Below are 66,026 nucleotides of genomic sequence, written 5' to 3' on the forward strand. Positions count from 1 at the left end.
TACAACTTGATTATGGAAATAAATAATTTACGACCAGAAAATGACAAAAGAGTGTGTAATGACCAATATATCAAAATTCAATTTGTTATGATTTGAATCATAGATTTCAAGTGAACAAACCTTAACGACAATATAATTTGTTTCTTCAGGTGTTGCTGTGGGTAATAGTTGATATGATCGAGCGGGTGATATTGGAAGCTAAACTAAGATTTTTTTTAAATTTTTTTTTGAGGACTTAAATCTGTTAGTATTTTGTATAAATACTCTTAAATGATGGTTGATGGATATTTGTTTTGCTGTATGGAAGTTCATATTTTGTATGCACACTTCCTTTTTTCCTTGAAGAAAGAATTTTGTAAGGAATTATCATTCACCAAATGAGGTTGTAAGAAATCCTACACTGCCTTGCAATAGTAACTTGCTTTTCAATATTGTTGATCTTCCGTCCAGGTTCATCAAAAGACACTTCAAGATGTATATATGTGTGTGGTTTTAATATCGTTGATGGATGAATTCTTTAAGATGTATATATGTGTAAGGTTTTAATATAAATTTTAGACCACAGTTGCACTAGCAAAGGCTATAAAGCCATTTTGTTTAGTGTTTTTGCTCATTTTCGAAGCAAATGCACAACAGCAAGTGCATATAGAAAATTGAAGGTCATTATTCGATCGTTTTTTCCCATAAAATATTGTCTTGAAAATGACCAAATTGTCATTTGGTATCACACACTGTATTGTTCTAATTTATAGAAGTAGCTGCCTCTGCCATTCTTGACAGCAGATTTTGCGAAGTATCTGAATTTACTCTTGACTGGGAATTTTTTAAATGTGTTTTTGTTATCCATATTTTATCTCTTTTACGTTTATTTTAGGTATGGGACACATATAATTATTTTGTGAAGTGATTGAGATAATATAGCCACGGAAAATTAGAGAAGCCTGAATTGTGATATCTTTTTTGGTTCTTGAATTTGTTAAGGAAAGGAAAAAGTTAATTTTAAAAAAAATAAATGAGAAGCAAAAATTTCTTACTGGGGTTTGATTGGGCTGGGTTTAGGGTTGCTAACGAATTGAAATTTATTATTAATATAAGTATTATTATATATTTTAATAATAATTTTGTATTTTTTTAATTTTAATAAGTAAATTAATTTAAATTTAATTCATTTTTAAGTTCGAGTTTGAACTTGGCTCGTTTATGTAATTGAGCGAGCTCGAGTTCAACAAATATTTGACGAGCTGAGCTTGAGTTCGATTTTTGAAGCTCGACTAAAACTTGCTCAAGCTCGAGTTCGACTAATTCTTAATAAACGAGCTTAAACATTGAAAATTTTGATTCGGTTCGTTTGCAACCTAGTTGGGTTTCAAGGAAGAATGCATAGGAATTTTTCAAAACATTATTTTTCTTGCATGGTTCCTAGAGAAAAATGAATAGACACAAGCTAAAACACTTTGGTATTGTTTTATTTTAATGTTTTGTATTCTTGAAAATAGAAAAAACGAAAACGAACAACATTTTTTTTTTTTTTGAAGTATACTTTTTATAAGAAACTTTAATGTTGTTATTTGAAATTTTGAAAACTGTTTTTGCATAATAGTAAAAATGATTAGTTTTATTTTTGAAATCATGAAAAATAAACGCCGCCCAATGTCTTACCCTAACGGTACTATGACGTCACTATGATATTTAGCGACGCTTTTGAAACGCCGTCATAGATATTTATACATTTTAAAAATCCAACCGTTGGGGCTGGGATATAGGGACGTTTAAAAAACGCTGCCATAGCCTTTTCTTTTCTTTTTAATTGTGCTAAGCTTGACATTTAAATATAGCGATAGATATTTATACCTGTCATAAACGATTATTAAGAACTAATAATTGATGTATATTAAATTAATAAATAAACTAAAGCTTGAAAAATTCATGTTCAAATTAAAAATTAAAAAAAAAATGCATTGCATACCCAAGAATAGAAACAATTCATGTTCAAATTTTAAATACATCAATTAAAATCAAAGTCGTCTTTGTTCGCTCCCACAACCTTATCCACTATCTTTCCTTCTTTCAGGATCACAAAAGTCGTATAGCCTCTACTTCCATTTCAATTCACCCCTAGCTCTGAGTTCTGCACAAGGTAGCACACTTGAGAATATAATTTTATAACAAAGGTTGAGTTATAAACTCAAAGTTCACGAGTTTAAGAAATGCGATAACGTCATTGATTGTACGAACTTATGAAAAATAAAAAAGAATAGAGCATCACCAGCTTTATATTGTGCGATATCACCAACAATAGGAGCTGAATTATGCTTGTATATCACAAGATCAAGTAACAAGCGAGCCCTATGCAAATAGTCAAACTACATGCCAAAAGTAGTGAGTACGTAAAAACATCACACATTATAAAATTAGTCTTCATAAAACATAAGATACTGATAAGTGGACAGTTGGGTATAAATGTAAGTACCTTGATTACACCTGAAGGCAAAGGTTTCCCTTGCATATATTTGATGACGAAAAGACCACAATCATAGCTATAGGAATGAGTGTAGTTGTAACAATAGAGTCAACGAACTTAGAGATTATAACATTAATGCTTATTTAAAAATCAAGAACGATAATGTAGTGTATTACTTGTTGTCTTGGCGTGGCATGTCTTCCAACCATTGAAATGCAAACGAACTAACATCTTGAACGTAATCTTCTCCATGCGCATATTGAAGCAGCTTATGCAATGATTGTACCTGTTGGTGGTAGGTAGTAAGGTACATGATCAAGAAACAAAAAAGTGGATACAAGTGGGGTATCATAATGGTTATTCTATTACCAATAATGTAGCTTGATTTTTTCGATCCTCATCGGTGCCAATACATCTGCTGGAGTCGAATAGATAGGCAACCCGTTTTTCCATGTTTACATTCAAGCACAACCAGTGGTTTTCTCTATGGTTGAAGGGCATGTAAATCTAAAAATATAACGTCGAATGTACATGCAAAAAATAAATAAATACATAACATGGATCAAATGTTATTGTGCATGGTAAATTTGGAAATTGGGTAATAGTAGTATTTTATCATGTTACCTCCTCACAAGCATGAAGGGGGCCAGTATATCTGTAAATTCCAAAATAATCTTCTACTATATCTTTCATTGTGTCATCAGAAGGTTGACACAAAATCTTTTGCTGCATATTCAATTTTAACATATAAATAACTTGTGCCTAAATAAAAAAAGTCTTTAGGTATGGCTAATACTTACCGATACATGGGTCGGAAAGTACCAAACCTTGTGATCCTTATTTGGAAACTTTTTCCTTTGTTTATTTGTCAATTTCACAACAATGAGATTTATAATCTGCAGTGCAAAATATATGAAATTTATGAATAGGCAAAGTAAAGTGACTTGGATGATGGAATGGTAGCAAATAAAATAGGAGAAGGAGAAAAGTCTTACACACGAGGATATCCACTGATATGGTTTCAAGGACCACAATTCCTTCCGTGTGGCAGATTGTACTTCCACGTAGTGCAGTTTCATTCGTACAAGATATTCCCTAGCACATGGATAACTATGTGAGTTAAAAGGTATAGTACTTCATACATAACAAGTTAAAGGTAGTCAAATTGTACCCTTCTGAAAGAGATTCATCAAATGCATATCGTAGAACGAGACTGTCATAGTCATTTAATGGGTCTGGCAAAGGCACGGATGACTTGTAAAGGTATTGAGAAGAATAGTGCATAAAACAAATCAAGCTTGGTTAGTGTATGTTAGCGCAAAATAACCACATATACAAAAAATACTATAATAGTTAGTTCCAAACCTTTGGGATTTCAGGAACAACATTACCCCCAAGTTGATCAAGTAAATTATCAAATAGCTGATACAAGTAAAAGAAAAGTAAGAAACAAGCACTATTTGTTACACATATATCAAATATGTTTTGAGACACAATCATTTAGTTTACTTCATCGAGATTGTCATGAATATTATTGTCAATGTTGTTGTCAGTTGACGATGGCTTCAACTGTGGTCTTTTCTTCTTTACATCAAATTTCACAAAAGGTGTACGCAACCACTGACTGGCTTTGCAATTCTGGGTCCCTCGAGTCTGAGGACCACGAACAACACTACATGATGATGACATTGTTACAGCATTCATTTCGACTGCCTTTGTATCGCTCTTTTTTGCGCGCAATCTCCCCTTTTGTGGAATAGAAAGTTGTTCATTATTTAATGCTTTCCCACCAACTAATTTGGCTCGTTTCTTTGCAACTGCCTTTGCATTTGGTGGTGTGAGGATTGGTTTTGTTTTTCTCAAATGCAAAGTTTCCATTGGTTTTTTGTCATTCATATTCCTTATCTCATCCTCATCTACAAACTTCGGGGAATTGGCTGCAACCTTTTCGATACCACTATCATCGAGACCAACCATTTCAATGTCAATTCGATGCTCCTCATGTAGTTTGCTTGGTGGTGTTTTAACATTTCCACCATCAACTGGAATGCATCGTTCTAACAACTCAAGAATTTGACCAACTTGGTTCTCCATTTTGACCAGTCGCTGCTCCGCAAGTAGTTTGGTTGGTGGTGTTTTAACTTGTTCTCCATCAACTGGCATGTGTTTTTCTAACAACTCAAGAATTTTTTCAACTTGATTCTCCACTTTGGTTAGACATTTGTCATCCTCATCTTGCCTTGTGTCCTTGTGGCCTTGGACCAAAAGGGCATGAATTTCAATGACTTGTTTCTCAACTTTAGCCAATCGGGAGTCATCATTCTTGTCAATTCTTCCCTGGCTAAGAGTTACTGCATTCGACTTTTCACCAATGTTAGGCAAAGCCACCTATTCACAGATATACAATAACTTGTTAATGTCACAGGTGTAATGTAAATTGAGCTATAATTATAAAAAGTCATGTGTTGTAAATATTTACCTCAACATTTAAATATCCTCCCAAAGCTTTAATTTGATTCAAACCCTGCTTAATTTCTGAATTGCCCCAATAGGATAAGCGAGGAATGGAGTTGGAAGTAGCCACCAACTCCCTTTTGCGAGCAAATTGTTCCAAGTAAAATAACTACATGGGAAAAAAAATCAAAAAAAGAAGTCATTTTAATGTGTGTTAGACAATATACAATAAAAAATAATAGATGAAATAATTACACATCAAGGGGAAGTACCATTAGAAGAAGCAAACAGCCGCACATAGCAGACCGCTCTTTGACCTTGGCAATGGCAATGCGGTCGACAAGAAAATCAAGGGTGTGCTTTGCCCAATTGAATTGACTGATGGACTCAACATTTTTAACCATTTTAATGAATGATTGGTGTACGCCTGCCTTTGTGGTGGGGCACAAGAGGGCTCCAATGATGTATAAGACAAATTTCCTTTTAAATTCAGTTCCAGCATCTTTTGTTTCAAGCAGATAAGATTTCAAAGATGTGAGCGGAACAAATTTATTCTTCATCGCAATTTCATCACATAGGTTTGTAATTTCATCTACGGACTCTGTTAACTTCACAGGTAGACCATTGGAAGGTAATCCCATCAACTCATGAACATCTTCTACGGTGAGAAGCATTCGAAGACCGTGGACATTCAATGAATGAGTTGAAGGATCAAAGTTCTGAACTAACCAATGACACAAGTCATGATCTATGTGCGTGCACCTAAGGCTTAGGATGCCATGAAACCCCATATCACTCACTGCTTGTTGTTGTGCTTTGTCCAACCTTCTAATAATCTTACAAATTGATGTAAGCTCAATTCGGGTTTGAATTTTTACTTTTGGAGGCTTTTGTTGGACCACAGTTTTTAATTGGGCATATTGTTCAGATTGCAGCTTTCCCATTTGTATATACTTATTTTTTTCTTCTTCAGGAAGTTGATTCCATTTGTCCCCAATATCCTACATTACATGCATAAAATCATATGAACAATTACATACAAGCTTACAAGTACAAAAGGAATACTACAAACAACAAGAATACGTTGCACTTACCTTCACGTCTACTTTCATTTGGGTTTTTTTTAACTCCATTGATTGTTCTTGGCTATAAACATATGAAAATGAATATAAGAATTCGTATAATGGAAAATATATAACTACATACAAATAGATATTAACGAAATACCAAAAGAAAATGAATGGAGTGATCGGGCGCTTTGGAGGATCAGTCGGCTTATCCATTAGGCTTCAATCAGAATTCCTTGTAAAGAAAGACAAGAAAAATAAACTCATAATATCTTTGATTAGGAAAAAAAACAAACAAACAAAAATCTTAAAGGTTATAGTACATTCATCAAATGCACGACATGCACACATGAATGGATTTGTTTTATAATAATGTAGTTAACAAAGACTATGTTTCCAATGTAAAAAGGAAAGACACTAAAAAAAATTCTAATCATAAACAAAAAATGATACCCCAGTAGCTTAGGTCACATTAGCATAAAAAATAGATTAAAGAAGTTAATTTTTTTGGACAAAATTTGTAATTTGGTAAGGAAATTTTTTTGTCGCAAAAAGGAGCCAAATATTTTGGCACCATACGAATTGATAATAAAAACGACATTGTTTTTTATTTTATTTTTGGGACTATTGTAGAAAAAAAATAAAAAACGATGTCATGGTTATGTATAGCTCCTTTGCTCCTTCAAGTCTCACTTTAGGTATACAGTCAGAAGGTTGAATATCTTTATTAACTGGTTTTACTTGCTTTGGTTTTAGCTATGTTGTGGTTCACTTTCCCATATTTTATCTTGCTAATTTTTTTTTTTATTCTCTGCATGGGTTTGGGGATGGCTTGAACCACATAAAGCACTTGAAAATTATAAATGTTTAGGAAAGCAATTTGTTGGGATTCTGATATTGTGCAGTTTGTTTGGATGGGTCTCCCCCGGCTTACCATCTTGATAAGGGGTTTGGAGCAGGAATTAACAATTGGTTGGTTCATTTTGAGGTTGGTCCTTCATTTACCATTTTGTTTTACAATACAAAAAATGATTTGTTTGTTGTTAAGAAGATGATTGAAAAGAAAAATAAGAATTGTGAAATCATATAAGATACCCAATTTTCTGCAGTTTTATTGGAAATTGAATTGAGAACTGATTTTGATTTTTTTGAAATGCCAATTTCCTAGTGTATTTAGGACATGAAAATGTAGTCTGATAAGGGGAGGGGAAAATGTAATCTCTATTACACCCTTTGTTACTTGTCACTAAGTAGATTGATGGTGGAAGGAAATGAAGTTTGTACAAAGTGCTTACAATCCCTCCAGATATACATCTTTTATCTATCTATTTGGGATGATACAGTAGGAGCTTGAAATGTAGATTTAATGAATTTGGATCCATACCTGTTATATTAGCAACCTATATATATGTTTGCATATAAAATTTACTAAAATTAAAAACCGAAGAAAAAAATGGGAGCCAAACAGGGGTAGTTAATATCAATATGCTTCAAGAATTATATAGAAGCTTAGCTTCAAGGATTATATACTGTCTTATACCAGTATAGAGAACTAATTATAGAAGTATAGTAGTGTGTTGAATATTTTCTAAACTAACCGAGCAGGATGTCGAGCAGTCGAAGTGATGTCGCAGCCGGAGTGAACAACGGTAAGAGTGGTCAGAGTGATCCACGGGAGCTCTGATGAAGGCAAAAGCTGAGAGAGGAAAAAAAAAATTCAAGAAGAAGTTAATAATACTTTTCCATATATCTATAGATTGGTCTGTGCAGAAGTTAAAAAATTCAAGAAGAAGTTTAGCTTATTTTATGTTTGAATTCAAGTAAAAGAAAAGAAAAGAAAAGAAACAAAGTGCATGTACTTAGAAGCTCAGCCTCAGTTTCTGCATTGAAACATAGGTGATTTTCCTATCTCAGAAATTGTGGTAAGAGAGTTGCTCGGATTATAAAGGAAGGGTTGAGATTGAATTGCCGTATTGTGAGTCCTTGCATAGAATGAATATAGACAACATTTTGATATTTATAAATATAATAAACATGTAGTATTACTAAATAATAAAAGGCTTATCTTAGGACGAACTGGAAAATTGAAACATTTAAAGTTTGACTTCTTTTGGCGTTCTATCCGTCTTAATTGATACGTGTAATTTGTAGGTAATTACCGGTATATAAGATTTACTACTTGGTAAGGTTCCAAAAAATAAAAAAATAAAAATCCCATTTCCTCTATCTCTTGACACCTTGCTTAAATCCAAAGACTATCACATTCATTACACACAAATCTCAAAAAATGAGATGAAGCAATCACAATCTCTCTCTCTCTCTCTCTCTCTCTCTCTCTCTCTCTCTCTCTCATATTCTTGAAATGTCAATTGGCATGGGAGTTGTGTATCTAATTATACTATCTCTGTTTCTTGGATCAACCAATATTGTGAAAGCTGCTGCTGCTCTACCGTGTGATGACGACAGATGCAAAACTGGATCATGCAACAGCACTGGCTACTGTATTTGCAATCTTCCAGACCCTTCCACCATTTTAGATGGTGATCGACCTTTCCAAGGGTAAATCTAACTTGCCTGATTCATTCAAACTCATATATATATATATATATATATATGGTTTTCAATGGAAGTTTTCATACAACACTTAAATCATTCTTGTGCTAGACACCATTATAAGAAAATATTGAAATTCTTTAGCAAGATTTAAAAAAAAAAATAAATAAATGGAAGAAGAAGAAAAAGAAACAAGTAATGCTACGAACACAATTTTTTCATAGAAAAATGTACAACATGTAGTATTGCCAACATTACGTTTATTCTAGTATAATTTCATCTAGAATGAATGCAGTGCTGCCAACACTATATTTTGTGCAATTTTTGAAACTATTTCTCAATTTATAACCATATGATTTTCAATGGAAGTTTTCATACCAACTTGAATCATTAATGTACCAAACACCAATATAAGAAAATCTTGAAATTCTTCAACAAGCACTTTTTTGGTATGATATATAATTAATAATGTTATAAACATAAATTTGTCATACAAAAGTATATTGAAAAAATGCGGCCTATATCACATTCATTCTAATAGAGTGTGACTCCTTTCAAAATAAATGTCATACTATCAGTATTAATATTGCATTTATTTTGATAGAATGTGACTCTATCCAAAATAAATGTAGTGTTGTCAGTACTGTATTTTATTAGTTTTTTTTTTAAAGAAAGAATTTTGTCTCTATACTTGATGCTCATTGTTTTTTAGTTGATTAGATTCATGGAATTTAAACATCATGGAACTTCTTGTGTTCTATTGTTTTGATTAACAGGGGGAGGTTTTGTGATGAGGAAATGACAATGTGTGATGGGACTAACTCATTTTGGTGTGGAAATGGAGGGACTTGTGAGGAGATAGTTCAGGGTGAGAGTTATAAATGCCAGTGCCAAACAGGGCATAGTGGAGAGCACTGTGAGCTTGCAGGGGCACCATGTGGTGACATTTTCTGTTTCCATGGAGGTGCATGTTTGGTTGAGAATGATGTCTATGACTGTCCCACTGATTAGAAAGGAAGCATTAATTGCTCTCTCCCAACCACAACCCAAATAGGTCCTTGTTTCTCTGCCTTCTCTATCATTTGTTGCGAATTTAATTTTTTTTAAGTTGTGTTTGAATTTTAAATTTTGAAAAGATTTGAGAAGAGAATAGAAAAGAGAAAAGAAATTTAAAACTTATATTTAATTGGCATTTCACTTTTTTATTTTTTCACTACACAACAATTTTCAAGATTCTTGTGTTTTGAGATTTTTACGAAATTATTCAAAAGATTAAGGACTAAAAAATACTACTGATATAAAATAAATCACATAATGATATACAAATACTCACATGTTTATGGATCTCACACAAAATGGGAGCCACAAACATGCGAGTGTCTATCCATCATGCATTAGTAACGTTTTTAAAATTAGAACGAAAATGTATGTTATTATTATATATTAAAATGTTATGATTTGTTTTTCATGGACATTAATTACAAACCATTGCAGATTCTACAACAAATTCAATTGGGTTGCACCAACAAGAAAGCAACAGTGATGTAAATGTAAGTATATATGAGGCATACATAAACATACCATGAATTTGCAAGAAATAAAAGGATTTGTGCAAAGATTTGTAAATGAAAAGAAAAAAAAAATCTTCACAAAAAAAAAAAAGAAAAAAAAAGGGATTTGTGAATGAAATAGAGAATGAATTTTTTCACAAAAATCTCTTCCTTATTATTTTCTCTCAACAAATTGCTTCACAAATTCAAAATCCAAAAATAGTCCAAAATGCACAAAGACCCCAAAGAGATAACTAAAGCATGCACAAAAGATTTGCCATGACTGCCAAAAAAACTTCAATATTGTCGAAATTTTAAAATTGACAATAATATTTTTTAATTAATTAATTTATTTATTGTCAGACTCTTCCATCATACCTTTGATTTCAACACACTCACGCACATCTTCTGTGTGTGTGTGTGGCTAAGGAGAAAGCAGAGGAAAATACAAAAGAAAGGAAAATTGAAAACCCCAACCCATAAAACACCATAAAATTTGCAAACCGTATAACTCAATAAGCATTCAAGATCCAATAAAATCTGCACAAACCATCATAACTCAAATCTGCACACACCATAATAACTCAAAAATAAAATCTGCACACACTAAAATCTGCACACCATAATAAAATCTGCATAACTCAAACCATATAACTCAAAAACACAAAAACAGAGCAAGGAAGACAGATGTTACACTGAGAGAGTGGTGGTCCCGACGCCAACGTGTGTAGTGATTACTTTCATTTTAAGACTCAAACATGGTTAATTATTTGCAGCGAACTATTTGTGAAACATAATCGTTGGTGATTTTTGATTGTTTAGAGATAACTACTTTTACCTAGATTTCTATACTCTTCACAATTTCTGTCAAACATAGAGACAAGTCACAATTCGAATTAGAGTGTAACCAGATGGGTACATTTTGAAACAGTACATTGCTGAACTGTGATAATGATGCATCATTTTTAGTGTTACTTTAATGGCTATTGTGTGGATATTGTGAGAGAGAGGAAACATATTCAATGCAACGGTGATAAACACTTAGTATCACCATCCGATGACATGTTACCGTCTAGAGCACCGTGTATATGTTGCGGTTACTAAATTAGTATGAAAGATGTAATATCTTAAAAGTGGGGTTTACTATCCATATGTAATTGTATCATTAGTTGGTGATGGCACGTGCCAATAGAGCAAAATGGAAATCTAACCACATATGCATGCCCACATACTGCCACTAATCACTATGTGCATGTACTTTTAGCCTTTGGGAGTCCTCACCAAAACCAATATAATAGATCACATTGTTAGATTCTCATTTTATTTTCAATTTCTTCTCCATCCTCACATCAATCCAATCACACAATTGGTTTTGGTTCGATTTTCGCTAGAACCTGTCAAATTACTGAAAAGATTTTCTCTTTGCATTAAAACATGTTATGAAAAAGTTAGTGCAATAGCATAATCTTTCTGTACCTTTGAAGATCTTTACTAGACAAACTATGATGGGCAGTTTAAGGTCATTACCAGGACCATAGGGGTATGAGGGTTGTAAATTTAATTCAATCAAACTAAGTAGCATGGACATGGAGGGAAGCCATGTTCATATCAGACATGTAATGGGGACTAACACTTCTTAAACACTTCTAAAAATGTATCCATCATAACTCAAATCTGCACACACCATAATAACTCAAAAATAAAATCTGCACACCATAATAAAATCTGCATAACTCAAACCATATAACTCAATAACACAAAAACAGAGCAAGGAAGACAGATGTTACACTGAGAGAGTGGTGGTCCCGACGCCAACGGGGCTGGTGGTCTTCGGCAATGGCTGAAGCTCCAGCTATGGTGGAAGAGAGGAGGGAGGAGAAGAGAAGAGCAAGAGCAAGAGCACGACCCAGAGAGGGAGGCCAACTGGCTTCGGGACTGTTGGACTTCTGACTTTGCTCTGTTGGGTTTGGTAACCTGGTACACGACTGAGAGAGTGGTGGTCCCGACGCCAACGGGGCTGGTGGTCTTCGGCAATGGCTGAAGCTCCAGCTATGGTGGAAGAGAGGAGGGAGGAGAAGAGAAGAGCAAGAGCAAGAGCACGACCCAGAGAGGGAGGCCAACTGGCTTCGGGACTGTTGGACTTCTGACTTTGCTCTGTTGGGTTTGGTAACCTGGTACACGACTGAGAGAGTGGTGGTCCCGACGCCAACGGGGCTGGTGGTCTTCAGCAATGGCTGAAGCTCCAGCTATGGTGGAAGAGAGGAGGGAGGAGAAGAGAAGAGCAAGAGCAAGAGCCAGAGAACTGGCTTCGGGACTGTTGGGCTTCTGACTTTGATCTGTTGGGTTTGGTAACCTGTTACACCGGTTGCCTAACTTAAGAGAAAAATTATTTAATAACTTAGTTATGACCTGGTTATGAAGTAATATGGTACAAATAAATAATTAAATATAACTAAGTTATGAGTTAATATGGTGATAGTTATGACTAATATGGTATAGGTTATGATATAAAATCATATAAGTTCATAACTAAATGTATGGTACACCAAAATGTACCATAGCATCACCCGTAAACAAATAGCTACCCATCTTCCAGTTTTTGTCAAATATGAAAAATTCAGAATTATGGAGAGATCAAACCCGCCAAATAATCAAATAGATAACACTAGTCATACACACAGAGATGTATGTCTCTATGTGCATATATATTGAGAGTGAGAGAGAGAGAGATGTAATGAGGGGTTGAGGAGGAAAGTTTGGAGAAGATGGGAAGAAGAAAGGAAGAAAGGGGATAGTCAAAAGATACTATTATTAAAGAAGAAGAAGAAGATCATGATGAAGAAGATGAAAGAGAGAGAAAGAGGAGAGAGAGAGAGACAGAGGAACCACAATCGGTGGTGTTGTTAGCAGTCATGAAGTGGATATGCCTTGGGTGAAAGGGGTTGTGTGGAGAAGATGGTGCCTCATAGTGGCTGTGTAGATGTAATGGCATTAGGAGAGGTTAGGTAGCCCAATTTAAGAGAGAAAAAAGTTATGATAGTAAAATGTCGTCATAAGAAAACTGAAGAAAGAAAATAAGGATATTTCAGTCTTTTCATGAACTCTATCACATTCCGTCACTTTTACGCATTATTTCAAATCACAAAAAGTTCATAAATATATTTATAAAAATCAAAAAGATAATGTTTAAACACGTGAAACCATTTTAAAAGAGCTGAACAAAATTGTAATTACACCCATTGTTTCTGAGCTCGCCCTATGAAATGCTTGGTGACAACTTGGGAGGGTTGTGTTCAAAAAAAAAAAAAAAAACTTGAGAGGGTTTTTAAGGGTCATCAAAGAAGTGGGTTTTAGGGGAAAAAGTTCCAACACTCTGGAGAAATTCTCTGCGGAACAGGTAATTCCCTCATCATTTGGCTAAAAAATTTCATCAATGTCAATGTCAATGTCTAGTTTAATCTGCAAGTCTTTACACCATTTGAGGTCTGCTACTAGAGCTTCTTCACCAACCCACAACCACAATCTCTATTTCCTTCAAAACCACCCCTATTCATCATCATCATCATCATCATCACTCGAAACCACTCCAAATCAACACTCATTCGCAATGAATTACTTCATAAACTTGTATGGGTTTCCTCTAGAAAAGGCTATCTCAGCATCGAACTATGTCAAATTTAAAACTCCAAACAAACCTGACTTTGTCCTTGCATTTTTGGAGAACCATGGCTTCACTAAAACCCAGATCTCAAATCTCGTCAAGAAGCATCCTCCAGTAATCTTATGTAAACCGGAGAAAACCTTTTTGCCTAAATTCCAGTTTTTCAAATCTAGAGGTGTTTCAAGCACTGATGTTGTCAAAATACTATATTCAGAGCCAAGTATTCTCAAAAAAAGCTTGGAAAACAAAATCATCCCATCTTTCAATCTTTTAAAAAAATTGACGAGTTCCCTAGTGGAAATTATTAAATGCTGTGCCAGGGTTCTCTTCTTTGATCTTCAAGTTTCTGTAGTACCCAATATTGAAATTCTGAGAGAAATAGGTGTGCCAAATGCGAAGATTGTGTCCTTTTTTAAGTATGAACCTAGAAGATTCATGACGGCTAGTGATAGGTTTAGAAAGATTGTGTAGACACCCCATTTTTGACCGACCTTAAGACTCAGACGTCATCGTCTGTGCACTCGGTGATTATGCATGTTTGTGCTCATTTCGAGTTTTCGGAGCCTTTGGCTGAGTGCTTTGTCTCGAGATCTTTTAACTTTCTTATTTTGGCCTGGTTTTTTTACCATGCCTTGCTGCCTTTGCCTAGAGAGAGACAGAGGCCTGTAGGCCACTTTTTGTAGTCGTAGGCTACCTTTCCCTCTTGTAGGCCACTTGTAGTGGCCTGTAGACTAGTTTTCGGGGCTTCCGGCTGAGTGTCTTGCCTTGCGGACTCTTGTTTTTCTTCGTTTTGGTTTGTTTTTGAACCAAACCTTGTTACCCTTAGTCTGGAGGGTGGAACAGGGGTGTAGACCAGTTTTCCCCCCTGTAGACCACTTTTCTTCCCTGCTAGCCACTTTTGGTCGGCCAGCTATGGTGGGTGGTATGTGGACCACCCAAGGTGGTCGGCAGCCTGCCACCACCTTCTATATCACGCCCCACTTTTTATTACTCGAAATCATTACCAAATTCATTAGTTTAATTCAATTTTAGAGATAACATGCAGAAAAAACTCTTTAGTTCAACGAGTAGAAATAAATAACAATTCTCTCATCCGAATGCAAATTAAATACAATATGAGCATACTAAATAAACTGCCTGTGGGCTTACATCATTTTAAAAAAATCAAGAAGAATGGTGTAACCCTTTTACATCAATGGCATTCCGTCAACACAAAAGAGGCCCCGTGGCCAACAAATAAGAAGATCCAAAATCTTGTAGCATATCCTGATTAACACCTAAAAAAGATTCAACAACATAGGATGAACATATAGTCCAATAGGGATCTCAACATGATCCTCAACAATAACAACTTACAGATAGCTATGATCATGAATGCTCAATCTCATACTAGGATAGTAATGTGGCAGTTTATACAAAATATACATATGTATGAACTTTTCTCAAAATCAGCCATTTCCTTCAACACTGTAAGCAATTCACCTTTCTATTCTTTTCATTACCCCTTTTTCCCACACCTTCATAACAATAACAATTCTAGAAAACCATTTTCACCAAGCCTATTACTTTTCTCCCATTTCCTGTACTTAAAACAGATTTTCCTTTTTCAAAATGAATTCACAAATACCCAATTTCCTTCACACTTTCCAAAATCTCAAAACAGGACTTATGTCTATTCCCAACACATTCATATCTATCCATGCATACCTTTTGTAAAAGGGGAAACAACAAATCATCAACAAGTATGTAATCAACAAATGAGGCAGCTCGGCCTTTCAAAACTGTGACCATCGTAACCCATAACATACTCAGATACACCGAGACAATGATGATAATAAGCCCTGCTCTACTTGCCATAAGCATGGTACGTTAAGGATACACCTTTCGACAAATGACATGCCAAGTTCTTCAGACACAAGCTGAAAGGTACTGGTACCTCTACCAAGTTCTCCAGACACAAGCTGGAAGGTGCTGGTACCTCTGCCAAGTTCTCCAGGCGCTAGCTGGAAGGTACTGGTACCCCTTATTCTAAGCGCGGTATATAACACTAATCATTTCAACGCGACAAAGCACAACCAACAAGTGTAATACATACACATAAACTATTCAATAATGTTCAACTAACACGAGTGTAATGCATACACAACTATTTAACACAATAATGTCATCCTCCACGGATGACCAAGGACAAAACCTCTAGATGCATATATTCAACACACTTATTAAAAGACTCAACTCTTATGTTATCTTAAACCCAACAACGACACTAGTACAACAGTTAAAGGTAAAACCCCCAAATGTGTGTATTCAACACTCATGATATAATAGTTCAACTCTCATATTTATTTTCCATTTTCAAGATCAACTTTCATAATTTTCCAGGTCAACATATTCCACCACTTATTCCAACCCACTTTTCCCATTTCACAAAATCGATCCCACGGATAATAAAGCCATAACCCATCTCAGTTCAATATATTCATTTCAAAATAATCCCAATGCCATAGTTAATCCCTTAGCCATTAACACTTTTACACAACCCATATTAACAACAGTAATTTACAAACATTGTTCAACCAACCCCCCTTTTTTTTTACCAAATCAAAATATAATTTAGGGCTTTCTCTTCTTTCAACTATATCTTGCTAGATTCCCCCCCCCCCAATTAACCCAAACAACAATCAATGATAACAAACTCATTCTCAAACAACCAACCCTAGGTTCCCTTTCATGATTTTCAAAGAAATCCAACATGGATATTATTTTCATGCAATATAAATTTACCACATGTCTATCTATGAACGAGGCATTGAAAAAGAGCAAGGAAATCCCTACCTCAAATGGAGAAACCCAAAGGAGAAGAAGAGAAGAACATGAAAGTGCTCCAAACCCAAACTTTTTCTGATCAAAACATAGCCCCCGCGATGCTCAACCTTTCTTACAAAGAGACGAGGGTAGAAGGTCTCTAGAACAAGATGTATTTGTAGAGAGAGAAAGAGAGAATGTAGAGAGAGAAGCAGCCACGGCTAGGGTTTGAGTAAAGAAGATGATGAAAAAGTGAGTAAAAACCCGCTGCTGCAAACTGATATAATCGACCCTCGCTCGAGCGAAGGAGTGGTCGCTCGAGCTACCAGACACAAAGAAACCTCACTCGAGTGCACAAAGCCTCACTCGAGCGAACAACACGAAGCTTCAGGTCTGTAACCCAGAAGCACGCTTGAGCGAAGAAAAGCTGCTTCGAGCGAAGAAACCCAAAACATACAGCTCACTCGCTCGAGCCAAGAAACACAACCTTCAGGTCAAAAGAGATGCAGACGCACGCTCGAGCGCAAGAGTGCTCGCTCGAGCCAAGAGACACAAACTCAAAGCTCGCTCGAGCGACAAAAGCCTCACTCGAGCGAAGACACCAAAAACTGGACAGCAACACTATGTTTCTAATCACAACCAACCTATTACAAACCTGCCCAATACATTCCAAAACTCAAATATAAGAAATTAAAGGATGGAAACAAGATACAGATATCAGCACACAACTCGGAACTCGAGTCCGGAATACCACAAAGGACTGGGAAAAACCCAGATCGCTATATTCCACTCTCTCTATAGACCCTCTTCCTCCCTTGTCGACCAATTTTATTCCCTGTAGACCACTTTTTGTGGTCAATCGACTAGTGGGAGTGGTCGGTCGACCACTTTAACTGGTCGGCGGCCTTTCTGCACTTTCTGCAAATATTTTTCTTGCCAGCTGTGCCAACTTTTGGGCACAGAAGGCATCCTCCATACACGTGTATGGAGGGATTGCACCAAGCCTCTAGCTTGTCTAACAAGCTTGAAGTATGAATTCTATATAAGGGAGCTTCCTCCCTCTTGTTCAAGGTTCAGAAATTTTGGATTAGGGCTAAACATATATCTCTCTCTCTTGATTTCTCTCTCTCTTTCTCTATATTTGTGCTATTTTGTGCCTTAAAGTGAGTTTTGTTCACACTTTTACACTAAACACCTAGCGAAGCACCTTCACTCTTGGGATGAGGTCCTTGGAGGTTGCATTTGAGTGATCTTGGCATGGTTTTGCCTCAGAAGTGGCTGTTCTTGTTGTTCTTGAAGGGTGAGTCTTATTCCCCCTTTTAAAGCTTTGTTTTGATTGCATACTTAGCCACCTTTGCATACTTCTTTTGGCTTAAATTTCAACTGAAAAAACCTTTGTTTTAAAGTGTTTTAAAAGGTTGTTTGAGGCCTTGTTTGAGTTAGGGGTGTCTCTCACTCTCTTGTGCTTTATTTGCTTAATTTCTTGCTATCTTTTAAAGCTATTGGGAGCACCTCTTTTTGGCCTTCTTATCACTGAAACTCAGAGGAATTTCAGTGGTAGAAAGGTGGTTTTGAGGCCCCAAATAGGAGGGGGTGGTCCCCTTTCCTCTTGTCTTATTAGCATGTGTTGTTGGCCGATCAAATGAGCATGTATTTCTCCCTTCTTGAGGCATAGTTTGAGCATGTTTTTGTGACTTTTTTAACATGTTCTAACTCTATTTTTAGTTGGTTTGATCACTTGTTGCATGCTCCTTGTACTTGTAGTGCAATCCTCTTAGTTAGCTTAACATGCTCTATGCTTTGGACCACCATTTTAGCATGTTTTTGGCTCCACTCTAGCAAGCTTTTACTCATATTTTGGCATGCCTTAGCTCTGATTTTGGTCAACAAAGTCACCTCTTGCATGGTTTATGCACTTGTAGTGCAAACTTGTTCACTAGCCTAGCTTGTTTGGTGTTTTGACCTGTCATTCTAGCATGTGTTAGCTTTGCTCCAACACATTTTTGCCACTGATTTAACATGCTTGAGGTCTGTTTTAAGTGGTCTTGGTCATATATGGCTTTCTTTGTATAGCTATGGCATAGTTGACTTCACTAGCTTTGTGCTTGAGGTCCCTAGCATGCTTGGAATGTGATGTTTGCATGGTATAGCTTCATTTCTCACATGATTTCAGAGCATATTTCATTACCACACTCACACATTTTCCACTCCTTCAATGTGTTTGAGAGTTGTGTCTTTATGCCTTGTTGTGAACCAATGTGTATGCATGCTTGTATAAGCTTTTGGGCTCCCTTTTCAGCACGTTTTGGCGTTTGTTTTGGCATGGTTGAGTTCTGTCCAGAGCTGGTTTAGTTGTTTAAGCTTAGTATTGCATGCTCCTTGTGTATTGCTCTTTACTAGCCTTGTGCTTTAGGGCCTCTTGCATGCTATATTTGTATTGTTTGAGTGATATGGCATCATTTAACACATAATTTCAGAGCATATAGCCTTGTTATACTCTCATGTTTATCACTCTTTCAATACGTTTGAGGGTTGAGATTTGTGCCTTGCTTGCGAGCCATGAGTTAAGCATGCTTCTTGTGTTTAAGTTTCAGCACATTTTGGCCATTGTATGGGCATGCATGAGGTTTGTTTGGGGTTGGTTTAAGTCCATTGAGCATTGTATTGCATGCCTCTTGTATGATGCTCTTTACTTGCTTTGATGCTTTAGCTTCCAAACATGCCATGCATGCATTGCTTATATGATGGAACCTTATGAGTGCCACTCTAGCATTGATAGATAGCATGTTATTTGCATGTGTGATGCATTGCATGTGTTTGGATCGGACGTTAATCTAAACATGAGAAACGAGGGACGTTTCATACTTGAAGTGATGAAATGTGCCTCATTTCTTAGTCGCCGACCCCCTTGACTAAGCATGATAGAGGTGGAGGCCCTTATGTGCTATTTGTGTGCATTCATTGATATTGACTAGTGCAAACTTGGTTTCTCGGCCATCGTGCATTGTAATGCTCGGTTGGTGGCCCGAGAGTCGAGTACCGCACTCCCTTGAGCTTGAGAAATGATAAGGAGGGTGGTTGTGCACACATATCTTGCAAATACACTACTATGCCCCTTGTTGTTCTCTGTTGTAGCAAAATTGGAGCTTGGCAAATTTTTTGGTCGACCGACCAGTAGGGGTGGTCGACCGACCACTTTTTCTGGTCTACAACCAGTTTTTCTGGTCTACAACCCCCTTTTCTGGTCGACAGCCCACCAAGAGGTCCCCATGTTGGCAGCAGAAGCAATTTGGAAGTTAGTGCACTTTTCAGAGATCAACTCAAATGCAAACAGAGGCAATTTTGGGCATAGCGATGGATTTCCGAGCGAGGCGATCGAGCATGCATGCACCCCTCGTCCCGAGGACCACTTTTAACAGCTTTAGCTACTTTACTTAGTTAGCTAATTTGTCGGTTTTGTACTTAATTAGTTAATGTGCTTAATTAATCGATTTATTTTGTAATAATTAGTTAACTAAGAATAGTTAATTAGTTTGGTTTGTAATAATTAGTTTAATTAGCGTAGCTAGTTAGCTTTTTATTCGGACCCTCTTGCGAGAGGGCGCAATGTTGTAATAAGGGTGCGTGCGTGTGTGCATGTCTTCCAACCCCATTTTTTTCTCCTTTTTACTTATCAGCTTTTAATGGTTAGTTTAGGGCATATCTCGATTAGCATACGTTATGCTTGCATGCGTGCATCATTCATTTGTATTGCATGCACCGGGCTCAGCCCATCATTCAAACTGCATTGTATTTCAATACACTTACTTGAATACGTGTCTCAAAGCATGTTATCAAATGTTGCATTTCATATGCCATCTTAGATAGCCGAGCCTATTTAGTTGCATTTTGAATGTGTTGCATTAGGCATCTGGTATAGTTAGGATCATGCATGATTTCTAACTAGTTTTCTGTTTTGGCTCGGAGTACACTGTGAGTGTTTATGTTTTAGCATCCTTGCATGTGTGTAAGTGATTGCCATGATAAATGCTTTCCATGAGGCTAACTGCTTAAGTGTTTAACTGCATGAATGCTTGTGAATGAAGGCTTTATTACTTGAATTGGAACAATTCATCAAATGTGAGTTTTAAGCCCACTTGTGGTGGCAAAATCATGTTGTTTTAAGCCCACTTGAGGGTGACAAATCCGCGCTTTAGCCTACTTGCGAGTAGCACTTCCAAACCATTTTCGAAAACAAACATGAGATGTTTTGTTCCAAATCGAGCGATTTAGTCTATACTTGTGTGTTGTGCGCATCACATAGTAAGTTAGATTAATAATCGGAATAAGGACACATGTGTTTTCAAAACAACATATCATGATTAGTAGAGGTCGATCCTTTGATCAGGCGAGCAGGGGTGCTCATTTCATGACTTTTCCCCCTCGTACCCAAGTTCCCGAGCCGAGGCAACTTTGGTGATGACGGACACGTGGCCTTAGGCACGAGTCAGGGTTTCCTAAATTTCCCAAAATAAAATATTTAGGTGGCGACTCTAAAATCTGACAAAGCAATCTATGTTTGGCGCTTTTTGATTAAAATCGATTTTTCAAAATGATTTGTCGGATTTGGACTCTTTGGTGATTTATCAGTCTTACATTGCACTTTGTGAGATTAGATTCAGAGCCGTGACAGGAGTCCGAATTGTAGTAGCTAGAACACAATTCGCGCCCTCTCCAAAAGGGGGGCGCACGGAGCGAGTTCGAGCGGTCTACAGATTGTGAATGAGGTAAAGAAGATGGGTTTCAACCCTATGAGCTTGAAGTTTATTATTGCATTTCAAGCGCTTAGCTTAATGAGTAAATCGACGTGGGAGAAGAAGGTTGAAGTTTATAAGAAGTGGGATTGGTCTGAGGATGAGATTCTTGTGGCTTTTGAGAAATATCCGTGGTGTATGACGGCGTCCGAGCATAAGATCATGAAAGTGATGGAATTTTATGTCAATAAAATGGGTTGGGATTCTACATTTCTTGCAAGAAGTTCGATACTTGTTGGTTATAGCTTAGAAAAGAGGATTGTGCCAAGGTGTGCAGTGTATCAAGTATTGTTGTCAAAAGGTTTGATTAAGAACAACAATTTTAACTTGACATATATGTTGAAGAAACCTGAACAGTGGTTCCTAAAGAAGGTTGTCAACTGTCATGAGGAAGAAGCTCCTGAGCTATTGAAATTGTATAAGGAAAAGTTGGCTCTTGCAAAGCAAACAGCATATGGGCATGTAGATGAGAGTGGATGAGGGTGTTTCTTTTGATACCAACTCAACAAACAATTGCCCTGTTGTTTCGCTTCTCGTGGTTTAATTCTTGTTATTGAATTATCTCATTTTGTCATCTATAAGTAAGTGTGAGTTCAATGTTTTCACTCTAACAAATGCAATTTGAAGGCTCTCATTGCTGCATTGAGTCTTTGTCATTCTGTAATGGCTGAAGCTTGAAGCAGTGTACCTATATCTGAAGATTAGCCAACTCCTTAATGCTGCATTCATCGTTTGAGTAACCGTTGCACATTAGCACAGATAATGTAGATTGTTGTGTCCAGTAAATTGTTAATGTTATGCTTATGAGATGTTAACACAGTGTTGGTAAGATAAGCCGTTGTCTAACTTTTTTGGTAGGGCTAATTGTGTAAGCCTCATTTGAAGGTAAGTAATCTTTCAAATTTTAAATGCCATGATTTCAAGTGGCGATCGACAAAGATTGTCAAATTTTCTTCAAAGATGCATCTTACATTTTCTTATGTTCACCCTTCTAGTGCAAGGTTCCCGAATTTTGTATACATTCACTGCATACAGTAAGTGTAGAGGCTAGACAGGAACTAATATTTAGCTTCAATTTGAAATAACAATGATAGTTGAAATGGTTCCCAACCTATGGAAGTGCAGAGAAACCTCTGGAATTTGTTAAAGGCTTATGGATTATATGAGTGATCAGTATTAGAACCTTATAACAGCATCAATAAAGGAAAGCAAGACAAATGCAGGAATCGTGCTCTAAGCATCAAAGCAATGCATATAATTCTAACTAGGTTTGCACCAAAAGCAAAGCCCTATCATTTATAGCACTATTCAAAAGGATGGCCAAAGAGAATTCAACCATAACGAAGCATACAAAGGCTGATGCAGAAAACAGAACGAGGCTGCTGCTAATTATCCGTCCACCTAATAGAGCTAAGATTGTATACCATATCAGTGGTAGAGTAATCCAAATTTAAGATCTTGAGTCAGTCTTACTTTGATCAGGTCAAACAACTCTTCTGTAGTGACAGTAGAATCCTGAAACTTAAGCCCATTTCCACACTGACCACATCACTGTACATGGAATAGCTTTCCATAGCTTCCCAAATGGTTTTTTGAATCTTAAACCTTCCCACCACTGCAACAGAACTTCAATAGAGCCTGAAAGAACCCACTGCAAACCCCACCATGATAAGAAATCTGACCAAATTCTCCAAACAAAGGGGCAATGGAGCAATAAGTGAAGCACTGTTCCATCATGAGTCACAAAACACACAGGCTGTGTTTGGTTTGAGTTTCAAATCAATTTTCCACCCTTCTATTTTAATGCTATGTTTGATTTAAGTTTTCAAAAATTTATGTTTGATTTAAGTTTTCAAAAATTGATTCTAGGCCACATTTGAATACATGCATGTCTGGCAAAGTAGAGTTTTTGAATTTTGAATTTGCATATTGGGTTTACCGAATCGTCCGCCTTGACATCCCCTGGTTATCTGGCCAGTTGACCGGAATAGTTTTTTTTTTTTTTTTTGCAACTTGTTATTTGAAAGCACAAAAATTTATATTTGTTTTTTATATTTTTTAAATATAGAAATTATTATTTTTTAAATTGTTTTTAAACAAAACAATTTTAAAAAAAATTCTAACCAAATATACAATTAAAAGTAATTTTAAAACACTAGCTGAATTTTTTTTTTAACAAAAAATATTTTCAGAATTTTTTAATTTTTTAAATAAAAAAATTATTTTTTTAATTAAATTTTAAAAAGAGTTTGGTTATGAGCTTTGAATTGAATTTTCAATAGAGTTTTGAATTATGTGTTTGGTTATGAGTTATAAATTTTTGAATTAAATTTTAAAAAACCAAACAACTTTTTTCATTTCAAAATTCAATTCAAAACTTTTAACCAAACAAATTTTCTCTTTGCAAATTATAATTAAAAAATTCACAAATTCAAAATACAATTGCACACTTAAATTATAATTTTAAAACTAAACCAAACGCAACCTAAGGTTTTCAACCTACCTTTCCAAGCCAACCAACCTAAAAATTGGACCTTACGAGGAACAATCACTTTGTTTGGTTTCAATTTTCAGAAAACACTTCTAAAAAAATTTTACTTTTTAATTTTTAATTTTTTTGTTTTTACTGAATTTTTTTAATATTTTAAGCATTTTTTAAAATTCTTAGACAGACCTAAGATAAATACGCTTAAAAAGTATAATATTTGTGAAAAAGATTTTAAAAAAATTCACTAAATACCAAAAATATAAAAATAAATAAATAAAAAGTTAGTACATTTTTCATATTTTTGTGTATTTATTAATTTTTTAAAATATTTTTCACAAATTTTTACTATTTAGATACATCTAAGTAAGGTGCATCTAAAAAGTTAAAAAATTGTTTAAAATTTTAAAAATATTTACTAAAAACAAAAAAAAAATACGAAAAATAAAAAATTCAATTTTCAAAAAACTGAAATCCACCACATTGAATAGTTTTTCCAAATAATTGGAAAAACATTGTTGACAAAACCATCTTTGAAATCATTCTACTTAAATACTGAGTTCAAGGTTGGTTTCAAAAAGCAATGTTACGTAATGGTTGCGGCAATAGGTACTATCCGTTACACCGGCTTTTGTGGTTTGACGAAAATTTACATATATAACGACTGTTTTAGTGTTACACAACGATCGTAACGGCCCGTTACACACATTTACAATATTCTGAACAGCTTCCTTTCTAAAAAATAAATAACTTACAAAATATACATTATATACATTCTGCAATATGCAGTAGCTCAAAAATAATTTTTATTTATGTCTTGATTTTTATTTTTATAATCATTTTATTTAATAATTGTAAACATTTTTATTTAGTTAGTTTAGGTATTAGATAAAAATAATTTTGTAGGCATTTATAATCAATTATTCTTAAAAAATAAATAAAAATAAGATGTACAATATGAATTAATGACATATAAAGTCATTAACTATTAAAATAAAATATATAAAAATTTTTTTTACAATGATTTAAAAATATAAAATATATTAAATCGTACTTAAAAGCTACTTAATCTTCATGTCATCTAGGGGTGAGCATGGTCCAGATTGGATCGGATTGGGATAAAATCAAGACCAATTCGTTATCTACGGTTTCTGAAAAATTGGAACCAATCCAATCCGTTTAAATCATGGAACCAATCTGAACCAATCCATTTAAATGCAGATTGGATCGGTTTAGAACCACGGATTCACATAATTAAATAACATATATATATATATATATATATAACACTTTAATTTCATAAAAATATAAACACAACGCTATATTAGTTCCACAATAGCAACATATTTTTCTACAATAGTGACATACTGTTCTAGAATTTAAACAACCATAAGAAAACTGGTTTCACTATAAGTATTTAGACCATTACAAATTAAAATTAAAAACTAACAAACAAAAGTAATAAAAGAAGATATTATACGGTTTTAAATTTGAGTTTAGATTTTATATAGAATAAAGAGAAGATACTATGAGGGAGGATGTATAATAAAAATATAGACTATTTGTATACGGTCCGGATTGGTTCTAATCCAAAACCGTGAGGTTCAATCCGGAACCAATTCATAGACTACGAATTTTTAATTCTTCAATTTAAAACTGAACCATAAATTCAAAAAACTAACCCAAACTTATTAAATTAGATTAAATTAGATCGAATTACAAATTTCACGAATTCCTTGTAAAACCATTGTCATCCACAGCCATTCGTCCACCTCCGACGAGATGACATATAAAAAGATATAATATTATTTATGTCAGCCCAAATTCATTATGGATCCCTTTTTGGATAATATAAATAATTTATTTATAAGACCTTCATATGTATATTATAATTTTTAAAAAATCAATATGTTAAAATAAAATAATTTTATTGAATAAATCTAATTTCTTCTCATCAACAATATGCACGAGTGCCTTAAACGGTCTCTCGCGCTGAATATCTACAATTCTTATAGAGATAATCACAATTCTATGATTTTTTCACAAAATAATTAAAGATTCATGAAAAATTTATAATTTTAATTAGGATAAATTACAAATACACCTTTTAAAATTTACTCAAAACACAAATTACTTCATGTTGTCCTGGAAATTGCAAATACCCCCTTATAAAAAAATTGTTTAACATAATTAATGAAAAAAATAAAATTTCTAACTATTCTCATAAACAATAATAAAATTATATGAATTGTTAATTAAAATATATTTCTGACATCATTAAAAAATAGTTAATTGATTTAATAATTTATTAATAAAAATAGTCATTTGTTATACAATTAAGGGACATGGTATGATTTTCATAACAATATAGGACAATTCATATTTTAAGTAATTCTTAAAAAATATATTTATGATTTATTTTTTAATTATTAATATTTATAAAATTTACTAACACTTGTCTAAAATTATTTTAAATGGATAATTACATTTTATCGCCTCCGGTTTCGCGCATTAACACATTATCTCTTTAACTTTTATAAATGTACTTCAGTAATGCACAAAAGTGACGAGATTTGGTAGACTTAATAGTGCGTGGAAAGAAGCTTGTCTACACTGAAATTAAGGATTTTGGCGCCAAATTTAGAATTTTGAGTGATCAATTTATCCTTCCACTTTCTTATATAACCATCAAGCCACCAAACCCAATTTCTAACCAAAAAATTTTGAGATCACTTCTATCTGTGAAGATGTTATCCTCCCAAAGCTCCCACTATCGTATGGAACAGAAAATTAAATAATGTGGTTAAATATAAACAGAATAAAAAATTAATGGGAACCAAAATAAAAAATTTCAAAATAAAATTTTGATCTCTCACTTTTTTTTTTTTACTGTGCAATTCCAAACCCATGTGCACAACCAAGATTTTAATCCCAAAATTTTCCAAGAAAATCATTACATATATACAATACAAACATATATATATATATATATATATGAAGAGAGAGAGAGAGAGAGAGAGAGAGAGAGAGAGAGAAACAGAGGATGAAGATGATGAGGGGACCGTCACTTGCTTATCTCCGCCTCTGACATTGCCTCCTCCGTCACCGCCATCACTGCCACACCTTCGTCCTATACGGCGACATCCTCTGTCTCCCTCTTCCTCTTTGAACCTTCCATTGGTCTTCAATGGCGTTTTCTGTTGATTCGAATTTGCCGTTGTTGTCATCGTTGACAACGGTTTGGTGCTCTCTTTGCGGTTTCTGTTGACTGTCACGATGGTGGTTACGTCGACGGCAATGGTGTTGCTGTTTGATCCACTCACCTTGGTGGTAGACAAATAGCTACCCGTCTTCTAGTTTTTGTCAAATATGAAAAATTCAGAACTATGGAGAGATCAAACCCACCCAATAATCAAATAGATAACACTAATCATATGGACAGAGAGGTATGTCTCTGTGTGTATATATATTAAGAGAGAGAGATGTAATGGGTGGCTAAGGAGGAAAGTTTAGAGCAGATGGGATCAAAAGAGACTACTATTAAAGAAGAAGAAGATCACGATGAAGAAGATGAAGAGAGAGAGAAAGAGGAGAGAGAGAGAGAGACAGAGGAACCACAATCAGTGGTGTCGTTAGTAGGGGTGGGCAACGGTTTATCCGAACCGCTCAAACCGCCCAATCCGCCCAACCCGCATATAAGTGGGCGGTTTCGCAAACATAATGCGGGCGGATGCGGTTTGAAATATGACAAATTTGCGGGTTGCGGGCGGGTCGCAGTTTAAACCCGCAAACCGCAAAAACCGCCCGCACTTTAATTATTATTATTATTTTTTTTTATATACCAACTTTGTAACTTTTACAGGAGCACCATTATATTCTCTATGACACTAGGATCCTTATTTTTAAGTATTTTTCAACTTTCTTAATGCCGTAGAATTATCAAGTCTTAAACTTGGTTTCTTATATGATTTTCATTGGTGATTCATCAACTTTTTCCTAATAAAATTTTTCTTCTAATGGTCGATAGAACTTATAGTTTGATTATTGATTACTGAACTGGCAATTCTAATTGAGTACAACCTTTAATGCATTGATATACATTTTTTTCATAACAAAAATGCTAGTGTAGGGTCTCTTTGTTTTGGGTACTTTCATTTAATGCATTGATATTCAATTTTTATTTGTAAACTCATCAAAAAATTGTTATCACATATATATAAAAAGAATCTGATGCCTAAATTCGCTGGAAAAAAAAAACTCGAAAATTAATTTTTAAAGAAAAAAGTGTAAACCGCAAACCGCCCGCAACCGCCCGCACATTTGCAAACCCTATCCGCACAAACCGCAAACCGCACTGCGGGCGGTTGCGGGTTGACTTTTTCCCAAACCGCATAGATGCGGGCGGGTCAAAACCGAACCGCAAACCGCACAAAACCGATCCGCGAACACCCCTAGTCGTTAGCATTAATAGAGTGGATATGCCTTGGGTGGAACGAGCTGTGTGAAGAAGATGGTGCCTCATAGTAGCTGCGTGAATGTAATGCCATTGGGGATAGTTGGGTAGCCCAATTTAAAAGAGAGAAAGTTAGGATAGTAAAATGACATTCATAAAAAAAATAAAAAAAAGAGAGAGAATATTTTGGTCTTTTCATCAATTCCGTCGCATTCTGTCATTTTTGCACCTTACTTCAAATCACATGAAATTTATAAAAACACTTGATTTTAAATCACGTAAAATTAAAATTTTTAAGTACATTTATAAAAAATCAAACATGGGAACGCGCGAACAGATGGGTAAAATGCAATCATCCGTATTTTAAAAGAACTACACAAAATTGTAATATTTTGAGCTCGCCCTGTGAAATGCCTGGTGAAAACTTGAGAGGGTTTTTAAGGGTCAGCAAAGAGCGTCCGGATCCTCTAGAGTAACTCTCTAGAGTGATCCTCTAGAGTGGATGATCTGACGGTTCAGAATCGTCCTCACCAAAACGACGTCGTTTTGGTGAGGATTTTCCAAAAAAAAAAAAAAAAAAAAAAAAACCATTTTTGCGATTTCAAAATTCCCCCCAGGCTGAAGAATATCATTCCAGCGGGAAGAAGCAGACCTACGAAAGGAGAGAGGGAAGAAAAGTTACAGACCAGGTCGCCCCCGCTGTGCATCCCGTCGGAATATCATTCCAGTGGGAAGAAGCAAACCTCCTTTTATCTCTCTGTTTTTCTCTCTCAATTTTCTTTCCAGTTTCTCGGAAAATTACAGAAAACAGAGAGATTTTCATGGAAATTCGATGAGATTTAGTAACTAAAATGTTGAACTCGCTCTTCTGTTAGAAGATCTGGAGCTCGCGATTGAGGTTTGTAAATTGTTGTCTAACTTCGATTGTATTTAGAATAAATTTTATAAAACTATACTTATTCATGAGATTGAGTCACGATTCTTTTGTTATCAAATCTATTTATTCATTTGTCTCAATACACTTCAACAGTATAGTTTTATATCTCGAGAATTTTGTTTCTGAAAATGTCCAAGAAATGATGCAGTTGAGAGTATATTGGGACAAAAAAATACTGAGACTTGGGAACATGGGATTTGAAGTGGATTTGGCATTGATTTCTCTACTTCTTCGTGAAGATTTGTTTGTTTCATTTCCATATTACAGAGAAAAGGCTTGTTCAGAGCTCTGTAATCGGGACAAATTCCTATTTTTTTACCATCTTTTGATTATCAATCCTCGTAATTAACTCAATTTTTGTTGGACAGGTACATTTCCAGGAGATGTTGAAGCAGTTTTTAGATGACATCTGAACTAGGAGATCAGTTTCTGGGTTTGCGAGATCGGAATCGGATATGAATCCCGACGATTCAAGCTTTGAAATGTTCTCGATTTCTTAGAAATCAACTTATCAATTTCAATATTCATAATCTCAAGACCCAAAAAATCGAAGCTTCCTCTGAATTCACTTTTTAAATCTGCTATCAATTTCACAATATTCCTTTAATTCATTCACGCTGTTGTGAAGACAAACCCAAGTATAAAAAGGTATTTGAAAAAATCAGAATAAAATCAAGTTCGATTTTGCAATTTAGCTGATGATTTGATGTTCTCTGCTATTGCAGTTTCAGAGAATTTGGAATCAGTTTCAGAGAATTTGGAATCAGTTATTTTTCTTCAGGCAAGTTGCATCTTGTTTTTCTGTTTCAGGTATAGCTGTTTCAAAATTTGATTTTCATTTTGTAATGTTTTTGGGTTCGTTGTTGGTTTAATTTTTTTGGATTCCTATCTATGTTGTTGGGAATAGTAAATTTCTCACTTTCCTCCCCTCACCCAGAATCTGAGATTTTCCCCAATCTTCTCCTCCTCCTCCTTTGTTTGGCAGCCGATAAAATAATGCTTACTGAAGATAAGAGATTAAGAGTTGAATTTATTTCAAAAATGGAATTTCTGTTTCTTTCCCATTTTTGTCACTCATCAGTTCCTCAATCTCAACGCTGAAGAATAAACTAAAATTAAAGCTATTGTGCTTGCTTTTCCTTTTGTCAATTATTAATTTAGGAAGTGTCTATTGTGCTTGTTTTTCCTTTTGTCAATTTGGTTTCTAATTAAATGTGAGGAAGAAGAAGAAACTTAAAATGTTTATTATTATAGTATTTTCTATTTAAGGCCCAAGGAAATACAAATTAAAGTAAACATATGATCAGTTTTTTTAGTTTTGTTGCACTAATTTTCCTTTGAACTCTTAGTTAGCAAACATGGGATTTCAATTTATAGAAAATGACTAGTTAGAAATATGGAAAGGTAGTTGATGCTTTACTAGTGAATTTTCCTGATATGGTCTAGTAATTATTGATCATAAGAGTGTAAAAATTATTAATTAGTAGAATTTTCCTTGTTTGTTTATATATATTCAGGTGGTACGTTTGTTATTCGTTAATTATCTTATTCGGTTTGTATACAGTTTTTATGCTAATATTGAGCACTTTTTTATTTTTAAGTGACTTGGCACATTGATATGGAACCTAACAATCATGAGAATGACGGGGGTGAGTGTGATTGGAAGCCTAGAGTTCGCATGACATTTGATACAGAACAAGAAGCATATGATTTCTATAATACTTATGGAGGAAGGTTGGGCTTTAGTATTAGAAGGGGTTATGTAAACAAGAGCAAAGAGGGGCAAATCACTTCAAGGAAATTTGTTTGTAATAAGGAAGGATTTCGGGTTGTCGACAAGCGAGATTCATTAACAAAAAATCCTAGGCAGGAAGTGAGGACTGGTTGTCAAGCCCGAGTTGTCATTAAGTGGGATAGGAATATTCAGAAATTTTTTGTTAGTGATTTTGTTGAACAACATAATCATATCTTCGTACCAGCAGAATGTACGCATATGTTACCATCCCAAAGGAAGATATCTGCATCACAGGCAACCGAAATAGATTTAGCCGAAAGATCTGGAATCCGTCTTAATGCTGCATTTGAGCTCATGGGTAATGAAGTTGGTGGAAGGGAGTCGCTTGGGTTTACAAAACTTGACCAAAAAAATTATTTGAGAACGAAGAGGCAAAACAGTTTAGCATATGGGGAGGCAGGTAGCATTTTGCAATATTTTCGTGACAAATCATTGGAGAATCCATCTTTTTTTTACTCGGTCCAATTAGATAACGAGGAGCAGATTACGAACATATTTTGGGCCGATGCTCAGATGATCATGGATTATGGGCAATTTGGTGATGTTGTCACTTTTGACACTACTTACAAGTTAAATAGTGCCCATAGACCATTTGCGTCTTTTGTTGGATTAAACCATCATAGGGAAACTGTGGTATTTGGTGCAGCTTTGATGTATGATGAGACCGCCGATTCTTTCGTATGGCTTTTTAGAAGATTCTTGGAGGCAATGTCAAGTAAGGCTCCAAAAACAATTTTTACGGATCAGGATGCTGCAATAGCTAAGGCCATACCTATTGTCATGCCTAACACAACCCACCGCCTTTGCACTTGGCATTTGATGCAAAATGCATTAAGGCATGCAAATTCTATCTTCAAGGATAAGGCGATGAAGGATAAGGGGATGAAGAGTGTTTTATACACGTTTATGTACGATATTGAGGATGAGGAAGAGTTTATGTTAAAATGGGAGGAAATGCTTGACAAGTATGAAGTAACAGATAATCATTGGTTGAAGTTAACATTTGGGGTCAAGGAAAAATGGGGTTGGCCATATGTTAGAAATGCATGGGGTGCGGGCATGAGTAGCACCCAACTTAGTGAATCCTTTAATGCTTTCTTGAAGGATTTCATTCGGTCTGATCATAACTTAATGCAATTTTTCATGCATTTTGATCGAGTGCTGTCTGAGAAAAGGTACAAAGAGTTACAAGCTGAATATGCTCTATGCCAAAAGTTGTCCAGGGTGAATATTAAAGTGAAGATTATGGAGCAAGCTGCAGCTGTTTACACAAATAAAATTTTTGAAGAATTTCAGGATGAGTATGTCAAGTCCCTTGAAGTCAACATTGAAGAAATTGAAAATGATGGTGAGAGTACCGTTTATACGGTTCTTGATAGTGATGGTATAAAGGTGAGGAAGGTAATGCAGGAGTGTGATGCTTCGGTCACTTGCAATTATAGGAAGTTTGAAATGAAGGGCATTTTGTGTAGTCATTGTTTGAAGATCCTTAGAGAAAGACTCAATTTGAAAGAGATTCCTTCACAATATATTCTGAAGAGATGGACTAAAAAAGCAAGATCTGAAAATGTGAAAGATAGGTGTGGGCATGATATTCAGGTTGATGTAAAGATTGCATCAAACTTCACGTTATAGGTCATTGATGGCAATATTCAGATCAGTAGCGTGTAGAGCTTCTGAAAGTGAGGAAACATATAATTTGACGGTCGAGAAAGCGGATGAATTAATTACAGACATTAAAACCATGTTAACCGCAAAATTCAATATGCCTTGTTCAGATACTATTCAACAAGAAAGCCCCCCCAACACAAGCCCCGAAAGCTTTGAAGTGGATGGTGTAGCGGATAAAAATGTAGTCCAAGCAAAAGGACTCAAGAGAAAAGAGTGCACTAGCAAGGGACGAAGGCGGACAAAAGGTGGTTTGGAGCTTGCGTTGGCAAAGAAAAATAAAACAAGTTCACATAATGCTTCTCAAACTTCCATGTCCGTTACTCCTCAAAGTCCTCCCTTATTTCCGGCAAGTGCTCCTGAAGCACCTCCCTTAATTCCTCAGTCGGCTCCTTTATTTTCAAGTGTTCCTCAACTTCCTCCATTCTCGCCGAGTGTTCCTCAAGTTAGAGCTTCTCCATCTCAATTTATGTATCCCGCCTATGATGTAAGTTAGTTTAATAAAAAGTTTTAGTACGGATTTGTAGGTGACTATTATCATTTTAGATTGATATGTGTTTGCTATTGTTGCTTTGAAAAAAGTACACTAAGGATGAGTAAAAATTTTGGAGTATCATATCATACATGCCACGTTGTCACATTTAAGAAAAGTACACTAAGGAGTTTTTATTTTTTTTGAAGTGTCTCATCGTTAGAGTGCCACATTAATATCTCTCACATTAGAGTATCACATTATACTTATCACACATTCAAAAAAAAAAAAAAAAAAAACTTTCCTAATTAAATAGTGAGGGTATATCTGTCTAACTAATACACATCCATGTTTGAAAAAGGATTTACTAGGAGTAATTATATTTTCACACACCTAGTTATCTCAATGCACACACTTAATGAAATATTATTTTAATAACAATGATATTCTAAACTAAAATGACCATAATTGACATCTACTAACACCCATAATATTATATGAAAATACTCTGTACACATCTTTTAAAAAAAAACAAAAAAAATCTCAATGTATACATTTTGAGTAAAGAAAAACTAAATCCTAATGTTTCTATTGTTGTCGCTTTGCTTGCTACATACTATATATTCCTCTGTTGCTTGCAAAGCAATACTCTCATAACAACTCTCATATTGTTTTAATATCTAAGTTTATACTCTATCAGTGATGAAAATGTTAGTTTTTTCGTACACTTTTTTTCCTTTTGCGGTTTTCAATCAAAAAACCAGTGCTAAATTATTTTATTATATTCGGATATCAACTGCCAATTTTTTTTTTTTTTGGAACAAATTTATCGAACTAATCACTTTTATTCAGAAGTAAATTTTCGAAATAAATACATAAATTCGGAAAAACTATGGCCAAAAGCTCACAATCAGCAGTGCTGATTCAAAAAACGAGGACTTTGGTTCTTCAATGTGGTCTTCATTTTGACTGTGTTCTTCAATGGGTCTTCACTTTGACTGTTATAGCACTGTAGGTTTACAAATTTTCAAACCATACCAGTGTGTGGAATAAGGGACAAGTATGTGGAATGAGGGTTAAGGGTGTGTGTGTACAATGGTTGAGTGAAGGATATAATTGATACATTTAATATTTAGTGTGTGAATTGAGAAAATTAATTAATAATTAAATTACAAAGTGTGTGCACTAATAAATAATGTGGATTGAGATAATTAGGTATGTGGAAATAGAATATCTCACTTATTGGTCACACATTACACCTAATAAAGATTCCTTAATTAATCATTTAAAATATGGGACCAAATGATACATAAATTCTCAAAATAAAACTCTCTAATAAATTTCCCTACTTTTAAATCTCTTTTACATATAAATTTATATTTTATGATATATATTATCAAATTATTTATTACTAAATAATATTTTTAATATATATATATATATGTATAATGAATTCAAAACGATATCCGTAATAATAAAATACTGTACTAATACTAATGAAAAAAAAAAACGATATCTATTCCAATATAGTAAAGGTGTTTGGTATAACTTATTGTAAATTAAAAGTTGATAATCAGAAAATAAAAATCAGAAGCACCCTTTCTCCGAGAAATTCCATTTCCATACACTAAATTATCTATGTGCACATCTTTTCTCAATTCACACATTTAGTAATTTGATTTTTACTTCTTTATCTCAGTCCACACACTTCAGATTCCAAATATACCATCACCTTCTCTGTGCACATCCTCTCTTATGATAGTTGATTTTCTGAATAGGTGTGATATTTCATATACGATATTATAAATAAGTATAAACTAATGTGAAATGTCAAGTGAAAACGAGTTCGGATCCTCTTGCCGCATTTTCATCACAGTAATCTCTTTGATTTAAGCATTGCATCATTTTTTATTTTTATTTTTTTGCTACGTCTCGATAGTGATTCAACAACAGCGAGTTATAATATAGAGCAACCATGGGGACAAGCTTGTAGGGATATTGCATGAAACAAGTTCTAAAGAACTTGTAATGCCGTGCCATGGATTTAGATCCTCAAAGGTTGATAATTGTAATTGGAGATCTGATTTGATTTAGTAGATAATATGAATAGCAACTGTTGGTGGTGTTGGTTTTTTTTTTTTGGATGATTGTCCTTTGTTATGATTTTCAAGATCGCATTCCTATGGTAATTCTTGCTGCTGTTCAAGGGAAAGCAGGAATTAGTGCCTTCCGCTTTGACTTTGCTGGCAATGGATAAGTTGTTGAGAGTGAAATCCAGTAGAATTATGGAGAATTTGTGAGATGAGTGGGTGAGATAGTAATTTTATTAAAGGTTAAAATTGTGATTTTGAAAGAATTCATTAAGTGTATGAAATAAGAAAATTTAGTGTGTGGAAATAGAATTTATCTCTTTCTCAGTTTCTAAATAATTAAATTTTCTCAACTTATTTAATCTATTTTTACCTAAAAATTATATAAAAATTATATCAAAGAGTCTCACACAAATTTTCAAATTAAAATAATACTCACCCCTATTATCATCGACCCCAAACATTATTAATAACTTTGATTAAATGAAAGGCAACATCCGTGTGCACCGCACTTGCCCATCCATCTTACTAGCAGAGAGAAATGTCGAGAAAACTCAAGAATTGAGAGAGAGAGAGAGAGAGAGAGAGAGAGAGAGATGTTGAGAAGAAAGCCCAGCAAAATCGAAGTCAAAGTTGAAGACAAAGAAGAAATCGAAGAAGCCCGCAGGCGCTCCACCGCCGCATCCGCCACCGGTACCGGCGCGGCCACTCTCCTCCAACACTTTGACCGGTCCTCGAAAGACCCCTCTTCCAAATCCCACCGAATCGGCCTCTCCTCCTAACCCTAGCAAATTTTGAAATCAATGGAGGTGGAAGTGAAGCTTCGTCTGGCCGACTCCGCCGCCCACCAGAATCTCGTCTCTGTCCTCTCACCCTTCCACCGCCAGACCCACCACCAATACAACACCTTCTTCGACGGCGCCGCTTCCGAGCTCTCTTCTCGCGGAGCCGTCCTCCGCCTCCGCTTCTACGACCATGATGCCAGGTGCGTCGTCTGTCTCAAAGCCAAATCTGTGCTGGTCGACGGCGTGAGCCGTGTCGAGGGTGAAGAGGAGGAGATGGACCTCCTGCTCGGCCGCGACTGCGTGACGGACCCCTCCAAGCTTGCTTCGGTGGATTCGAGGATTATGAAGAGGGTGAGAGATGAGTTTGGGGTTGTTGGTGGAGGAGGAGGAGGAGGGTTTGTGTGTTTGGGTGGGTTTAGGAATGTTAGGGGAGTTTATGACTGGAATGGATTGAAATTGGAGGTGGATCAAACACTGTATGATTTTGGTACTTGTTATGAGATCGAATGCGAGAGTGCAGACCCCGACAAGGTCAAGAATTTGATTGAGGAGTTTCTCAAGGATAATGGGATTCATTATTCTTACTCAGAGGCTTCAAAGTTTGCAATTTTCCGATCCGGGAAGTTGCCACAGTAAGTCAATTCTAAGGCTTTTTTTTTTTTTTTTTTTAATGTTTGTTATTGTTTGAATCAGAGCTTTATCACAATTTATCATCATTGGATGCATTTATGGGTATTTTGGGTTCTCTCTCTTGTATGTTAGTTGGAATTTGTGGGATTGGTTCTGTCTACATAAAGGTATGGAAAGTTCAGCTATTTAGGCCCTTCTTAACATTAGATAGCAACATCCTGAATAACACATTTCAATTTGCAAACAATATAATGGATCTTTTGGATTATTTTTGTGTATTCACTTGTCTGAATAAAAGCTTTAGATCTGCCAGATTGGCGATATTATGGGTCTTTTGGGTTATTTAGTTGTTGGTTATGTCCATATTTTGTATAGAAAGTTAATTTTTTGGCTCCCTCACGTATTGGAAAACAATATAGGCATCTAGATCACGACTGAAACTAAACTTGAGAATGGCTTTGTCATCATATCGTGGTTGAAAGATGGTTAGGAGTACGGAGTGCACCATTTGAATTTAGAAGATTTTGGCGAATAAATAGCTAGTCAAGTTCTCCTTTTAGAGTAGGCTTGTTCATTCGTGTTAATGTAAAATGTAAATTGTAAAATGTAAACTACCACCCACCTACCACCTCCACTACCACCCACTCCACCTACCACCTCCACTACCACCTTCACCTACTCCCAAATCCTCTCCTATATAAATCCTTGTAATATACACAATATAGATAACAACATCTATCAATCAATCAATAATATATTAATATTTTACATGGTGTCAGAGCTATAGGTTAGCCCTTGGTGATCTTCACCTTCCGGCGGGCGGCAACCTTACCTTCACCGCCCGCCGGACCCCAACCGTGCCAATTGAAACCTCCAACACATACCTCCTCTCCTTTCACCTTGGTCTCTGCAACCTCACTCTGTAAAATCACCACCTTCCCTCTCGAGTGCGCTCACCGACACCAGCAAACACAGAGAAACCACCGTGAGCTTTGGCAACATCGTTAATAAGTTCCATAATAAGAACCGTCAGGATCGGCGGCAACCCCTCGTCATATCTCACATCGACGACGGCTCCGATGACCTGGCAGACCTTCCCGATGGAGCCAGCACCGGTGAACTCGTCGGTGATCTTTCCGCTGGGGCCGCGGGCATGACCTTCTTCCTGAGATCTGGCTTCCCCTTCTTCACGGTGGCCATCACCCTGTCTCCAACGCAGGCCGAAGGCAACCGATTCAGCCTCTCCTTGATACACTTCACTGATATGATGTACAGATTCTTCGCCCCAGTGTTGTCTGCACAGTTCACCGTCGCCGCCACCGGAAGACCCAAAGACATCCTGAATTTGTTCCCCGCCGAACCACCGCGACCTCGCTTCGACATCTTGTGCTCTCTCTCTCTCTCCCTCCCGATGGATCGACGATCGGAGGAGAGAGGATAGCAACCTCCTTGATAACACGGTGGGGAACCAACCTTTCTCTTTCTCTTTCTGATGGCGGACAGGGACGCTCTCTTGGCCCTACTCCCCCTCTCGCTCTCTCTGTAAAGGGAAACCCACCTTTCTCTTTCTCTTGACTAGCACATACACACCCACATCATTGATTCAGTGGGAACCAACCTCTCTTATCTTTTCACTTTCTTTTCCTTTTTTTTATTATCACTTTTTTTTTTCTAATCACGCTCTCTTGATTCGTCCTGTTCCCCACTCCCACCTTTCTTATTTTTTATTCATCATTATCTATTCATCATCACCATGCTCAAAAAAAAAAAAAAAAAAAAAAACAAACACAAACATTTCAAATTTGCACAACAACCCATATTTTATTCATCTCAGGGATCACCCCGATCACAATTTTACACAAAAAAAAAAAAACAACAACAACAAACCAAAACAGTGGCATTTTTTCTTCTCTACTCTGCCGCCGGTCTTTTCTTCTTGCCTCCGTCCTGGGCGACCCTTGCCGGTGTTGCCTCCGTGTTTCCCACTCCACTGGACACGCTCACTACTCCCTGCTCCTCCACTACAGCATATGGCGGCCCTCCAAATCGGAACATCACGGTGGCCTTCCGCTTCAGCTCCTTGTTTTCTGCCCTTAGCACGCTTATCTCTGCTCGCGCATCCTTATACATGCGTTGGAGTAGAGCCAGCTGGGAGTTTAATTGTTGCACCTCATTTGTCCTACTCTGCAGCCGGTGCGACAAGTTTGTGACTGCCGTCATGGACTCCACACAGGCCTTCAAAGTATACTGATTAGCCTCCACATCCGTTTGTACTGCCATTTTTTGCTCCACCGACTGCATCGGAAAGTTCAACGGAGCAAACCCAGTGGTGTTTGGTTGAGGTTCACGGGACACCATACCAGTTATCTCTCTTGTGGACTCGTTGAGGTCGGGAAAGAGAGTAAGCAGAAGGCGGGACGAAGAGGCCATTTTCTGGGCAACAGAGTGTTACAGAATATCTCTCGCAACAGAGTGTTACAGACTATCTCTCTCAGCACAACGAAGAGTTTTTCAGAGGATTTCGCAGGTTTTTTGCCTCTGCCTCGGCCTCAGCCTCAGCCTCCGTCTTGGTTAAATAGCCGAGGCAGCCACGCGTATCGCGCGCCACTTGACGCCAGCCGACAAACGGGCGCGCTCGCCAAGGCACTCACGTGCCTCGCCATCATATCTGGCACGCCTTTTTATGGATTGGGCACGCCTTTTGATGGCACGCCTTTTTTGAAAGATTGGGCACACTTTTTGAGGGCACGACTTTTGAGGGCTCGATATATATCTACATGTATATTTTTTTGGGCAGCCTATCTACACACTCATACAGTGTCTTCTACATCGGTCAGCTTTATCAATCCCTTTTCAACCTCAAATAGGTTTCTATCTTCACACCTATTTGAGTTTGAGGGGGGGTTATACACAGTATCATGTATAAGTCGCTCATGGCGCACTCCATAAGCCACCCCCTTGGTGCACCACCACAATTTTCTACAACGGTCTGACACGACCACACAGTGTCTGTTACAACGGTCCGACATGACCCCATAAACTGTCTTCTACATCGGTCTGACACGACCACACAGTGTCTGCTACAACGGTCCGACATGACCCCGTAAACTGTCTTCTACACCGGTCCGACATGACCCCATAAACTGTCTTCTACAACGATCCGACATGACCCCATAAACTGTCTTCTACAACGGTCCGACATGACCCCATAAACTGTCTTCTACATCGGTCTGATACGACCACACAGTGTCCTGCTACATCGGTCCGACATGACCTCGTAAACTGTCCTGCTACATCGGTCCGACATGACCCCGTAAACTGTCCTGCTACAACGGTCCGACATGACCCCGTAAACTGTCTTCTACATCGGTCTGACACGACCACACAGTGTCTGCTACAACGGTCCGACATGACCCCGTAAACTGTCTGCTACAACGGTCCGACACGACCATACCGTGTCTTCTACAACGGTCTGACACAACCATACAGTGTCTCCTATCCCATTTTTAATTTTATTTGTCAGCTTATTTTTCTGTTTTGTTACTCTCTCCAAACTCAAGTTGGCTAGTACCTATCCTCCTTGAGTTTGAGGGGGGCTGTTAATGTAAAATGTAAATTGTAAAATGTAAACTACCACCCACCTACCACCTCCACTACCACCCACTCCACCTACCACCTCCACTACCACCTTCACCTACTCCCAAATCCTCTCCTATATAAATCCTTGTAATATACACAATATAGATAACAACATCTATCAATCAATCAATAATATATTAATATTTTACAATTCGGATGGTTGTTGAGACGTAGTTGACTATGCGTCCTTGATGGTTGTTGAAACGTAGTTGACTATGCGTCCTTGTTCTGTCAAATGCATAAGAATTCACTTGTTATAGAAAAATTGGTAGTGGACAGGTTTTGTGGCTCATCCTGTTTCTCAAGTTTTCCAGGAACTTCACCATTCTTTTTCCTTATGAACTCTGCAAAAATTTTAAATCCTTTATTTATTTACATTTTTTTTGGGTAGGTAAGTTACCAGATGTTACAATGAAGTTCATTACATGCCTAAAATGCAATACACCCTTCAAAAAAAGAAACACTCCATAATTTACTTAATAGATTTAAATAAGTCCAGAGTTAGGCTAAATCAGTACAACATTGAATAAATAAATTTTAAATAAAGTTCTAATCAACACTACTAGGACAAGAAAACCAGCCCATAGTTAGGGGTGTAATTTTGGCCGGCCGGCTCATCCGGACTTGGGCCGGGCCGGGCCATGTCGGGCTCTGCGGGCTCCTGCCAAAAAATCAGTTCATAGTTTTCACCCAAACGCAGCCATGGTTTAAATCCACCCGTGGGTTTTGGAACAAACCCAGTATGGATTTAAACAAACCAGCAACAACACTGCAGTAGCTCTTTAGCAATTTAGCAGCAGCAACGGCAGGCACACATGAAGATCGGTTAGCCAAAGCCCTGGCTGTGCTGGAATAAAAATAACATCTCCGACATATTTATTTACATTTACATAGCTGCTGCTAGTGTATTTTTTTTTTTTTTTTCCTTCCAATCAAAGGGGCATACATTCCCTTACCAAGCAATGCATTTAAGGACTAGTTTGAGCTGCAGATACTCTCTCCTGATTTAACATTTGTTGTAGATAATAGAGTTGATGCACATGAAGCATTTAGCACGATAATTAGAATTGTTATTTTGTCTCTTGACTCTAAATTCTTTATAGTTTGTGGAGGTGACTAAACTATTAGAACTTAGATGGTTGCCTAAGCCCACAAGGATATTTTTTTTAAAAAAATTATTGTCGAAGGCCCAACATTTCAAAGGCTTAATTAGATATGGTCTCATTTTGAAATTTAGTTTAAGGCTTCCAAAAACCTTGGGTTGCTACTGTGATTCAATTATTAAGCCACTTAGACTGTTGTTTGAGGCTCTCATGGAACTTAAAAAAAAAAAAAATTGTCAATGACCCGAACTTTATGATAAACTGTGATTTAATTAAGTTAAAGTTAGAAATTATAAATTATGTATATGAGAAATGAGAAAGAAAAAATAACAAAAAAAAAAAAAAATGTAGGGTTTGAAGGTAATACAGAGATTTCACATCTATAGTTAATGGAATTAACAGTTGCACTTTGGTCAAAAATCACATGAAAACTTTCTAGTTATATTTGAACAATAAGGGAAAAAATGATATGGCCTCAAATCATGGGAGGTGAAATGAATTTTGTCCATTTATATTATTGTCCCTTAAATTCAAAGTTTAGTAACCTAAAACTATAGTCCAAATTGTTCGACATTAAGGGTGTTTTTTAAAATAAGCTTTAAAGGATAATTTATTGATATTGTTCAACATTAAACTTGAATTAGGCTTAGTTGAAGGTTCACAACAGTTTATTTTTAATAATAGTACAGATAAATTATGCCACCAAATTATGTGTTTGTTTTAATAATAATCCAGATAAATCTTCAAATATTAACTTAGCAGTTGTAAATTTATATTGCAGTTAAATAATATCATAACCATTTTTAATTTGTATTATGGCATATGAATAAAGAATCAAAAGAGGTAAACAGTAGATTTTTCTTTAAACTGATAAAAATTTAAGTTAAACTTTAGATTTCAGATAGAGTTTTAATAGGTAAGATAATTTTTTTAATTTAGTTGTATCACCTTCGATTTTGAAAAATCAACCATTTGAATAGGTTTTTTTAAAAAAAAATAAAAAATAAATAAATAAGTTGTAGCTGATACTTTCTACTCCTAAATTTTGAAGTTTAAAAGACCATGTAAATATAAATTAAAAAATAATAATCTAACAAAAGTTGAATATGTACCAACATGAATTTTTTTTTTTTTTTTTTTTTTATGGGTTTTTGTTTTCTTTGGCTCCTTGTAGTCAATTTTCTTTTTTTTTCTTAAAAAAAAAAAAAAAAAAGACCATTCAATGATTTCAAATCTCACAAATAAATTTATAATTTTATATAATTTGTAATGGGCACCCATTTTCACTACTACATTCTTTATAAAAATATGTGACATAAGTATTATGGGTTTCGACCCCGCTACGTAGCTCGACAGAATTTGACTCGAATTTGGCTCGACATCAAAACGACGTCATTTTGGTGTCTTTTTTTTTTTTTTCCCTATGTTTTTGTTGCAAAAGGAAGAAGAAGAAGAAGGGTAGAGAAGAAGAGAAGGAGAAGAGAAGGAAGGAGGAGGATTGGAGGGGGCATAATCACAGGGGAGGAGGAGGTGGAGGTGGGGCCGGAGGCGACGGCGGTGGTGCTGTGACGATCGGCGGCTGCGAGGCGACGGCGGTGGTGCTGCGACGATCTCCTCTCCTCTTCTCTCTTTCTCCTCTCTCCTCCTCTTTCTCTTCTCCTCTCTTCTTCCTCTCTTCTCTCCCTCTTTCTCCTCTGTCTATGTCTTCGAATTCGAATTCAAGCCAAAAGCGGGCCACTTTTTTCGAGCTACCAGTTATTTTCGTATGGGTTTTTTATTTTAAAGTTGCTCATAGGCAATTTTCAGATTCCAGGCCACTTTTTTCGAGGTACCAGTCATTTTCGTATGGGTTTTTTATTTTAAAGTTGCTCATAGGCAATTTTCAGATTCCAGTGCACTGCTCAGCGTCTTTCACTTTTTTTAAAATTTAAAAATTCAGGAACTTTTGATTTAGATATCCATTTTAAATAAAATCTTTAATTTTAGATTCTTCTCTTCGAGATCTATGATGAATATAAAATTCTAGGGGCAAAAAAATTGACAAAATTTCATTGAGTTAGCTATCTTCGGTTAGTAAAATTTTTGAAATTTCTCTAAGAGAAAATAAGCAATTTTAAAATTTATCTAAAAGGAAATAAACAATTTTGAAATTTATGTGAGAGGAAATAAACAATTCTAAAATTTCTCTAAGCAATTTTGAAATTTTTCTGAGAGAAAATAAGCAATTTAAAATTTCTTTGAACAATTTTGAATGAAGAGCAACAATAGAACCAAAAAAAAAAAAAAAAAAAGGGAAGCAAAAAGGATTTAAACAAGTACATTCAAAACATTGAGAGATCTTACCTAATACTTTCTTATCATAATCTTTAAGCTTCTACGTAAAAAGGTGAGAGGGGTTAATGCCTGATTTTCTCAAGTATTAAACAATCATTGTAAACTTTGATAGCTATTAATCTTATGTAGAGGTGGCATTTGGCGAAGAGAACAATTTCTCATCAACAGAGCTAAAGCTGACTATGGGGAAAAAATTAATAAAAAAAACATTCCTCACAACACCCATTAATCTGAGAGCACAATTCCCTTGAACAAATCTTCTTCTTCTTTTTTTTTTTTTTTTTTTTTCTGAGAGGAGAATGAGCAAAATATTTCAATGGCTATTGATTTTAATTTATTGTAGGAAACATGCATAGTCAAGAACCAACCAAAACCAAACAAACAAAAAATTCTTTTTGTTGTTTTTCTTTACATCTACTAGGTCACACTTTATCCGTCAAATTTGAGAAAACAAAATGAAATTATTTGCAACCATTTTTTGTTTCACCCTATGATCATTACAAATAAATGATGATATGTATATGTTGTTTTAACCGACTAAGAAATCAAACATAAAAAAAATACTAAAAGAAAGTAGTCTGTGAGTGTGGGCTCTATACTATACAAAAGTTCATATTTAAACCACTCATTACTTTTTTTAATCTTTTTATATTCTTTAGTCCCTAACATCATGACATTTCTAATCTTATGGGTTGAATTGCATAACCTTTGGTGCAAACCTCATCAACCTACCCAATGCATTAGGTGTGACTTTCCTTGCAAATAAGAAACAAACATTGGTGATATTCCCATTGTACTCACATTTCCTTCCACTCCTCATTTTCTCCAAAACCTCAGTAGTCACATCTGTTCTCACAAACTTAGCTGGGTGTATACCTCCCTTTGACCAGTCAACCCAAGTCAAACTTCTATTTGAATTCCTCTCCGAAAATCTTATACTCACAAACGTTGGCAAGTAATGCTCATCGGCACAACATGACCTCTTGCAATGCTTTTGAAATAGTGGAAAATATTTTGTGTCTGATACAACCTCAATAGCTATATCTCGATCCATTTCGAACCATTGAGCTCCTTTTTTCCATTGTTGGATTGTGATGGTGGGACTCATTTGATGGCGATACCGGCCACGGCCAGCCAGGCCGGGTAGATCAAAGGATTCTACAAAATTTTTGGAAGAGTATATTAGATAAGAGTAAATGGTAGAGAAGTTGAAGAGAGGGATACATGATTCAGAGAGGAGAACAAATCGTTGGTTGGAAAAGTCAAGAAGAGCATTGGCTAGTAAGCGACGCTCTGCTTCCACCATGCTAACACTTCCCCATTGCACTTTCTGCATTATACACCAGAATTCTATAAGATGTAATATGTATAGACTATATAGTCAAGCACATGAGTGATGAATTTATATGCCAACGTTATTACCAACACACCCTCCTGCTGCCTATATAAATATAAATAAAGAGTAAAATATATCATTGTTATTTTTTTAACATTATTTGATCTTTAATGAATATCCATTAAAAGATTATTAGCATGACCCTTTTAAAAATGTAAGACACCAAAATAAATTTAGGTTGTGTCTATTATCAAATAAAACAAATGAAAGGCATTTCTAGAAATTTTTAAGCCTCAAAGAACTTAGGGTTCTCTCTAATAGCATTACACCATCTGTATAGACATAATTGTTAGTATTAAATTTGTACCTTACCTTAACGAATTATAAAAATATTTTTTTTAGCCGTATCTTATTTTAAGTGTTGTCATATTATTGTACCATAGTGAATTCGTTATGAGGAGGACAGTGTGCATCCTAATAAATGTGGATTTGGAGCGGAGGTATTCTAGTATTTCCATACTTGTAATAAGTTGTCATAATTTTTATGTGTTTATAATTGAAGGGAGGCAGCTATCTCTGCAATCTTTTGTAACATTTTTTATCATAGTAAAAATCATAACAGTCATAGACATAATTATAATTTTGGATAAATTACATAAATTTTGGTGTTTGTCATATGTGTGTAATTTATTTTTCTTGTATGCTTGTTTTTTTTTTATATTTCGTGTTTCACCAATCTTAATTAGATGTTACAGATTTCTAACACTTGTACTGGTATCAGTACTTGTGTCCATGCTTCATTGGCACTTTTCGTCATTTTGATCTCCAACATATCAATTGTGTTAATTTTATCCTCAAAGTATTAAATGTATGTTAAAGTGGTCATCATGCCTCGGCCTACCATTATTCATTGTTAGAATCTTGAGTATTTTATAATTAAAAATTGCATCTTAAAAAAAAAAAAAAAAAAAAAAGTTTAATTACACCTTTACTCAGCATAGGAACCTTGGATCATTTTTGTAAGTAATATTTCAATTGTGTCAATTTATCAAAAGATAATTTTTTTAACAGAATCTAAGTGTATTTTTTAAAAAATGCTCCTAACTTTGACAATGAATGCTGATGGTGTCAAACATGGAGACCATTGTAAGGAGTCGTTTCGCATACGGATAAAAAAATTTCATATATATATTTTAATTTGTTGTCTTTAATATTTTTTTAAAATTTGTGTCAATTTTTTTTATTTATTTATATTTTCTTGTTCGTGTAGATGAATCTGAAAGCTAAAAAAAAAAATCAAAAAATGTTTATCAAAGACCAAAAAAAAAAAAAAAAGGGGCCAAAAAACCAACTGCTCATGACTTTTTACCTTTAGTGGACTTTTTTTCAATTTTTTTATTTTTTATTTTTTGACTTTTGTGGTGGTCTAATCAAGTACAACTTAAAAAAATTTTAAAAAATAAAAAAGCTCACTAAATACGAAAAAAATACAAAAAATTACTAAATTGACCAAATAAAAATATTTAGAATTAAAATGACTCAAAATGAGAAATAAAATTGTAATTTGCCCAATGTAACTCCTATTTCCAAAAAAAAAAAAAAAAATAGTAAGAAAAGAAAAAAAAAAAAAGGCCAAAAAAGGTAGGCTTGAGTTGAGTAATATTTTATGAGCGACGTGGTGGTTAAGAAGCCAATGCCCTTTGTGTGTGGACCTTTCGTTGTTAGATAGAACGTGTTCCGATTGTATACGTTTTCAATTATTCCATTTTATAATCTCCTGGTAAACGATACAACAATATTATAAATTTAGAAAAAAATTATTCAGAAAATGATTTAGGAAAAAAAAGGGGAAAATTATTTGTAAGTTTTGTTAGGGAGACTTATGCTACATATGGTCATACTAAAAAATTTATGTTTCTAAGTGAAGTTTGTTGACACATTTACCCTCAATATTAGTTGTTAATATCATAAATAATGGTAAAACCATATATAGGAAATTGAATGTTACCATAGATTAAATTTGCAAAACGTAACGTGATACCTACATAAACATAACGTAATGTGGCAATATCAGATGAGACATTACATAAACGTAACGTAACGTGACACCAACATAAACGTAACGTAACGTGACACCTACATAAATGTAACGTAACGTGACACCTACATAAACGTAACGTAACGTACCATCTGCATAAATACGTTATGTTTCGCAAACTTACTAGGTTTTTTATTTTTTAAATTAAATGTGAAAATGTTACTTGTTCATTTATTTTGAAATTCACATTTATATAGATATGATCTATGGTAACATTCAATTTCTTATATATAGTTTTGCCATTATATTGTGTAATAGTATATTAATACCATTTATTTATAACTCATAGGATCTTGTGGAATACATTTCTATTTAAATAGGACTTGAAACTCTATAAAAAATTACAAAGGACTTAACATAGCATACGTGTCCGAAATAAGACTTATAAATAAGTCTCCAAAAAAAAAAAATCTATATTTTAGTATTAACTTTAAATTTATATTACATATTTACTTTTAGCATAAAATTTTAGATAATTTTTCCATGTTATGTAAACCATATATGCAATTATATAATGAAAGGTCAAAAAGGGCCAACCCACTCAAATACGATGACGTGTTGAATTTCGGTATCCAGTTGCAATTTCATTGCCAGTAGTGCTATACGTATCAATTAATATACACATTAGTATATCAATTCGTATTATACTATTATGATTAATTTTACCTATTATACAAATTATAAATATTTAAAATTTCTAAAATTATGTCACATTATCTATTAATATACTAATTAGTACATTAATTGAAAGCATTATTCTTTCATCACTTGACACAAGTTATTAAGAAAATAATTTTCTGTGGGTAGGCTTTTTTATTTGTTAATTGTTCCCTCAATTTTTTAGTTTTCCCATTATTGCAGTCGTGAAAATAATTTTCTGTGAGTAGACTTTTTTGTCTGTTAATTGTTGTGTTGGCTATGTTATTATCATCCCATGTGAGTGGCTAACCCACCTTAGAGAGAGTGGGGTGGTTGGAGACCACTTTAGAGAGAGTGGGAGTGGCACCTCCCCACTAACCAATCCACTCACCATTGCTGTCCAGCTACCTTCCCTCATGATATGTATAAATAGAGGTTGAGAGGAGAGTAGACAATGAGAGAGAACCAAGAGAGAAGAGAGTGAGAGATGTGAGGTGGAGAGACCGTCTCTCTCGGTGTGAGAGAGGCAGACGGGTGAGTGGGTGAGTGAGGAGAGTGTGAGCTCCTCCCCTATTATAATATTTCTGTAATCTCTCCATTGTTATAGTGATAAACGGTTACTCTCCCGTGGACGTAGGCTTTAAGGCCGAACCATGTTAAATATGGTTTCTCCTTCTGTGTGGGTGTATTTTTCTACTTGGTATAATTTCTGGAAGGTCTTGGGCGGGATCCCCGATCCCAACAAGTGGTATCAGAGCCTCGTTGGTGGCGTTTCGGAACAAAAACAGCGTGTTGTTTGAAACTGCCCAGAAATCAAGTTGCTCAAAATCAGGTTTTGAGCATACCAGGAGCAAGGGCTCGAGAAGAGGAGTCCAGAAATATAAAGCAGACACCCAACGGAGGCCGGACGCGTTGTCACGCGCCCCTAGAAGTTGGCGCGTGAATTCCAGTCTCGCCACGTGCCACCACGCGCCGTTAAGGCAACCAGCGCGTGGTCCCAGTCCCTCTCACGCGCCCCACGCGCGGACCAAGGAAGAAGACGAGTGGGGGATGGCGCGTGTACGGCACGCGCAGGCCATGCGAGCCCACGTCAGCAGCGACATGTCATCATCAGCGCCACATGTCATCCACGTGGCAGCCCCGTCAGCAGCCAGGTCATCGACGCGTGGCAGCCAGGTCAGTACCACGTCAGCACGGTTGTGCCATGTCATCTGCCACGTCAGCGTCAAGGGAGGGATCCAGTGCTACGCTGCAATGGTGCAGCCGCATGAGGAAGGATCCAGTGCTTTGCGGCGAAGGTACAGCCGCAGATCTGAGGCGTACAAAATGTTTTGGCTAGATCGAAGCCATTTGGAGTCCGTTTTTGGTGATCCAATAGTGGTTTCCGACTATTTGGAGTATTCCGGACACATCCGTATGGTCAGATTTTGGAGACGGAGTTTCTGTAAAAGGAAGGCAGATTAAAGTGGCAGACGGCGTCAGGGGCAGTGTACGGAATATTCTGTTGGTACACGGAATATTCCCTGAACTTCTGAAAATTGCAATTTGGCCCAGAATTTTCAGAAAATTGTGGTGTGGCCCAGCTTTCGGGGATAGTTTTTCAGTGAGGTCCCCGAAAATGCAACGAAGGTTGGTTCTAGCTAAACGGACCGCTCCGGACGCAACCGCGAGGTCAGAATAGTGAAATTCTAAACGGTTTGGGAAGATTGTCAAAACATGGGTGTTTGTCATCTTCAATAGTCGAAGGAAGGTTGCCGGATATTGTGGAACGCTGCGGATTCACTGAAGAGGTTAGAATGGACAGATTCTGACCAGATTGGACAACCAGATACAGATTGAGATAGATCATTGAAGACCAGAAGAGATCAGGCTTGATTAAATGGTAGATCGAGAGAGATCAAGATTGGTCAGGAGTAATCAGAGGATTGCAGAAATGATTATCTCCGGAGTTCGTCGGAGGATCTGGTTCAATCAAAAGAGAAGACCATTCATCGACGGATAGATGATTTGGCAACCAGTGCAGGCTCAGGGAAATACTGTGGCTGTTGGAGCTACTGTATACGAGTAAGTACTAATGGTATGTGGACATGTAGAACAATAGTTGTAGAGGAGCATACTAAGCGCAGAAGTACAATTGCAAACGTGCAACAGTGCAAGGGTACGCTAGAGTATCGTACAGAGGCGCGAGAAGAATGTGCAGCAGTGGGTTGTTGACAGTTCACAGTAACTTCCAGACAGAGAAATTGAGACAGGTAAAACGCAAGAGTGCGTGCCAAGGAGTGGCAAGTCTTATTTCTCTATGGTGGTTTCTTTAGTTCCATGGCAGCAGATGATAGAGTTGATGCAGATCTCTCAAGCAAGCTTGACGCAGGGAGACCAGAAGCCATGGGTGCGAGCACTATGCACGGAGTTGCATAGTGGTAACTTGTACAGAGCGGTGGAAGTTGTCTTGGCAGAAGGGCTAACTGTCAAACATCAGTACGGACGTACAAGTGAGACAGAACCGAACATCAGGGATTGCAGCACAGACAACGGGCGTATGAGATCGCTGGGAAGTTGTTCTGAAGTGCAGAAAGCAAAGGCTGGTTGTTTAGAAATAAGCTCCGAGCAAGGAAAATTGAGGATGTTGATGTGTCAAACTCTGAAGTTTTCTAGTTGCTCCAGTGTTCATCATGCAAGGAGTTGCACGGTAATGCAAGGAGTTGCACGGTAATGCAAGGGTATCCCGAGCAGGGGGTGCAGGACATCCAATCAGGGGGTGTCAAGATATCTTGGTTGCGCAAGTTCAAGCATAGCAAGTGAAGACATCCGAGACAGGAAGCGTAGAAGAGATCTGAGGGAGATAGGAGCAGAGGCTCTCTCCAAATCAGAGAGTGGTATGAGTTGAGTTGAGGATGTATGATTCCCTCCTCTTCTTGTATCTCTGGTGTATTATCTCTAGCTTCAGGGGATGTAGCGTCTCAATGAGGAGATGAAGATTCTGTTGAAATTTGGGCGTGACAAGATTAGCAGCAGTGTGTGCAGTTTATCACCTCACATGGGTTGAGGGGGTGATTTGTTGGCTATGTTATTATCATCCCATGTGAGTGGCTAACCCACCTTAGAGAGAGTGGGGTGGTTGGAGACCACTTTAGAGAGAGTGGGAGTGGCACCTCCCCACTAACCAATCCACTCACCATTGCTGTCGAGCTACCTTCCCTCATGATATGTATAAATAGAGATTGAGAGGAGAGTAGACAATGAGAGAGAACCAAGAGAGAAGAGAGTGAGAGAGGGAGACGGGTGAGTGGGTGAGTGAGGAGAGTGTGAGCTCCTCTCCTATTATAATCTTTCTGTAATCTCTCTATTGTTATAGTGATAACCGGTTACTCTCCCGTGGACGTAGGCTTTAAGGCCGAACCACGTTAAATATGGTTTCTCCTTCTGTGTGGGTGTGTTTTTCTACTTGGTATAATTTCTGGAAGGTCTTGGGCGGGATCCCCGATCCCAACATGTTGTTCCATCAATTGTTTAGTTTTCTCATTATTTATTGCAGTCTTGAAAATAATTTTCTATGAGTAGACATTTTTATTTGTTAATTGTTTTTCCATCAATTTTTTAATTTTCCCATTATTGCAGTCTTATTAGTGACCAGTTATGAAGCATTCCCAAGTAAAATTTTACGAATGGTAATTGTCATGTAGTTAATGGAAGCATGTGATGTATCGGTAAACATGGTAGATCTGTTCAAAGAGTTAGAATCTAATAAAATCAGGATTGTCTCTAATGGTTCAATCGAATACCGTGTAATTATCATGGGATCAAGTCAGAACATTTATTTTGTAAAGACTTTTGAGAAGATTATTGGTAAAAAAAATGGAAAATGATTGGTGGCCCTAAAAAAGTTGGCCCTAATACCCCTAATTTCCATTTTTGGAAACTGTTTTTTTTTTTCTTTCTTTTTTCCTTTTTTTTTTTTTTTTTTTTTTACCTAAAATGGCATTTCGGGGCATTCGAGCCCCGAAGCCTCGGGCCCTCAATCAGCGCCCAAAAAAAATTATCAGATAATTATAATCACATACTATATCACATTTATTTTTAAAACAGTGAATGATTTGTTTTTAAAATTATATTTTTTTTGCCCCCTCCCCCCGTTTTTTTATCCAAGTGGACTGCTAATCTCTCAAATAGCATGGGGATTCGCAATCTAATCCCATAAAATTGGAGATAAAATTAACATTTTACAAAAATAATAAAAGCAACATGTTATATGTTAAGAATTTTTAACCAATTTATAAATTTAATCTCAATTAACTAACGCATGTTTGGAATTTCATAATGCCTTAAGTGCCATTAGGGCAGTGTTTGTTTTGTAGTTATTTTGTAAACCCCACCGGCTGTGTTTGTTTTTGTTTGCGTTGGTTAATCTTTATTTAGGTTGTTGGGATTTTGCATTTTTGTTTGTACTGATTTCTCGTCAATTTTTGGTGTAGTGCTGATAGATGATTGCACTTGCTTCGTTGATACTTTTACTTATTTTTCTTTTATTGATATTTATTTCAGTATTCTTTGGCTTTGTTTGGGAAGCCTTGGTTGGAGTTTTTTTTGGCTATTTTAGTCACAAAAAATAAAATAAATTTTTTAATTCAATAAGACAAAACATCACATCACATTCAATTCATAATCATTATATTATTTCTATTACAAAAAAATCAAAAAAGTCAAAAGTCCTTCTCAAACCAAGCTTTTTAACCCCAGGCTAAAATAGTAAAAAAAAAAATTAAAAAACCAACCCACTTCCCAAAAAGAAGCTTTGTATATTGAGTTTTATCAATAAAATTTCCATTTTCGCTAATATAAAAAGAAGAAGTGCCATTAGGGCAGTTCAACCCTATTTAGATGCATTATATATCAAGTTCATAGAGTAAAAGGTGAAGGTGAAATCATATTTTCTTACATGTTATACTGTGTTTGTTTTGAAACAAAATTATATTCAAGAGTAATGAAATATTTCCCCCCCCCCCCCCCGATAATCTTCCCTAGCTTCAACCTAGCTTTCATCATCTATATTTTTGAAATTAAAACATCAACGAAAGCCCCAAATAATGAATAAACAATCAAATAAATTTTTTTAATAATCCACCTTGTTAATGTAAATTGTGTAAATTACCACACCACCCACTCCACCTACCACCTCCACTACCACCTTCACCTACTACCATCTTCTCTTCTATATATAGGAATTGTAATATACAGATAAAAATCAATCAATACACAAATCAATCAATAATATAGATCAATTTATTTTACATGGTATCAGAGCAAGGTTAAGAATCTAGTAATTTCGCTTCACCGGCGGGCGGCAACCTCGCCTTGGCCGCCCGCCGGACCCAACATATTCCGCTGATAAAATCAACAAAGATTTGTGCAACTGTCGCCTCAGATTCCAATTCCTGTAAGAAAGCAACATCAAAACCCACCTGTGATGCCAATCCCAGTCCTTGCCATCACATGCCTTACAGTCAGTACAGCAGCCGAAGGGACATGTTAATGCCCAAGCACCACCAATTTCACTCCACTTCAACCCTCTCTGCCCACTGGCTCCACCCAGTTGCAGCAACCAATACAGACAAGTGGCATTATGCATCTGCCACTGCAACCCCCACTGCCACCACAACCGAGACCACCTTCAATGCCGGCTTTCTCTCACCAGATTCATTCACAAATTGGGCAGAACCCTGGTTTCTAGCACTCTGGTCCACCTCAGCTGCATCATTCACAGCCCATGTTTCATTTAGGCCTCAATCCATGATCCAAGCCCTATGTGACCATTCGAGTCACCAACCACAACAAAGGCCTTGAACCGGGTTCGCTGACCGGCCCGAGTCTGCTTCTGAACCGGCATAATCTTCATGACCTCGTCTTTCAATGAAGGACCAACCAAGGTAGATCTGCTCGAGGCTTCGGATCTTGCCGTCTGGGTCATCCATGGTTTCTCTCTCTGGAAATGGAAGCTGAAGAGGAACCTATCGTGGTAGTTCACGGCGAGGACCGCCGTGAGAGCAGAGAATGAGTCGTGGGCGTTGACCTTCAGCAACCACTCCACGGCGGCTCTCCGAGCCCCACCCAAAGATGGGTCTGTTTCGAGACTATGGAATAAGGGGTTTTCTTGTTCTTTTGACAGCAGAGAGGTCAACTCAACTCTTCAACTCAACTCTTCTCTATCAGGCTTCTGATCAACAGTCAAGGGGATTGTTTCAGTCCCTCGGCAAAGCACTACCCTTGAGTCACCACAATTGGATGTAATATTTTGGCAACCTGATCGAACCACCACAACAGCCGTTGACCTGGCAACCTGATAGAACCACCACAGCATCTTCTCTGGCTCTCGCCCAATCACACAGAAATACACATACACGGCCTCTCTCTCTCTAAAAAGAGGAGACCCAAACACCACTCAAGAAAATCAACTTCTCTCTGTGGACCTCTCGGCATCAACCTCTCTCTCTATCTCTCACAGAGCTTCATACACACACACACCCATTTTTCTTTTATTTATTTAATCACACCCACCCACATGGGTTGGTTCCCACTTTTCATCATCAATATATTCTCACTCACTTCCACTTTCTTTTCTTTTTTTATATATCACCCACTCCCTCTTTTTCTTCTGACCCACGAGACTAACCACCCATCAATTCTCTTTTTAAAATACATGATTCATCCTCCACCCACCACACCACATTATCCTCATCATTCTCTCCATACTCATATATATATATATATATATATATATTTTATTATAATATCTTACCCAAGGCAAAAGGACGATTTAAACAAAAAAAAAAAAAAAAAAACAACAACATAACTCGTTTTCATTTCACAAACTTATCCTTTATTTATGTCGGGATCAAATCCGATCACACTTTTACAAAAAAAAAAAAAAACAAACAAACACCCAAAGCTTTGTTTTCTTTTCTGCAGCCGGCCACCCACCGCCCTCACTTCTTCGCCTATTCCGCCGGTCTTTTCTTTTTGCCTCCGTCCTGGACGGCCCTTGCCGGTGCTGCCTCTGTGCTTCCTAATCCACCCAGCACATTCACTCCTCCCTGCTCCTCTACTGCAACATATGGCGGACCTCCAAATCGGAACATCACGGTGGCCTTCCGCTTCAGCTCCTTGTTTTCTGCCTTTAGCACGCTTATCTCTGCTCGCGCATCCTTATACATGCGTTGGAGCAGAGCCAGCTGGGCGTTTAACTGCTGCACCTCATTTGTCATACTCTGCAGCCGGTGCGACAAGTTTGTGACCGCCGTCATGGACTCCACACATGCCTTCAAAGTATACTGATTGACCTCCACATCCGACTGCACAGCCATTTTTTGCTCCACCGACCGCATCGGAAAGTTCAACGGCGCAAAACCGGCAGTGTTTGGTTGAGGTTCACTGGCCACCGCAACCGTTCTCTCTCTTGTTGACTCGTTGAGGTCAGGAAAGAGAGTCAGCAGACCACGGGACGACGAAGCCATTTTTCTCTCGCAACAGAGTGTTACACACACTCTCTCTCAGCACAACAGTGTTACAACCTCTCTCTCTCAGCACAACGAAGAGTTTTACAGAGGATTTCGCAGGTTTTTTGCTTCTGCCTCGGCCTCAGGCTCTGTCTTGGTTAAATAGCCGAGGCAGCCACGCGCATCGCGCGCCTCTTGACGCCGACAACCTGGCACGCCTTTTCATGGCACGTCTTTTCATGACTCGGGCACGCCTTTTGATGGCACGCCTTTTGAAAGATTGGGCACATCTTTTGAGGGCACGACTTTTGAGGGCTCGATATCTACATCCATGTATATCTTTTGGGCAGCCTATATACACACTCATACAGTGTCTTCTACACCGGTCAGCTTTATCAATCCCTTTGTTTCAACCTCAAATAGGTTTCTCTCTTCACACCTATTTGAGTTTGAGGGGGGGTTATACACAGTATCATGTATAAGTCGCCCATGGCGCACTCCCTAAGTCACCCCCTTGGTGCACCACCACAATTTTCTACATCGGTCCGACATGACCCCATAAACTGTCCCGACATTGATTCCGGTCAGCTGCTACATCGGTCCGACTACATCGGTCCGACATGACCTCGTAAACTGTCCCGACATTGATTCCGGTCAGCTGCTACATCGGTCCGACATGACCCCATAAACTGTCTTCTACATCGGTCTGACACGACCACACAGTGTCTGCTACAACGGTCCGACATGACCCCGTAAACTGTCTTCTACAACGGTCCGACATGACCCCATAAACTGTCTTCTACATCGGTCTGACACGACCACACAGTGTCTGCTACATCGGTCCGACATGACCTCGTAAACTGTCCTGCTACATCGGTCCGACATGACCTCGTAAACTGTTCTGCTACATCGGTCCGACATGACCTCGTAAACTGTCCTGCTACATCGGTCCGGCATGACCTCGTAAACTGTCCTGCTACAACGGTCCGACATGACCCCGTAAACTGTCTTCTACAACGGTCCGACATGACCCCATAAACTGTCTTCTACATCAGTCTGACACGACCACACAGTGTCTGCTACATCGGTCTGACACGACCATACCGTGTCTCCTATCCTGTTTTATTTTATTTATCAGTTTATTTTTCTGTTTTGTTACTCTCTCCAAACTCAAGTTGGCTAGTGCCTATCCTCCTTGAGTTTGAGGGGGGCTGTTAATGTAAATTGTGTAAATTACCACACCACCCACTCCACCTACCACCTCCACTACCACCTTCACCTACTACCATCTTCTCCTCTATATATAGGAATTGTAATATACAGATAAAAATCAATCAATACACAAATCAATCAATAATATAGATCAATTTATTTTACACACCTATATAAAATTGAAGTAAAAGAGAGAGAAAAAAAAGAAGCACAAGTTTAATATGAAAAATTAGACTAAAAAAACTGACCTTACTGGGAATTCTCCGGCCATGGAAAACTGAATTTTCAGGCTCGGATTGGTTAAAAGATGGATCGGAGTGCACGTAAATTGAGTAGAATCCTTCATGGCCTTTGAAGAACAACTCCCAAAGAGGCGCTAACAAAACTGGCCCTCTTGTCAAGAACATGAAAGCAACCTTTGGAACCTTTTGAATGGGAATTTACGAATTTTGGGAGTCATTGAGGCCCTCCATAGCAATTCTTCGTCGCTCATATCGTGCGTGACATGTGTGGGCTTTTGATATTCCGATGATCTAATATTGGTTTTGGAAGTTTTGGTGGCTGATAGAGGAGGAGTAGGTGGTGGTGGTTGGGTAGCTGGTGGTGGTGGAAGAATTAATGGTGAATGAGAGATAGAGAAGTGGGTGATTAGTAGATTCAGTGACAAGTCCTTGAGATAGCAGCTTAGTAAAATCCCAGAGGTTATGCCACAGGCAAAGAAGATGAAATAAGAAAGGAGATTAGCAGCTGAGGCTGGTGGTTTTTGGTGTTGATTCTTCTTCATTGTTTAGAGAGAGAGAGAGAGAGAGAGAGAGAGAGAGATTAGATGATGTTCTTAATTATCGCAATATAATGATTAATTCTACAATAAAATGTAATGGTATATCATAAAATATTATGGGATTCCTACCTACAATAAACGACCGCATTATTTTTATTAAAATTGTTGTTACTAATCTAATTTAATGTTATAAAATAAAATTTCAAAATAAAATTAGTGTTAAGATACATTGCTATTCAAGTTCAAAAATTAAACTCACTTTTCAAAGCTAATGATGTTGCTATCAATAAGGATATCACTCTCTCTCATATCTTCCCTAATCATCAATTAATCATACTTACACATCATTGAATCTACAAAATAGGCCTAAAAAGTGAGTTTATATATCATTTTCCTACATATAAATATGTAAAAGGAGTCTAATATTGTAAATATATAGCTAAAATTAGTTGGGCAAAAAGTCTCGTGAGATTTAGTAAAAATGAAGTAAGTCTCACAAATTTAACATAATTATATTAAACTCCCTTAAAGTTTTAATTTATATAATACTTAGATCTCGTTTGACAAGTTAACATTTTAGTTAAAAAGTTAAAAAGTTATTAAAAAAGTCAAAAAGCCTATAACTTATACTAAAAAGTCAAAGATTCTCTTTTCTTTCTACTTCCTTTACACATCTTTTCGTAAAAAGCCAAAAAATTACCCCAAACATACTAGTTTTTTTTATCTCATATTTTAGCTAAAAAGTCAAAAAATTACTAAAATAGCATATTTCCAAACGAGGCCTAACCTCATTTTTATCAGAATTCGTTAATAATATGAATAAAAAAATGATGTTGTCATCTTATTTACATTGAAATGTACATTTTACATTGGGTATCATTATGTCTTTATATCATATGGTTTAATTTTAATCTCTTTAATCTTACTAAAAAAGAGGTTTATCTAATTATATTAAAATTATAAAATTTATATATTTATTTTAAATTCCAAGGAAGGTTAATTTACCTAATTTAGTTTCAATCAACATTTTTATTCTTTTGAGGTGGTAAGTTTTGAAAATGTGAACCAAGCCTCCTTTGACCTAATAGTATGTAGTACCATTTTGTAACGTGAGATCGAGGGTTCAATTTTTATATAAATGAGTTTGATATCATTTATAGTGTTTATTTATTTTCAAATTTGAGCTAGTGGTGATCACTAGGTTTGGTGACGGTGGAACTTTTAAACTTTAGTTGTCTGGAGTTTTGAAAGTTTGTTTAATTAGTAATTTTAAGATTTTAATGTTAATCGAGATGTATGTAAATTAATCTAAAACTTGATTATAAAAAATAAATGAAATGATCCATCAAACTCGCAGGAGGACTGAGTCTGGGCGAGGTTGCTACAAAATGGACCGGGTCAATTTTTTTGTTCTAGGGTGGGTTGACTTTGAACCATCAGGTGGGTTTGGTCAAGAACGAACCCAGGCCTATAATTGTAGCAGCCCCAGGGTGAAGAACTGTCACGACCCCATTCCGCCCCTAGTAGAATGGTGCCGTGATGGCCAGTAATCCGGGATTACCGAAGGCCAACCTCCAAAACCCACACGCAATCAGAGTATAAATATATATGGGGCTCACAAATACGGAAGCAATAATTTAAAAATACAAGTGGTCCAGAAGAGCAGTGCGTAAGTTACATGGAATGGCATACAACTTTACATAATATTACAACTTAAATACAAATATAATGAAGTACAAAATACATATTACATCTTGATCAAAAGGCTTCTCCAGCTGACATGTGTAAATTACAAGCATTATGAGCCGAGAAGCATAATTTTCAAGACTGCCGACATGAATACGAGTTAGGCCGACATAACAAAAACCCAAAACAAGCTTGCGAGTCACACCTAGACATCACCGCCTTCCTGCTCATCACCTACATATATATATAGAGAGGGTGAGCTTGAATACTCAGTGAATGGTACAAGTAATAAAGGGTTTGCATGTATGACATCCGTGATCTTTAACGAAACAATGCATAATCATAGCTTATGACAAACGTGGGATAAATCGTGTTCATCTAACAAATCTATCGAGTTTCATCAATCAAGGTCTTTCAAATTTCATGGGTGACATTAACAAAGATTGTGCTACAAATGCTTATAGTCTCCTAGCACATACGGACTTTCAAGATTGTGCTACAAATGCTTATAGTCCCCTAGCACGTACGGACTTTCAAGATTGTGCTACAAAAGCTTATAGTCCCCTAGCACGTACGGACTTTCAAGATTTCCAAGATCAAAGCTAATACTTTATACACAAATAGGGATAGTCATTCATGCTTAGCAAATACTTTTCAAACAAAGCAAAACTTTATCAAAACTTTATAGCGTAACTTTATCAAAAATACCACTCACCTAGTTCTTCAACGTCGGGGTCAAGCGAGAGTCCAAGTCCTACAAACACATGGCAAGGTCTATTGAATGCACTTTCAAACAAGCTCATATGCATACAGATGATCTCGACATCCTTCAAAACTAAGCTAAGTCAAAACAAAACACTGTTTCTCATCTCGGGAAAACATGCTGGGCGATAACTAGGTCTAGGCCGAGGTCCCATACCTCCTTGCCGAGGTGTTGCCTTGATGGCCACATTCAAGGAAATGAGGTCGGGAAAATCTGGGTTTCCCTCTCTTGAAGAATATAATGAACATGAAGAACATGGACATGAGGAAAATGAATGCAAAGATCAAAACTTGCTATTACGAAAGCTGAGATTTCATGCTATGAATTCAAAAACATGGACCTGGGTACCCATACTCGAAGATCCTATGAAAACAAACACAAAAGCATGAATCTTAATCCAAACTTTCGGATCAAACAAGGCTTTTATTCAAGAACACATGAATACTACTTTCTCTTTCTAAAACCAAACCTTCAATCAGTACCTTGTCAAGAATCTAACCTTAATACACGAATCTAACGGTTAGATCTCTAGGAATCAAGCTCGAAGATCCACTCCTCCACTCTAAAACTCCTTCTTCCTTCTAGAGCTTCTCTCTCTCAAGGCAAAGATATGATATAAAATGAAAGGTTCTACTTACTGCCGGCTGATTTAACATTCAGCTCGGACACGTGGCAACGGCTGGTTGGTTCTCCCCGAAGAGGAGGCTGACAGGCCAGACAAAGTATGGCGAAAGGGTGTTTAACAAGTAAAGCGGCATGGCATTCTGACAAGGTACTGACATCGGGTGAAAACATCGGCTCCGGTAGGTGAGGTACCTATGATCCCGGCTAGGACGGACAGCACTTGGCCTAGCTGTGCCACATCTCAACCTAGATGTGCCACACCTCGGTCTAGGTCACATCAATACGGAACAAGATCACTTGGATTCAAGGATAACATCTCGACCTAGATGATACACCCCTCGGCCTTGATGATATACCTCGGCCTAGAAAATGACATCTCGGGCAATATGCCAGGACGAAGGTAGAGGTCAACCAAAGTGGTTTCAAGGTGGTTCTGGCTTTAAAGTGACCTCGGCTAGACTCACCAGAAAGAACAAGACTCAACAAGTAAATTTCACATGAGTACAAACCAAGGCAAAAATCTCATTCTAGTTAAGACAAGTCAAGAAAATTCACTACTGCAACTTACCAAAACAAGATTATACAAATGCTCATGCCCGAGGCTAAGGTGGGGAATGAGGGTCACTACAGTCTACCCTCCTTAAAGAAGTTTGGTCCCCAAACTTTAGTTATCTTGCTCTACAAATAACTCCGGATAACGGATTTTTATTTCCTCTTCCTTTTCCCATGTAGCCTCCTTGCCATAATGCCCCTCCCATTCGATCTTTACCATTGGTTTCGATTTGTTTCTCAACTGCCGCTCTTGCCTGTCAATAATTCTCATCGGCCTTTCCTCGTAGCCTAAATCTTCATTAACCACAATCTCAGAATAATCAATCACATGAGTGGATCTCGGATATATTTCCTCAACATCGAAACATGAAACACGTTGTGGACTTGGCTTAATTCTGGCGGCAGGGCAAGCCTGTAGGCAACAGGGTTGACCTTCTCAAGAATTTCAAATGGCCCAATATATCGAGGTGCTAATTTACCCTTCTTCCCAAATCTTGAAACCCCTGTCGTCGGCGAGATTTTCAAAAATACATGATCCCCAGTCTCAAATTCTAATTCCCTCATTCTCTGGTCGGCATAACTCTTCTGCCGGCTTTGTGCGATTTTAATCCTTTATTGAATGAGCTTAATCTTCTCGGTTGTAACTCAAACCAGTTCGGGACCAATCAAGGCTTTATCTCCCATTTCAGTCCAACATATCCGCGACTTGCACTTCCTTCCATTCAAAGCTTCGTACGGTGCCATGCCAATGCTGGCTTGATAACTGTTGTTGTAGGCGAATTCTACTAACGGTAGATGTACTTCCCAATTTCCCTTGAAATCTAACACACATAGTCTGAGCATATCTTCGAGTGTCTGAATCATTCTTTCTGTTTGTCCATCGGTCTGGGGATGAAATGCTGTGCTAAACTTCAATTCGGTTCCCAAAGCCCTTTGTAAACTCTGCCAAAATCTAGAAACAAACTTCGAATCTCGGTCTGACACTATGGACATCGGCACTCCATGAAGCTTCACAATCTCATTCATATACAGTCTAGCAAGCCGGTCAGCATTGAATATAGTCTTGACAGGCAAAAAGTGTGCTGACTTAGTAAATCTGTCAACTATAACCCAAATTGAGTTCATACCTTTTTGCGTCCTCGGCAAACCAATCACAAAATCCATGGAGATATGTTCCCATTTCCACTCAGGGATTGACAAGGGTTGAAGAAGTCCTGCTGGCCTCTGGTGTTCTGCTTTCACTTGCTGACAATATAGACACTGGGATACAAACTCGGCTATTTCTCTTTTCATATTTGACCACCAGAAAGTCTGCTTCACATCTTGGTACATCTTGGTGCTTCCCGGATGAACGACAAATTTGGAGCTATGGGCTTCCTGCAGAATCTTCCTTTTCAACTCTGGGACGTTGGCCACGCACAATCTCCTTCAAACTTAAGCACTCGATTTTCAATGGTGTACCCTGGCCTTGGCTTGGTGACGAATTCATCAATTACCTTCTTGAGGAACTTATCCTCCATCTGTCTGGTCTTCACTTCCTCAATTATGGTTGGCTCTACTGAAATCATTGTCAGGCATGCCAAACTTCCAACTAAGTTCCTACTCAACGCGTCGGCTACGGAGTTTGCCTTGCCCAGATGGTACTGAATCTGCATGTCGTAGTCCTTTAATAGTTCAAGCCATCTTCTCTGCCCCATATTCAATTCTTTTTGGGTGAACAAGTACTTCAGACTTTTGTGGTCTGTGAAGACTTGACAAGAAGTTCCATACAAGTAATGGCGCCATATCTTTAAAGCAAAGACCACGGCTGCCAGTCCCAAATCGTGGGTAGGATAATTCTTTTCATTGGGTTTTAACTGACGAGATGCGTATGCTATAACCTTACCTCTTTGCATTAACACACAGCCTAATCCCTTATGTGAAGCATTACTATAAATCTGAAATTCTTCCTTGTCTGACGGTAAAGCAAGTATCGGCGCTGTAACCAACCTCGTCTTTAACTTTTGGAAAGCGGACTCCCTATCCTTGGTCCATTCATATGCCACTCCTTTCTGAGTTAGTTGTGTCAGCGGTACTGCAATCCTTGAAAAATCCTTCACAAATTTCCTGTAATAGCCGGCCAAACCTAGAAAACTACGAATCTTGGATACATTAGTCGGTGTCGGCCAATTCACGATGGCTTCAATCTTACTTGGATCGACTGAAATACCTTCTTCGTTAATTACATGCCCGAGGAACGAGATACTGGAGAGCCAAAACTCACACTTGCTAAGCTTGGCATATAATTTCTTGTCTCTTAGGACTTGTAAGGCTAGCCCCAAGTGCTTCTCATGCTCAACTTCATTCTTGGAATAGATCAATATGTCGTCGATGAAAACAACCACGAACTCGTCTAGGTACGGCTTGAAGACCCTATTCATTAAATCCATGAATGCTGTAGGAGCATTGGTCACTCCGAAAGGCATTACCAAAAATTCGTAGTGACCATACCTTGTCCGGAAAGCAGTCTTCTCGACATCCTCGGCCTTAACCTTCAGCTGGTGGTAGCCCGACCTGAGGTCAATTTTAGAAAAGACTCGTGCCCCTTGTAGTTGGTCAAGTAAATCATCGATCCTCGGCAACGGATACTTGTTCTTAATGGTTACCTTGTTCAGTTCTCGGTAGTCGACACAAAGACGAAGTGTGCAATCCTTTTTCTTAACAAACAGGACGGGTGCTCCCCATGGTGAAGCACTCGGCCTAACAAATCCCTTACCCAACAATTCTTGTAATTGCAGTTTCAGTTCCTTAAGTTCGGCTGGGGCCATTCTGTAGGGAGTTTTGGAGATAGGTTGGGTTCCCAGCGTAATATCAATCGTAAATTCTATTTCTCTATCGACGAAGCAGCCAGGCAAGTCATCTGGAAAGACATCGGGGAATTCCTTAACCACTGGGATGTCGGCTAGTTCAACGCTTCCATTCAGATTACTCAATATACTACACAGGTAACCTCGATACCCTTTTTGGATTAATATATAGGCTTTCATAGATGAGATTAAGTAAGGTGGGGGTACTACTCCTTTACCCTGAAAAATAACCTCGGCTTGGTTTGGGGGTTTCAATGTGACATTCTTTGAAACACAATTAATAGATGCATGATTCGCTACTAACCAGTCCATCCCCAATATGACATCAAAGTGGGTCATGCTTAACAGCATCGAATCAACTAATAATTCTACACCCTCAATCACAACAATACACGCCCTATAAATGGATGCAACAATCATAGTTCTCCCAGATGGAGTAGCCACATGTAACATATAATCAAGGGGTTCTTGTTCTCTATTTTATTTCTCAGCAAACTTAACAGATATGAATGAATGTGTAGATCCCGAATCAATTAATGTGTATGCATCTTGAGAGCAAATTGAGAGTGTACTTGACACCACTGTCTCAGCATTCGTAGTATCTCCTGGTACCAACGCAAAAACTCTGCCCTGTCTCATTTGGGTCCTCCCGATGTTATTTCTTTGTGTAGAGCCCGAGGTTTCCCATCCTTCTTACCATCGTCAGTTCTTGTCTTCAGACAGTCTTTCACACGATGACCCATTTCACCACATTCAAAACAGGCTCCTAATGCCCAACGGCAAACTCCAGAATGTGGCTTCCTACAACTTGCACACGTCGGCTTAGCACTACTTTCTTGGTTCGAGTTGCTGGAGCTGCCCACATTCGCCTTTTTCTTGGCGCTAAACGGAACTCGGCGGCTATCATTGTTCTGCCTCTTCCTCTGGTTCTCTCCTGAATTCTAATATCGGTTTAGGTTAGCTTCTGCAAGCATGGCCTTGTCCAACACTCTGGCGTAAGTCGGCATGTTGAGCATGTTAACTCGATCCTGAATTGGTCCGCGCAGTCCACTTTCGAACTTTCTAGCTTTTCTGTATTCATCATCGACTATGTAAGGCGCATATCTCGCCAACTCGGTAAAAGCGCGGTCGTATTCTGCGACAGTCTTGCTACCTTGTGTCAGAGTCTGAAATTTCGCGGTCTTGCGATCTCAAACACTAAGGGAAAAATGTTTGTTGTAGAACAGCTCCAAAAATCTGGCCCAAGTCAGACCTGGGCTACTTTCTCGGGTCATCATCCACCATCTTTGTGCATCATCGTCTAAGGTGAATGTTGCTAATGACACCTTCTGGGCGTTGGTGCTGGGAAAAATCTCGAACAGCTTCTCCATTTCCAAGACCCACGCTTCGGCCTTCATCGGTTCAATACCCCCAGAGAACCTCGGTGGCTTCATCTTTTTGAACTCTCTGATCAAGGCTATGGTGCCGTCCCCATATAAAGCTTGTTGTGGAGGCACTTGCGACACTGGAGGAGGCGGAGGTGGGACTGCATGCCGGCCATTTGTCTGCTCGGCCTGGGTAGAAGTAGTACTAGCGTCTTGTGGCCGAGTTTGCCTTAACTCATGAACCAAACCTTTGACCAGTCTCTCCAATCTATCCAATCTGTCCTCGGGATGATCTCGGCCAACGGGTGGTCTACCTCTTCTCATGATGCTAGAAGTGTGCAAAATGTGACTTTAAAACAAGATGATCAAACAATATGCATGCAATAGCAAATAGTCACGCCGAAATGATGCACACATTGTCAGGTAGCTAGCATAATGATGCAATCCTAACATCAATCCTACGGAAAGTCCTATGCTCTTTAGGACTCGAAGTGTGAGTAACGTACTATAAGAAACTTGTGCTCTGATACCAATCTGTCACGACCCCATTCCGCCCCTATTAGAATGGTGCCGTGATGGCCAGTAATCCGGGATTACCAAAGGCCAACCTTCAAAACCCATACGCAATCAGAGTATAAATATATATGGGGCTCACAAATACGAAAGCAATAATTTAAAAATACAAGTGGTCCAGAAGAGCAGTGCGTAAGTTACATGGAATGGCATACAACTTTATATAATATTACAACTTAAATACAAATATAATGAAGTACAAAATACATATTACATCTTGATCAAAAGGCTTCTCCAGCTGACATGTGTAAATTACAAGCATTATGAGCCGAGAAGTATAATTTTCAAGACTGCCGACATGAATACGAGTTAGGCCGACATAACAAA

General features: G+C 37.2%; 4 protein-coding genes, 1 long non-coding RNA gene and 2 pseudogenes across 6 annotated transcripts; 5 read left to right on the plus strand and 2 right to left on the minus strand.

Annotated features, from left to right (window-relative positions):
• Positions 1 to 1,961: 1,961 nt before the first annotated feature.
• LOC145792499 (uncharacterized) lies at positions 1,962 to 4,668 on the minus strand. The gene is made up of 11 exons (XM_082873184.1): positions 3,971 to 4,668; positions 3,827 to 3,883; positions 3,633 to 3,715; positions 3,457 to 3,556; positions 3,262 to 3,357; positions 3,086 to 3,187; positions 2,831 to 2,968; positions 2,638 to 2,747; positions 2,471 to 2,537; positions 2,267 to 2,363; positions 1,962 to 2,128 (listed from the first exon to the last, which is right to left on the minus strand). The coding sequence occupies exons 1-11, from the start codon at positions 4,622 to 4,624 to the stop codon at positions 2,094 to 2,096; spliced, it is 1,539 nt and encodes a 512-aa protein (XP_082729310.1). The 5' UTR covers positions 4,625 to 4,668; the 3' UTR covers positions 1,962 to 2,093.
• A 2,166-nt stretch (positions 4,669 to 6,834) lies between these two features.
• Positions 6,835 to 9,409, plus strand: LOC145792500 (uncharacterized). Its single transcript, XR_014331896.1, has 3 exons — positions 6,835 to 6,970; positions 8,418 to 8,541; positions 9,312 to 9,409. It is a non-coding gene; the product is annotated as an uncharacterized LOC145792500 (long non-coding RNA).
• A 4,109-nt stretch (positions 9,410 to 13,518) lies between these two features.
• On the plus strand, positions 13,519 to 14,217 carry LOC145793956 (uncharacterized). The gene has a single exon (XM_082876872.1). The coding sequence runs from the start codon at positions 13,519 to 13,521 to the stop codon at positions 14,215 to 14,217; it is 699 nt and encodes a 232-aa protein (XP_082732998.1).
• A 7,109-nt stretch (positions 14,218 to 21,326) lies between these two features.
• LOC145793957 (uncharacterized) lies at positions 21,327 to 21,824 on the plus strand. Its single transcript, XM_082876873.1, has one exon. It carries the CDS (start codon positions 21,327 to 21,329, stop codon positions 21,822 to 21,824), a length of 498 nt encoding a protein of 165 aa, XP_082732999.1.
• Positions 21,825 to 30,837: 9,013 nt separating this feature from the next.
• On the plus strand, positions 30,838 to 32,649 carry LOC145793958 (protein FAR1-RELATED SEQUENCE 5 pseudogene; annotated as a pseudogene).
• A 3,089-nt stretch (positions 32,650 to 35,738) lies between these two features.
• On the plus strand, positions 35,739 to 36,941 carry LOC114279998 (triphosphate tunnel metalloenzyme 3). The gene has a single exon (XM_082875785.1). The coding sequence runs from the start codon at positions 36,048 to 36,050 to the stop codon at positions 36,663 to 36,665; it is 618 nt and encodes a 205-aa protein (XP_082731911.1). The 5' UTR covers positions 35,739 to 36,047; the 3' UTR covers positions 36,666 to 36,941.
• A 7,235-nt stretch (positions 36,942 to 44,176) lies between these two features.
• Positions 44,177 to 57,350, minus strand: LOC145793142 (glycosyltransferase BC10-like; annotated as a pseudogene). The gene is made up of 2 exons (XR_014333753.1): positions 56,759 to 57,350; positions 44,177 to 45,065 (listed from the first exon to the last, which is right to left on the minus strand). The product of XR_014333753.1 is annotated as a glycosyltransferase BC10-like (transcript).
• Positions 57,351 to 66,026: the final 8,676 nt, after the last annotated feature.

This window comes from Camellia sinensis, chromosome 6 (genome assembly GCF_055761805.1).
Source record: "Camellia sinensis isolate YWXY chromosome 6, ASM5576180v1, whole genome shotgun sequence".
Classification (NCBI taxonomy): Eukaryota; Viridiplantae; Streptophyta; class Magnoliopsida; order Ericales; family Theaceae; genus Camellia; species Camellia sinensis.

Coding starts and splice junctions, on each gene's coding strand:
- LOC145792499 (XM_082873184.1), bottom strand. CDS start 4,624: ATGCCAGTTGATGGAGAACAAGTTAAAACACCACCAACCAAACTACTT. Junction 3,358..3,456: donor ATCAGTGGATATCCTCGTGT/GTAAGACTTTTC, acceptor TTTGCACTGCAG/ATTATAAATCTCATTGTTGT. Junction 2,129..2,266: donor TATCGCACAATATAAAGCTG/GTGATGCTCTAT, acceptor TACCTTGTGCAG/AACTCAGAGCTAGGGGTGAA.
- LOC145793956 (XM_082876872.1), top strand. CDS start 13,519: ATGTCAATGTCAATGTCTAGTTTAATCTGCAAGTCTTTACACCATTTG.
- LOC145793957 (XM_082876873.1), top strand. CDS start 21,327: ATGGGTTTCAACCCTATGAGCTTGAAGTTTATTATTGCATTTCAAGCG.
- LOC114279998 (XM_082875785.1), top strand. CDS start 36,048: ATGGAGGTGGAAGTGAAGCTTCGTCTGGCCGACTCCGCCGCCCACCAG.